The 72,089-nt window shown below is 46.3% G+C and overlaps 1 protein-coding gene across 2 annotated transcripts; it reads right to left on the bottom strand.

The window, feature by feature from the left end:
* Positions 1-3,065: 3,065 nt before the first annotated feature.
* On the bottom strand, positions 3,066-45,013 carry LOC141052929 (uncharacterized). 2 transcript variants are annotated; one of them, XM_073550249.1, is made up of 12 exons: positions 44,950-45,013; positions 37,103-37,297; positions 12,617-12,756; positions 12,308-12,487; positions 12,101-12,224; positions 11,923-12,020; positions 10,715-10,822; positions 10,406-10,585; positions 10,208-10,331; positions 10,027-10,124; positions 9,757-9,847; positions 3,066-4,879 (listed from the first exon to the last, which is right to left on the bottom strand). In XM_073550249.1, exons 3-12 carry the CDS (start codon positions 12,692-12,694, stop codon positions 3,216-3,218), a joined length of 2,745 nt encoding a protein of 914 aa, XP_073406350.1. In that variant the 5' UTR covers positions 12,695-12,756; positions 37,103-37,297; positions 44,950-45,013; the 3' UTR covers positions 3,066-3,215. The 2 variants fall into 2 exon arrangements, with proteins under 2 accessions (XP_073406350.1, XP_073406351.1); XM_073550250.1 differs by lacking the exons at positions 37,103-37,297; positions 44,950-45,013 and adding an exon at positions 15,492-21,094.
* Between the last annotated feature and the right edge of the window lie 27,076 nt (positions 45,014-72,089).

Below are 72,089 nucleotides of genomic sequence, written 5' to 3' on the forward strand. Positions count from 1 at the left end.
TAATTGGGAATAACAAAGTCGTAAATTATACCTTGTTCCAAATTATTATGCAAATTATATTTTTCTCTGATTTTCCTAAATGGTCGGTGCTAATGTCTAATAAAAGTCATCACCCGTTAGAGTATGCATCGAATTTTATTTAAGAAACCTCCCAATGATAACGGTGTTGGCTGTGAGCACAACCCTCTTCTGTGGACGGTGGGCACTCAGACCATCCTCATAGAGTCGGTTTCTAACCATTTGTGCAGACACATGCACATTTGTAGCCTGCAGGAGGTCATTTTGCAGGACTCTGGCAGTGCTCCTTCTGTTCCTCCCTGCACAAAGGCTGAGGTAGCGGTCCTGCTGCTGGGTTGTTGCCCTCCTACGGCCCCCTCCATGTCTCCTGGTGTACTGGCCTGTCTCCTGGTAACGCCTCCAGCCTCTGGACACTACGCTGACAGACACAGCAAACCTTCTTGCTACAGCTTGCATTGATGTGCCATCCTGGATGAGCTGCACTACCTGAGCCACTTGTGTGGGTTGTTGAGTTCGTCTCATGCTACCACGAGTCTGAAAGCACAACCAACATTCAAAAGTGACCAAAACATCAGCCAGAAAGCATTGGTACTGAGATGTGGTCTGTGGTCCCCACCTGCAGAACCACTCCTTTATTGAGGGTGTCTTGATAATTGCCAATAATTTCCATCTGTTGCCTATTCCATTTCCACAATAGCATGTGAAATTGATTGTCAAACAGTGTTGCTTCCTAAGTGGACAGTTTGATTTCACAGAAGTTTAATTTACTTGAAGTTATATTCTGTTGTTTAAGTGTTCCCTTTATTTTTCTGAGCAGTGTATATACAGGGGGTACGGAAAGTATTCAGACCCCTTTAAATTTTTCACTCTTTGTTTCATTGCAGCCATTTGGTAAATTCAAAAAGGTTCATTTTTTTTCTCATTAATATACATTCTGCACCCAATCTTGACTGGAAAAAAAAATAGAAATGTAGAAATTTTTGCCCACTTATTAAAAAAGAAAAACCAAAATATCACATGGTCTCAAGTATTCAGACCCTTTGCTCACACTCATATTTTAGTCACATGCTGTCCATTTCCTTGTGATCCTCCTTGTGATGGTTCTACTCCTTCATTGGAGTCCAGCTGTTTTATTAAACTGATAAGACTTGATTTGTAAAGGCACACACCTGTCTATATAAGACCTCACAGCTTACAGGGTAGGGCTGATCTCTTAGGCTGGGTTCATACTGCATTAATGCAGTCCGTTTAACAGATTGCGTCACACATTCTCTCCCATTACCGAGCACATCGCTAACGCATGCCATAATCGGCATGCGCTAGCGATGTGCCATCATTCTGTGACGGACCCTCGGACACGATCTGCAGCGTCCGAGGGTCCATCACTGCTAACGCAGATGAAGCATCTGCGCTACCGGTCTAGCATAACGTGATCGCGTTATGCTATAGCGTTAACGCAGTCCATCAACGCTATGCATTAACGCAGTATGAACCTGGCCTTAAGGTGAGATCTAAGTGATTGCCTGTTCCTGACCAGATAAATAGCCAAGTGTATTCTTAGAAGAGTTACATCAGACGAAGGAGTCAGATATATATAATCCTCTCTCAGCCAGAGCTTGCACACAACTGAACTTTATCAGTAGAACAAATAATCATGTAGCAGGCAGGACGTGGGTGTTACACAACTTCTGAACAGCCAGTGTCAGTCTGTGATAGGTCCATGCCAACTTCACTCCATATATGGTATTCAATCTTCAGTGTTCAATATCTGCTTCACATTCCAAGGATTCCTTCCAGGGTGTTGTTCCAAGGTATAGAAGCCATTTTGCCACATCATATCTGAACTGGTTTATAAAGTTAATAATTTATTTCATTAGCCATTCTCTCCTTCACAACAGTGAATGTCAGACCAAATGAGAATCATGAGGTCAAAGAAACTGGCCAAGGAGCTCAGAGATGGAATTGTGGCATGGCACACATCTGGCCAAGGCTACAAAAGAATTTTTGCAGTACGTAAAGGTCCTAAGAGCACAGTGGCCTCCATAATACTTAAATGGAAGAAGTTTGGGACCACAAGTCTTCCTAGACCTGGCCGTCCAGCCAAACTGAGCAATCATGGGAGAAAAGCCTTGGTGAGAGAGGTAAAGAGGAACCCCAAGATCACTGTGGCTGAGCTCCACAGATGCAGTAGGGAGATCGGAGAAAGTTCCACAAAGTCAACTATCACTGCAGACCTCTACCAGTCACGTCTTTATGGCAGAGTGGCCTGACGGAAGCCTCTCCTCTGTGCAATACATATGAAAGCCTGCATAGAGTTTGATAAAAAAACACATGAAGGACTCCCAGACTATGAGAAATAAGATTCTCTGGTCTGATGAGATGAAGAAAGATCTTTTTGGTGATAATTCTAAGCAGTATGTGCGTAGAAAACCAGGCACTGTTCATCACCTGCCCAATACAATCCATCAGTGAAGCATGGTGGTGGCAGCATCATGCTATGGGGGTGTTTTTCAGCTGCAGGGGGACAGGACGACTGGTTTCCACTGAAGGCAACAAGAATGCGGCCAAGTACAGAGATATCCTGGATGAAAACCTCTTCCAGAGTGCTCTGGACCTCAGACTTGGCCGAAGGTTCACCTTCCAACAAGACAATGACACAAAGCACACAGTGAAAATAACAAAGCAGTGGCTTCAGAACAGCTCTGTGACCATTCTTGACTGGCCCAGCCAGAGCCCTGACCTAAACTCAATTGAGCATCTCTGGAGACACCTGAAAATGGCTGTCCACCATCCAACCTGATGGAACTGGAGAGGATCTGCAAGGAAGAATGGCAGATTATCCCCAAATCCAAGTGTGAAAAACTTGTGGCATCATTCCCTAGAAGACTCATAGCTGTAACAGCTCAAAAGGGTGCTTCTACTCAATAGTGAGCAAAAGACTCTGAATACTTGTGACCATGTGATATTTAGTTTTTTCTTTTTTAATAAATTTGCAAAAAATTCTACATTTGTTTTTTTTCAGTCAAGATAGGGTGCTGAGTGTATATTAATGAGAAAAAAATTAACTTTTTTGAATTTACCAAATTCCTGCAATGAAACAAAGAAACAATAAGTGAAAAATTTAAAGGGGTCTGAATACTTTCCATACCCACTGTAACAAGATCTGATTTTATGTTAAAACAATTTCCATACTCTGATCATGAAAATGGCTTCTCCCTAGTATGGGATTTTTGATGTTTAACAAAGTATGATTTAGTGCTATAATGTTTCCCACATTCTGAACATGAAAATGGCTTATTTGTTTGAATTCCCTGTTGTGCGGTATTTGAATTAATGCTGTGCTTCTCATATTCTGAAACTAACTTGAACCCTGTGTGACTTTTCTGATGTGTAACAAGATTTCCTTTAACACTGAAACATTTTCCACATTGTGAACATGAAAATGGCTTCTCTCCTGTGTGACTTCTCTTATGTGTAACAAGGCTTGATTTGTGTCCAAAACATTTACCACATTGTGAACATAAAAATGGCTTCTCCCCTGTGTGACTTCTCTTATGGTCAAGAAGACTTGAGTTATGTGCAAAACATTTACCACATTCTGAACATGAATATGGCTTCTCCCCTGTGTGAATTCTCTGATGTCTAACAAGTGATGATTTCTTGTGAAACGAAATTCCGCATTCTAAACAGGTAAATTTCTTTTTTCCTGTGTGATATCTCTGATGAGAAATGAGAGAGGATTTAATGCTAAAACATTTCCCACATTCTGTACATAAAAACGGTTTTTCACCTGTGTGAATTGCTTGATGTGCAATGAGTTTATATTTGTTTATAAAACATTTCCCACATTGTGAACATAAAAATGGCTTCTCCCCTGTGTGAATTCTCTTATGCGTAGCAAGACTTGATTCATAAGCAAAATATTTGCCACATTCTGAACATGAATATGGCTTCTCCCCTGAATGACTTCTCTGATGTATGACAAGTTTGGATTTGTGGAGAAAAGAAGTTCCACATTCTAAACAAGTAAATTTCTTTTTTCCTGTGTGATTTGCTTGATGATAAAGAAGAGAAGATTGAGTGCTAAAACATTTTCCACATTCTGAACATAAAAAAGGCTTTTCACCTGTGTGAATTCTCTGATGTGTGATGAGGTTATTTTTATGTCTATAACATTTTCCACATTCTGAACATGAAAATGGCCTTTTCTCTGTGTGAATTCTCTGATGACTTATAAAAGTTGACTTGCTATGAAAGCACTTCTCACATTCTGGGCACGAATATGGCTTCTCCCCTGTGTGAGTTCTCTGATGTGTAACAAGATCTAATTTATCGTTAAAACATTTATCACATTCTGAACATGAAAATGGCTTGAGCCCTGAATGAATTCTTTCATGCTTAAAAAGATTTGCAATAGAGTTACAACATTTCCCACATTCTGAACATGAAAATGGTTTCTCCCCTGTGTGAATTAGCTGATGCCTTATAATAGATGATTTATAATGAAAATGTTTCTCACATTTTGGGCATGAATATGGCTTCTCCCCTATCTCCCTTGTGTGAATTCTTTGATGTCTAAGAAGATATGATTTCCGGTTAAAACTTTTCCCGCATTCTAAACATGAATATGGTTTTGTTCCAATGTGGGCACTTTGCGGATTATCAGCCCTTTTGTAAGTTTTTGCTTCCTTAACATATAGGACTTGTTTAAAATGTTCAGACAATATATCTTTGCTGTGAAGTGTTGAGAGTACATCTGGAATAACACCATGCTCTTCATATGTATGTTGTTTTAAATTGGCAATTTCTGGTTTGAAATCTGAAGGCATCTGATGTCCTTTTAACTTCCCGGAACAGTCATCTGCCAAAAACACAACCGTTATTAAAACAGGTGTCCAGTCAGGACAAGTTATCTATCCAAAGGATATGTGAAAACTTTTGATCAGTAGGAGTCCAACCGCTGTGACCTGGATTGATCAGCGAACCGAGGAATTTTTATCCTCGAAGGGGCACTTTTATCCAAACTGCAAAACATTGCAGTAGGTCAGATCCCCGACCGCTGCTCCATTCATTATCTATGGGGCTGCCAGGAAAAGCTGATCAAAGTCTCATAGGGAAAAAATGGAGGTGCGGGTTGTTTTTTTTATATTTCACATTTTATCATTTTTTAATTACATTATTAGTAGTTGTTTATCTCACTCTCATTGACAGCAGTATGCACTTTAATACTGATCTACTGATCAAGGCAGATTATTCATGTAATAAAAAAGCAATGCTTTTGGAGAAAGCTGAGGACTGGATTATTACAAAGTCCAGAAGGTTAGCTTGACCTGATTCCTCAAAACAATTTCCACGTTTAATTTTCAGGTAAGTAAAAGGAACCTTATTGAGCATAAATTATCAAATATCTAAAATATTAGATTGTGGAGCATGCACAAGCTGGTACGGTCTCAGTCATAGTGGTCAGATACATATATAGATTGATATAGTACAGTTACATCCAATCACTAATCGCCTGCTTTCCCTTTTCTTCTCTATCTGATCCTGACCACCATGAAGAATTCTCCCAGGTACAACTCATTCTGTTACTATACTCATTTTAGTACAGTAAGGCCTCTTTCACACATCAGGTTTTCGCCGTCAGGCGCGATCCGGCGCTTTTGACAGAAACCGGATCCGGCGAAATGCAATGCCGGATCCGGTTTCCCCCCCATTGACTTGCATTTGCGCCGGATCGCGCCGGATGGCCATGCGTTTCATCCGGTTTTCGCCGGATCCGGCAATGTGTCGCGATCCGGCGTCTGGAAAAAACGGCTACTGTAACGTTTTTGGTCTCCGGCGAAAAAGCCGGACACGCCGGATCCGGCGCGTCCGTCTTTTTCACACAATGAAAGCCTATGAGCGCCGCAATGCGCCTGATCCGGCGAAAGCCGGATCCGGTGGCCGGATCCGTTTTTTTTGGTCTGAGCATGCTCAGTAGCTCTGCCCACTACAACCTGTCAAAGAAGGGCTGTAGGAACATGCTATATATAGTTTTCCAGTAGCCAATCCCGTTCGGAAGGCCACAAGGGTCAATTTTAAAAACCAGATCCGGCGTAATCCGTCGAAAAACGGATAGAAAAACGGATGAACCGGATGAGACGGATCCGGTTTTGTCTGTCAAGAACAAGACGGATCCGGCAGAAAACCGGATCCGGCACATCAGGTTTTACAAAACATTTGCCGGATCCGGCATTCCGGCACGACGCCGGATCGCGCCTGACGCCGAAAACCTGATGTGTGAAAGTAGCCTAAAACAGTAATTGTGCCATTTTCGTGGAAAGAAAACAGGTCAATAAAACTGCATTGGGTACGAGGAAAAATTATAATGAGTGGTTATATAAAGAAAAGGGATAATTATGGAGGAAAAGAAAATTATGTGTGAATTGTTTGTATACTTTAAAATAGCTTTTCTTTTGCATTGAATGATACCTAAAATGCTGCTGGGGATATTTTTATGTGTTGAACTAAAGGCTAATGGGCTAGCTGTTCCCAATATTGATAGCCAGCTCTACCATTATTTCATGTATTGGACTTTGTGTATGTTAATATAACAAATTGATAAGGGTCAGGAATATTAAATGTCTCCATATTCGCTTTTCATTCACTGTAGCCTTGCAGCATTTGTATTGGCGTAGCATTTGTTTAGGCATTATCATGTGATAATAGAGCATTTATAATCCAGCCTTAAAGGGATTGTGATAGTACCACTTTCACCGCCTCTGGTCCCGGGTCCGCCGCTGCCAGCACCTTTTTAACCGCCACCGGTCCCGGGTCAGCCGCTGCTAGCACCATACTCACCGCTCCCGGGTCCACGTCCGGCGCTGCTCCCGCTCTGCCTTGTGCTCCTCTTCTTCCTGCTCCTCAGTGTGCAGCTGCGCAAGCGTCCCGGTACGTCCCTCCACTTCCGTCGGCTGCACGCAGTGTTTTCGCGCATGCACCATAGGATCAGGTCGCGCGCTCCCTCGCAGCCCTTATCCCCCTGCGTGACCTGACCCGGCAGCACCTCCTGTCCAATGGGGGACAGCCACAGGGTATTTCAGGCCACTCTCCCTTAGTGGAGGCGCCTGACTAATGTGTTCTATATCTTTACTTAGGCCCTGTCTTGCTACCGCTTGCTACCTATTACCTAACCCAATGTGTCTCCCGCTGTGTCTTCCAGAGCCCGTTCCAGTCCTTCGTCCTCCTGGTGTCCCGCTCCCGTCTCTGCCTCCACATTCCTTCTACCTCCATACCCTCTCCACCTCGTGGTCTCCATCTCTCTTGCCTCACCCATAGTTCTTCCCGGCTTCCCCGTCTCATCTCCGTCCCTGTGTGTCACCCTGAGCCGACCAATGGTCCTGACAGCCATGGTACTTGGTCCCTGAGCCTGCCCAACAATCCCTGTATAGGGGTTGGTCCCATCTGGTGTGCTCGCTCGGGGGAGTTTCGGTACTACGGTCCAGTGGGTCCACTCTTGGAACTTGCCGCCTTCGGCGTAACATATTGGCCACTATTTTATAAGTAACTTTCATGTGAACTAACTGCCATTGATAAAGATAAGCACTTTCCTGAATACTTTGCTTTTCCAAATCATTCTGCAAAATGAGCTGCTCTTGAGGTCACATCTGGCTGAGAATCTCCTGGCTTCCTGTGAAGTCGTGTCAAAATCTAGTTCAGTTCGGGGCTCTGGAAACTGACAGGTAGGCATGGTTTCATTCAGTGGAGCTCACACTGCTCCTGTGCATGCTGGTGCAAACACAGCACTCCCTTGTATCTGTATTTATACAGCAGGGTATATATACATGTACACACAGTGCGGTATAGCCTGTGTAATGTATATACACGCTGCTTTATACTCTCTATAGTAAGAATACATTCACATTTCTCTCTCCGTCAGTAAGAGGGAGTAGGGGATAACCTTTTTTTTGCAGGGCTGCCGTTCTGGTACTTTGTGCGCGACTTCCATTTTCTGTAAGTGTGTCCTGTACAAGACATAGAGCTGATACTGTGCGTGCTCACTGCTGGCTTGCAGCCCAGAATAAGAGTTGATGGGAAATGTAGTAAAAAGCGGAGCAGAGTATTATGAGGATTAGGTAATGGCTGTGAGAACAGGGCTGTTGTCATTACACAGGAAGGAAAGCAGAAAACATAAAATAATATAAAAATCAGCAGAAAAAAATTATATGGGGGTGTTTGGGGCATTATTCTTTGGCATTTATAGCAAAAACAGTAATTAAGTCAGGGTACTTGATAACCTTTTAAAGGCCCCCTTTTTAAGATATACATAAGGCTAGAGCCATCCAGACACTTGGATATCAATGGGATCTGCTGACATTCTAATGTGGTTCCCCCCTCTTTCTGACATCACGATGTTGGGGAAAAGAATTCCAGCCTGTTGGATTTCCAACAGCCAATCCTTTTATTGTCAAAGAGATGAAATTTACCAGCCTTACAGGGAAATTCATTTAAGGAGTATGGGTCCTTTTCTTCCACTGGTAAACTTGGGCTCATAACTATAGTCCAAGTGGAATAATGTTACTGTCTGATGGCTCTGAGAATGTGCTGCTCAATAACAAAAAGATGCCACCATGAAGATATTTCCCACCTATTACCTTATTGAAATCAATATTACTAGTAGATCTATAACTTTTCCTAAGGTTTATACATTGTTTTGTACCAGTAGATAGACAAAAAACTAAAACATACTTTACCCTTTGTACATTTTAAGGTAGCTCTTTTAGGCCGGGATCACATTGCGTTCTGGCAGTCTGTTAGACGGACTGCGTTACACCGTGGTATAATGCGGTGTAACGCAGTCCGTTAACGCTGCCATTGACCCCCATTATCGGGCGCATCGCGACGCATGCCGTAAAGCATGCATGAACGGGCTGGGTTAACAGTATATGAACCTAGCCTTACAGTCATCTGTTGAATTGGCTTTAGCAGAACTCTCTTAGGGCCCCGTCACACATAGCAATCTCGCTAGCGAGATCGCTGCTGAGTCACAACTTTTTTGTGTGTGTGACAGCGATTAGCGACCGGCCCCCTGCCGGTATCGCTGATCGCTGCAAGAAACCTCTGGACATTTTTTTCGTCGCTGATCTCCCGCTGGCCCTCACGCATCGCTGCGTGTGACAGGCGGGAGACCAGCGATCAGCTGTAAAATAATAAAAAAAATAAAAAATATTGTTATTCTCACCTTCCGACGTCCCGCGCAGCATTTCCGCCTCTCTCCACGCTCCCGGTCCCAGTAATCCTTTGCAAGAATGACCGCGAGACTTCGCGATCCCGCGAGAACGGACGTCATCGTGGTAATTCTCGCAAAGGATTACTGGGACCGGAGCGTGCAGAGAGGCGGGAAGACTGCGTGGGACGTCAGAAGGTGAGAATAACAATATTTTTTATTTTAATTCTATTTTTGACATGAATACGGCATCAGCGCTAACGAACACAGCGATGCCACGCGTGCGGCGTCGCTGTGCTGATCGCTGGTGAAGCTGTCTGACAGCTCACCAGCGATCACATAGCGACTTACCAGCGATCCTGACACATTGATATCGTTGTCGGGATCGCTGGTAAGTTGCTATGTGTGACTCCAGCTTTAGTTAAACTAGAACTCAAATTTCAAGATTAGATAGCGGAGATCCTGAAATGACAAATGGCTTCTATTTGGAAGTTGAATTTGTGACTTCTCTGCATTCAATGGTTACTACTCACCTGGGTAGTCGTATGTAGGAATCTCCTCTTTACACCACTCATCACCCCTCACATATATCTTTATAGCATTAATATGGGTCAGATCTTCATCCTGAAACAAATATTGTAAAAGGCACATCTGTGATCAGCTCTAATCCTCCCATCTCCACCGTTCTCGTTACACAAGTATAAAACATATCATACTGGGGAATAAAACAAGACTGAGCACAAGACCTTCACAGCCGTCTACACATCATAGAGGAGAGTTCATGACACCTTATCTTCATCTACCTGATGATCCTGAGGAACATTGGGATCTTCTTGTTTACAGTCCTGTAGATGAAGAGGATGGGGACATCTCTCTGGTGTTGTCCTCTTTCTGGACAGAACTGGAAGAAACACATACAGTGACTGAATTCATTCTTTACATACAGATAATTATAGGCCGTGGGTATTTAGTCCTGTCTATTACCTGGTGATGTGAGGGGCTGGGGAACCTCCATCATGACGTCCTCATAGAGATTTTTATGTCCTTCTAAATACTCCCACTCCTCCATGGAGAAATAGACGGTGACATCATGATACCTCATAGGAACCTGACACATACAATGATACAGTCATCACTTCAATCCCTTCATAGCATTACTGTATAATGTCCCAGCAGTGTCACCTCTCCAGTCAGCAGCTCCATCATCTCAGAGGTGAGTTCTAGGATCTTCTGGTCATTGATGTCCTCATGTATCCAGGTGTGAGGTGGAGGACCAGTGATTGAGCTCAAAGGTCTTCCCCATCCCTCAGACACAGGGGCCTGACAGCGCTCACTAGAGGTCTTCTTCACTACTGTGTAATCCTGGTTATGGAGAGACACATTAATAAATCTCACTACAGACATTTCCAGAGTCCTCACCTCTCCAGTTCTGTCCATCTGTTATTCCCATAGATAAGAATGATGTAATGTGACGTCATCAGAATCTCTCACCTCTCCAGTAAGCTGGGAGAAGATCTCTAGGGTGAGATGTAACACTCTCTCCGCTGTCAATTTAGTTTGTAGTGGCTCAACCAAACATAGAAAGCGGTTACTAAAAATCTGAAGAAAAGAGTTTTAGTGTGGGTCTTTATGCAAACTATCGATAACATATGGTGGCATTCTGGAGTAAAAATGGTTAGAGAGAGTAGATAAGTGATGGACTGGCGGGGAAAGTATTGTTATGAGCACCTCTGGGGCCCCGGCTTTGTTAAAAAAAAAAAAAAGTGAAGTGAGCTCTGCAAGACAAAAATAGGAGCCTAAAGAAAAAGCATTTTTATTCAAAGCTTTGTGGACTTCTCTTTTTTTGAAAATGCATTAAAATATAATCATTATAATTGTTTTCAGTTTTCTTTTACCCCTATAATACAGGTATATAGAAGTACATTGACATACAGTATAGAGATGAAGCTCTATTTCCAAGTATAATGTTCCTGTAATGAAGAATACCAGTCACATTCAAGTAGAAAGAATTCTCTTATACTAGGCAGGCAGCCTGTGTCTTGTTGCTATTGCTGCTGCCTCAAATGCTACAATTTGGGAGTTTGAACTACTTCAATAAAACAGAAGAATGGGTTAATAAACTGAATGTAATTATGTAAAGAGTAAAGAGATGCTGGCCCTTCCCACTGAGGAGGAAGAGGAACTCAGCAATGAACCCAGAGACATGCAGATACTCCATAGCAGGAGAAGAGACGTTGCACAAAGTGAGTGAAAGTTGGGACATAGCTCTTACGTCCCAGGATGGCAGGACAGCTCCCTTAATTTGGGACTGTCCTGCTGGATCTGAGACAGTTAGGTGTTATGGTACACCACTAATAAATGCATGGAATAGTGAAGTAGAATGTGCCACTATATAAAACAGATGACCTGTAAAAGATACGTGCACTGAACAACTACTTTTCTTTACATTTGGTGATGGAAATATCCAGGAGGCAATAATTTACCATATGCATCCTGATGTATATACACACACACACGTACACACTCAGACAGATGAGAAGTCCCATCTATGATCAGCTCTAATCCTGCCATCTCCACCGTTCTCATTACACAATGTATAAAACATATAATACTGGAGGATAAAACAAGACTGAGCACAAGACCTTCACAGCCGTCTACACATCATAGGGGAGATTTCATGACACCTTCTCTCCACCTACCTGATGATCCTGAGGAACATCGGGATTTTCTTGTTTACAGTCCTGTGGAAGAAGAGGATGAGGACATCTCTCTGGTGTTGTCCTCTTACTGGATAGAACTGGAGGAAACACATACAGGGACTAAATTCATTCTTTACATACATATTATAGGCCGTGTGTATTTAGTCCTGTCTATTACCTGGTGATGTGAGGGGCTGGGGAACCTCCATCATGACGTCCTTGTACACATCTTTGTGTCCTTCTAAATACTCCCACTCCTCCATGGAGAAATAGACGGTGACATCCTGACACCTTATAGGAACCTAAAACATACAATGATGCCGTCATCCCCCAGATCCCTTCATAGTGTTACTGTATAATGTCCCAGCTTTCCCAGCAGTGTCACCTCTCCAGTGAGCAGCCCAATCATCTTGTAGAGGAGTTCTAGGATCTTCTGGCCATTGATATTCTCATGTTTCAGGATTTGAGGTGAGGGCCCCTTGACTGGGTTCAGAGTTCTTTCCCTTCCCTCAGAAACAAGGATCTGACAGCGCTCACTAGAGGTCTTCTTCACTACTGTGTAATCCTGGTTATGGAGAGACACATTAATAAATCTCACTACAGACATGTACAGAGTCCTCACCTCTCCAGTTCTGTCCATCTGTTATTCCCATAGATAAGAATAATGTAATGTGACGTCATCAGAATCTCTCACCTCTCCAGTAAGCCGGAAGAGGATCTCTTGGGTGAGGTGTAATATCCTCTCTGCCAACTTGTCCCTGTCCAACTGCATCCTTGATGGGTCAATCCAGATAATTCTCAATCAGGAAAATTCTTTTATCTAGAATATCTCCACTGAAAGGATCCAAAATTGTATTAATCTGAATGAGAAGATGAGCCAATGTAACGCCGTAAACAATCCCATGCAATAATACAATTACTGGCGATAATAAGAATATAGAACATGTAGATATTGAATTCTCTTTTCTCTTATAGACTGGAAAATAAGTTGACTAGCTCTATGAAGATATCTCCTCCATTATCTCAATCACTGGTTATGTTGGTCACTGCTTCGACTGTTGATTACGTGTAGGGATCACGTGTTTATTCGGAATGAACAGGAAATACAGAGACTGACTCGGAACACAAGCAGTGTTGGAAAAGAAGTGAATGTATTATTAATTTTATTCATTTACAGCATTCTCGGCTTGTTTTATTCATATCTGCCAAAAAAAATTACTTATTTTAGACCACATACACAACAAGCAGTTTCTTTTCATGCACGTTATACAGACGTTGGACGAAACTGCTGATTTCGGGAGGGTGAGGGGAAAGGGATCAGTCGACCATTAGATGATCTCAGGGGAGAGAATGATCTCGCATGAAAATTTTAGAGACAGATCCCTTTTATCTGGAGATAATCCTCTGGCAATGGAGTCTGCCAGCGGCTCTCTCATAGAGATAACAAGAAAGCTCGGTGTGAATGTGTGTGATCAGACTGTGAATAGAGTTTCATCAGAGTGGGATCAGTTTTTCTCAGAGTGTGAGGTGTGAGAGAGAGAAAAAAAAAAGGCTCTCCATTATGTCAGTCTGTGAAAATCGGACTGCATTTGGATCAAAATCGGACATGTCACCGATTTTTCCCTCGGACACAAGGTTTTGGCTTACACATACTGAGGTAAAATACTGACCAAATACTGAGCGCATGAACATGGCCTTAGTATCACACTGACAGGCAGGGATAATACCCCGCACTACAGCAGTACAGGGCATCACCGGAGCAATCACAGGCTTGTATGTTGTATGATCGCAATAATGAGTGTTGTTGGAAATGGTTTATAGAAAGGTTTTAGATTAAGTAAAAAATACCAGAAAAATCTGTTTTAGCAATAGGATATATGCTTGAAAACAAATTCACTGTATAATGTTGGAAAAACCCTTTCATAACTCAGTGATTTTACACTTTTCCCCCTTTCTTTTCTTTTCTACCCTTCCTCCAAGAGCCAAAACTTTTCTACTTTTGTATCAATATAACTACATGAGGGCATGTTTATTGATGGACGAAGTGTAGCTCTAAGGCTGAGTTCACACGTTGCAGTTTTTTCGCGTTTCCGCGGCGGTTTTAACCGCGCAATTTTGCTGCGAAAAATAAGCATCCCTATGGGATTCCGCAATGCTGTGCTAATGCTGCGGTTTTTATCGCGGCAGAATCGCTTCGCGGTAAAAAACACAGCATGCTCATTAATTTCGCGGAATCGCGGCGATCCCGCACCCATAGGAATGCATTGTTCTGCTTACTTTCCGCATGTGGCTGTGCACACCATGCGGAAAGTAAGCAGAACATTTGCGGATGGTACCCACGGTCTGGAGGAGAGGAGACTGTCCTCCGGGCTTTGGGTACCATATCCGTGTAAAAAATAGAATTTAAAATAAAACATATTGTTATTCTCACATTCCGACGTCCAGCGCAACCTTCCCGCCTCTCTCCACGCTCCCGGTCCTAGTAAGCCTTTGCGAGCGATAACGTCCGTTCTCGCAGGATCGCGAAGTCTCGCGGTCATTCGCGCGACGTCAACGCGAATGACCACGAGACATCGCGATCCCGCGAGAACGGACGTCATCGCGGTAATTCGCGCAAAGGATTACTGGGACCGAGAGCGAGGAGAGAGGCGGGAAGGCTGCGCGGGACGTCGGAATGTGAGAATAACAATATATATATTTTTTTATTATTTTTTACATGCTATCTTTTACTATTGATGCCGCATAGGCGGCCTCAATAGTAAAAAGTTGGTCACACTCGTCAAACACTATGTTTGACGAGTGTGACCAACCTGTCAATCAGTTCTCCAAGCGATGCTCCAGATCGCTTGGAAAACGCTAGCAATTCTGCAAGCTAATTACGCTTGCAAAATGCTAGTTTTTCCGCAGGAAAATCGCGGGAATTTAAAATGCGATTTTCCCGCGGAATGGAATTCCGGAATTCTCGCGGTAATTTCTGCGAGAGTTCCGGTACGTGTGAACCCAGCCTAAATGAGACCATTCTGTTTATTGAAAAATTTAGAAAAAAATGCCAAGTGCTACAAAATGAGGGGGGAAAAAATCAATCCTGACATTGTTTTTTGTGTTTTGGTTTTTACGGCCCCCCTAGAAATTAGGTGGTAACCTCATTATCCAACGTCAGTATAATTACGGCAATAACAGACCTTTATAGGTTTTTTATTTTGTAGTGCTAAAAAAATATATATGATGTAATGGTAAAGATTTATACTTTACTGATTATGATTTAGACAGATAAATATACTTATATAGCTTTGATGATTTAGTCTTTTAGTATTAGCTTTATAACTGTTATTCATAAAAGCAATAACACAGGGTGTTGTATCTGATATAGAGGTCTTTGCGTTAAAGCTTTCCTTTGTTTTTAAAAGTACAGTTAAAAGGGAACCTGTCACATCCTTTATTGCTATTAAGCTGCCCCCAATGTCATGTTAATGATGCACATTGCATCACTAACATGTTTGTCTCAAGCAAAACAACCCAGTATTGAGCGCAAAAATGACTTTTTATACTTTGATAATTGCCTCACAAACCTTCTGTCATAGAGGTGGGCGGCTCTAGCTTTTCAGTCACGGTCTATTGAATGCGTTTTGAAATTCTATACGATCATGTAGCATTCCTTCCCGTCTGTCATGGGAGTTTCAGTCTTCCAATTAGAAATCGTCCAGACCTGAATAAGTAAGATGCTTCTTTATTGGACATGCCGGCATGGAGAGAGAATGATGGCCACACCAGGTGTGGGCCGTCCTCTGTCTAACTCAATACATATTCTTAACAGTTTAAATAGCAGAGTCGAAAGAGTGTTGTAACACATTGCGTTTGCAAAAAAGAGTATATGGAATATGCTTACCATGTTAGAACTTCTTATCTACAGTTAACAGAGAAGTCACGCAAGGCAAGGAAAGCAGCTAACGTTCACAAAAAGTAACACTCAAAGGTAACACCCATGTATTACATCAGCTGAAAAGAGTTTCAAAGTCTTAAGCAAAAATAAATGGCATATATGCAGTCATGTGCATAGATACATACATATATATACATACACACACACTCATACATACATACACGCATGGGTATATATATACACACACACATATATATATACACATACACCCATGCACACAAAAGAAAGAACTTTATTACAATTATTATAACATTCCCTCATCTTGTAATAAAATCATCTATCTGTACACATTGGGGACAGATTTCTTTTTGTCAGATTTCACAGAAGATCTTCATATAATATAGAGGGAGAGTAATATGTTCAGTATATTTATCATTAAGTCCAAAAATTTTCATTCTTTTGTTGGATTCCAAGGTCTCCATTCCTTGATGCATAGTTTTTGTTATGGCAGAGTCAATCAGTCTTTGAACAAGTCCTCTAATGCATAGAATAGCGCAGCATCCACAAACAGTCAGCACTCCAACCACGATGGTAAGAGATGTCAACACAGAAATGAATAATCCGGACCATTTCCCAAACCATCCTTCAGTCCAGGAATATGTCGTCATATCCAGAGTTCTCTGCTAATTCATTAGACGGGGCAGTCAGTCCATCAAGAGCTTTGGAGATACTTCCATCAGGATCTGTATCAGGGATAAAGGGTGCAACAAAAATCCTCCAAACATTTTATACACACCTCCCTTTTCTGCTAAGAACTTGTCTAATGCCATCCTATTCTACCAAGCCATGAGAGGAGATGGTCCTAATTGCTCAGCTATCCCTTTAACTGCATCTCAGGTATAATTAGCAAATCTCTGCTGGTTATAGTATAAGTAGTTTATCCAATCTACATTCATTTTTTATAGTCACCCACCAAATTATGGATTCCCACCTGGCTGCTACCTGGTTCCTAGCCTTGTACTCGTTGGTCACTCCCCTGGGAACTCCAATGTCATCTCTGTAGATACTAGAATGGAAGGATCCTTGTGGAGTTTCACGCTTCTGTCTCTTCCCACTATGTACCTTTGGCCATATTCCTGTTGACAACAGGTGGAACGGCATGATTGGCTGGACCACCGCACAATCCCCTCGGGAACCATGTGGTAGTATGGCTCTTATGCTTTTATCACCGCATAACCACCAAACATCCGCTCTCAGGGTAGTGTGGTCTGACCATATGGCTGAGTACTTGGCCCTGTGGGAGACAATGATCCATTCTCTACAAGAATCGCCTTGGAGCTCTCCGAAGTCGTGCCCATGCCCTGGAAGACTAAAACAAGTATAGTTACCAGGATTAGCAATCACCTGTGGTGGGACATCTGGTTTCTCAAGTGGAGGATATAAAAATGATAATATTTTACATTTTCCTTCCCTTTCTGAGCAGACATAAGTTTTACTATATAGCTTAATTTTTTTTAAGCTTTCTGCAATGTATTTAAGCCATTCTAGCCATTCATTCTTCTCCTCACAGCCTCTCTCTAAAGCTAGTTTATATTCATAAGTTAGGTTAGACAATCTAACTATGAACCCTATGGACTCTGTTATGGATTCTCTCTGGCATACCTTCCTTGGGTCTATGTATGCTATTATTCTGAACTTCTATGTAGAAATAATAATCCTGACATATCAGCTCTTCTAACCTTTGATCCCTCATCTTAGGGTTTTTTAAAAATTCTCAGTAGCTGATTACAATTGTTCTTATTTGTGTAAGGGGATCTCCTTTTTCCTACTGGGGAATCTGGCTTTTAAATCTATGTAGCCATAAGGCTTATACCCATAGTCTCGGGCTGCAGTTGTCCATGCTGCTTTACTCCAGTCACACACATCCATCCCTTCTGCTATTAGCGCTCATAACACAAACATGCTTATCAGACTGCTAGTTTCACAGCTTGTTCCCTGTCTCTGCATCATTTATACAACAGACAGAAATCCACTAACATGGCGGCCTCCTGCCCAATTTCAAAAGTAAGATTGAAAGTCTTAAATCTGAAACCATTCTACCACCCTGGACTTTCCTCTCCTGCTGGGTCTATTACCCTCCAATCTCCCATCACTATGGTCACGAAGAATATACCTGTGACTAACCCTGATGTACACATCCTAGATCTGACCGTCTTGTCCGGGTAGGGGGATGAATGGGAGACTTCACCAGTTTGAGACAAGCTTTCCCTTGTGGAAAACCTCCCTTTGTAGCTGGACTTTGACAAGCAAGTCAGATCCTACTCTGTCCCTACCTGTCTGACAAGTTTACAGTATGAGAGATGGATCCAAGAATCTTGACCGCAGTAGGAGAAGTCCACAGGACCTGGTAAGGACCTTCCCGCTTAGGATGGTGCTGGTGTCTCTTCTTTATCACCTTCACAAGGACCCAGTCTGCAGGTTTCACGATCTCAAGTTTTGTTAGTGGGTTTCCTGGAACAAAACTACGAGTAGAAACTTCTTTGTGAGTTAATATCTTAGCCATATATTCTGCTAATGTACAACCAACTTCCTCATCTATCCTTCTAAAGGATTTTAGCTGAGGTAACAGAAAAGATCTCCCATATATGACTTCAAAGGCTGTCAGCACTACCGATGTCGGTGACATACATATTTAGTACAACCCATAGGAGACAGTACAACCAATTTTTCCTGTTTCCTGCATGGTCTTTGTCAACCTATTTTTCAAGCTCCCACTGTGTCCTTCAACCAGTCCGGCTGACTGAGGATGACAGGCACAGTGGTTTCCTAACTCAATTGACAATGTTTTAGGTAATAATAACATTACTTAGTTTACTATATATTTTCTGGAACCCCAAATCTGGGTATGATTTCCTTTAGAAGGGCCTTCGGTACCATTAATGCATCAGGGTGGACAGCTTCAATCCACCTGCTGAAAGCATCCATAATAACAAGGCCGGGCTTTTTCCCTCACACTTGTTCCATAAAATCCATACAAATGTGTTGGAATAAGTATTCAGGGTGAGGACATTGTCCTCTCTCTGGTCTCAGATTCCTTTAGGAATTATTTTTTGCACAAGTAGTGCAGATTAAACAAAAAATTTTAATAGTTAGTAAAGCCATACATCATAAATACGTAAGATATGACCTCTACCATCCCCCCTGTTGAGACATAGCTTATGCCATGGCTCAATACTGTGACATATCTTAGGAGGTCACTGGGCAGTTTATACATATAGGTCATCTTTAAAGATAACCCCTTTTGTTATCAATTTTTTTTTTTTTTTCTTTCTTTTAATGCCAATAGCATGTCATCCACATATAAGAGTATCTGGCTCCCTTCTGGTGACTCACATTGAGCTAGGTTAGCCGATTTTACCTGGAAAACAATAGTAGGTGATTCACAGTACCCTTGTGGGATTCCGGTGAATGCATACCTGCTCCCCTTATATGTGAATACAAACCAAACCTGGCTATCTGGATGTACCAGGATGCTGAAGAAGACATTACTGAGATCACTGTAAAGACCTTATGTTCCGGCCTCCAGTCATTCAGCAGAGTATGGGGGTCCGGCACTGTGGGGGCTCTTGTTATCACCGCCTTGTTTACAGATGGGGGCGCCCTCCCTACTGGAAACAAGGCTGTGTTACAAGGTGAGCTGGACAGGGTATAATCACCCCTATTATCAATCCCACATCTGCAGGTCATGAGGACCACAAAGATTCTGGGTATGTGGTCAATTCTTCCTCTAATTCTAGGAAAGGATCAGCATTTCTCACTCGTTCCCCTGCCTCGCTGCAGGTGGACACTGGGTTTAGAAATGGTGTCCCACTTTAGTACTTGTGATTATGCCTGCAGTCTGGCATTGTAAAATGAGCCATCACCCAAATCCTCCCATCGTTACTTTCCTTACACTCTTCAACAAAATCACCAACGAATTTCCATGATCTACCTTTACATCTGGAAAGGGAAACATGTGGCTCAGTATCTCTAAAAAGCAAAAACAACAATTTAATTTGTTCTGACAGTTTACACCTGACGACACAGTTCCCTTTATAATTCCAGTATATGGTGTGCAAAGAACAATCTAGAGCATGGAAATTCTCATATTTTACATCAGGACCCCTGAAATACCTGTAGTACATGGTGCTGTGTAGTTCTTCAGGTGTGTGAAAATCTACATTTGTATACCTTTATCTATTGCTTCCTTGATGAAGGACTCAGTAATAAAGGATGGTCCTGCAGTTATTAGATCTAGACTGTAATAATATCTAGATTCCCCATACCCCTGGAGCACCATTGTCTCAGCCATGGATTTCACCTATAGTCCGGCAGCAGTAGGAATTATTCCCAGGCTCAGGGCTGCATCATATCCCTCCCACACAGCTGATATTATAAGTTGTGTAATTGCACTTTTACCTGTGCCGAGAGACCGGTGTCTCCACAGGCGTAGACAATGGCTCTCTGTGTCTTACCACTTGCTCCTTTTACCACTATGCAGGCAGCAGACAGCCCAATAGTCGGTATCTCTTCTGGATGTACTAAGGTTCTAGTGGCTCCTGAATCAACAAGAAAAGTGACCTCATGGCTTCCCACAAGGACGGTTACTTCTGGAAATACAGTGTTTTTTATAAATGTATTTCTACTTTAGCCAAATTAAATATTTCCTCTCATTACACATTTCTTGTACCAAATTTTCACATTATATGAAATACAACCCATCTGTCAAAAGACACATTCAGGGTCTCCTAGTGGCCCCTTCTTATCTCAAAACCACAACCACATTCCACAACAATCCTCATGTTAACAGCTTATCTCCCACCTCAGGACCGTGTGCTCTGGGTGGTGCCTACTCCTAGTTTGTCAAGACTAAAAAGACATTGTCAGGGATGTACAATGTTTACTCTCTATTTGTTACAATATATAAGAGTTAGGCCTATAAGTTACCAATAAGGACACATTACACATTTAATCTGAAGACTGTTCTCTCTGGGTACCTGATGAGAAAGGACCATATCCAGTCTCATTCCAGGGGTACCTTCTCGGTACAATATTAATAACTTTCCAGCCATCAGATGAAATGGTCAATAACAATTCTGCCTTACAATGAGGACAAGATCTTAAAATTTATATCTATGGGATAAAGTCCCATAATGATGTTACATAAAATTCTTAAACACAAAAAGACAAACAACAAGATGAGGACTATACACAATATAAACCCTGGAGCACAATGGATTTTTACCCACTTATAAGAAGTTTGACAAATATCAGTGAAATTAATATGTCAACAAGAAGATAAAAAACCAACAACAACAATTCAATTACTGCTCCTAATATCTAGGATCTAAATAATCCTCACTGATTACACTATGTCCCAGATATTTACCTGCTTGTATCTCTATATCTTGCCACCTCCGTCCAATGAAGGCCTGTAAGGGCCTAGTATGACAACACAGTGTGACAAACGTGAACAGTCCCCAAGGAATGGGGTCACTTTGATAAATGTGGTCACTGATCTGAACAAGATAAATATGCTCACAGGGACTTCTGACCAGTGTAACAGTACAAACACACAACATACAACACTCTTCACAGTTAGGGACTGGACAGACACATGTACACAGAGACATAAGACAAGAGATTAAAGTTCCCTCGTACTCCTATTCCTGAAGTGCTGAGATAAAGTCCAATGACACCGCCTCTTTATATACAAAGATGTTCCCGTTCTTAATATCAGGTATTCAGAGCACCACAGGCGCAGACTCTCCTCAGTGAAACAAGGAGGGTTCAGTCACTCTGTGTTATTAAAAGAAAAACACATAACAAAACAACATAGAATATTCTCTATGGGGATCAGGTGACATGTACCTAGGTGATTTATACCACTATAGTAACCTATGATTTGTCTCCAGTCCACACATGACTGTTGAACACGCCTACTGGACTCCCTAATACAGTCAGGATTTTATATTGCAATCCTCATACATTCACTCAAGATAACATTCAAGGAGTCTCATGTGTAACATAAAACATATATTTATGGCGTTTTAGTTCTATGTAGTTTTAAAAGACAGACAAAACAGCACACTTAACAGAAAACAACATTCAACAAAGTACAGAAGACAAAACAGAATACCGGCAAAAATTCATCTTATACTGGGTTCTATTTTAGGTTAATCCAGCGGATTCCTTAATCCTCCGAGAATCTCCCTCGATTCTCCCATCTAGATCAATTTAACGTGCACACGGAGTTTTTTATTCCACAGTAGCCTTCTCACACTGGCTTTGTACCCATTCTACAGAATATCGTACAAGAATTAACAAACCCCATACACTATGGAGCTTAGCAACATACAGGAGTTATTATATAACCCCAATTGCATGTAAACAACTTCCAACTTACAGGAGCCTCTCACAAACCCCAATTGGAAAAGTCTACAATCACAGTTCCCATTCAATTCCTAGAATAACATTCATACTGGATTAACAAGGTTACCGAATATAATGAAAATTATAAAATGTTCTTACCTGTATTCAGATACAGACGATTCCCAGAGATTCTTAGACTATACGAAATCCGTCACTTTCCCTCAGACCGGGATAACTGATTAATGCCCCTGGTGACGCCTAATGTCAAGGCGGAGGACTTACTTAAGGAGTCCCAGACTCCCCCGTGCACGGTTTACAGTACTCACCGGTGAGGGAAAGGTGTTGGATTCCCGGCCAACGCACCAAAAGGTCATGGGAGTTTCAGTCTTCCAATTAGAAATCGTCCAGACCTGAATAAGTAAGATGCTTCTTTATTGGACATGCCGGCATGGAGAGAGAATGACAGCCACACCAGGTGTGGGCCGTCCTCTGTCTAACTCAATACATATTCTTAAGAGTTTAAATAGCAGAGTCGAAAGGGTGTTGTAACCAGGGCTGTGGAGTCGGTAAGCCAAACCTGCGACTCCGACTCCTCAATTTCCCTTACACCGACTCCGACTCCAACTCCGACTCCGACTCCACGACTCCGACTCCCACACATACTGCTTATATTTAAGTGAAAAATTTATTGTAGTACAATGTGAACCTCAGACATTTAATCATTTTTATGATCCAATAATCAAGATATTTATATAGAAAAGAATATATATTGGTGTACTACCCGGTTTTCATTCTTTTTGGTACAGATACGATATGGATAGACAGATATGGATAAATGGATAGATAGAGCAGATTTCTAATCTGCTTTTGCTATTGAAAACATTATCTATGAGCTCAAAAACCTTTCAGGTGATGCAGTTTTTTAAAAAGATGATCAGCTTTTGCAGCTGAAAAACGTATCCTCAAAAAACACAGGAAAAACGCTGTGTGTGAATGTAGCCTTAGATCAGGAATATAACAGCCATTTATAGGACATTTCATAACTTTCCCAAACTCCTATGAAAAAATATTCAGCACATCCTGCATTGAATTACTGTACCCAATTTATTATATATTTTAGGAGTCGGAGTCGGTCCATTTTATACCGACTCCAACTCCGACTCCACCAAAATGAGCACCGACTCCGACTCCGACTCCACGACTCCGACTCCACAGCCCTGGTTGTAACACATTGCGTTTGCAGAAAAGAGTATATGGAATATGCTTACCATGTTAGAACTTCTTATCTACAGTTAACAGAGAAGTCACGCAAGGCAAGGAAAGCAGCTAACGTTCACAAAAAGTAACACTCAAAGGTAACACCCATGTATTACATCAGCTGAAAAGAGTTTCAAAGTCTTAAGCAAAAATAAATGGCATATATGCAGTCATGTGCATAGATACATATATACATACAGTGGGGAAAAAAAGTATTTAGTCAGTCAGCAATAGTGCAAGTTCCACCACTTAAAAAGATGAGAGGCGTCTGTAATTTACATCATAGGTAGACCTCAACTATGGGAGACAAACTGAGAAAAAAAAAATCCAGAAAATCACATTGTCTGTTTTTTTTTTCATTTTATTTGCATATTATGGTGGAAAATAAGTATTATGTATATATATATATATATATATACACATACACCCATGCACACAAAAGAAAGAAGTTTATTACAATTATTATAACACTGTCACTGCTCCCTACGTCACCACAATCTTCCAGCAGATCCCAAGCCTGCGCAATGACGCTCAGTTTTAAGATCATGGGCACTGAATCTGGGTGTACATCTCAGCTTCATATCCTATGCGCGCATGCTGCGAAACTGCTCATGAGCGGATTGATTCACGGGACTCAGGATCAGCAACCAGATCAGTGGAACCTGGCGGTGAGAGGTCTGCGAATCTCTTACCTTCTGGGGTCCCCAGCGTGACATTTGATTTGTCATGGGCTGGTGCGAAGTCATGTGTGGAACACACCGATAACGTTGCATCAACCCTGGCTAATGAAAAGCCGTGCCAGAGAGGCTGAAAGGTAAGAGGCCCGCAAATTGATCCTCTCATCTCGAATCTATAGCACACCTACCAACCAGTCTGGATCCACAATTCCAGACTTGGGAACCTTATTATGGAAGTGGAATGACCTGGGTCCATCTGTATCTACATGAAGTTTGGAGCTGAGTAATGATTTATTAGCCAGTGGGGTGGATGGCACCATATTGTAGGGAGCACCTTGTAACATTAATGTCACGATCCATTTTTGGATTTGTGGCGGCTCTGGTTCCACACATTGAGGCTGTGTGCCCACGTTGCGTTTTTTAAGCGTTTTTGATGCGTTTTTCGGGGTCAAACCGCATCAAAAATGCTTAAAAGAAGCATCCCATTCATTTTAATGCATTTTGGCCTTTTTGTGCCAATGGATGCGTTTTTTACCGCTAAGGAAACGCTTAGCGGTAAATAACGCAGTATGTTCATTATTTTCCGCTTAGGTCCGCATTTTTGGCTATTTCCTATAGCCCAGAAGACGCGCAGAAAAAAAACGCAGAAAAAAAACGCATAAAAAACGTGTGTTTTTCCCGCAAAAAACTCACAAAAATAGCGGCGTTTTCTGGGAAGGAGATCCGTTTCCTGAGCGTTTAAAAACGCTAACGTGGGCACATAGCCTAAAACTTTTTTCCTTTCAGGCCAGCGGGGATTAAATGCAGTTTTTCCCCGCTGGCGAGCTGGTGTTACTGCAGTGCTGCTGGGTCAACTGATGACCACTCCCACATCCTTTAAAAGGTCATCTGATGCATCAGCTGACTGTTGGTGATATACAGTAGTTCCTCTTTGGAGACCAACCTTTGCAGAAGCAGCTCTCTGGTGTCAGCCAAGTCTGGTGTTTGGAGTCCTGTTGCTGTGCTATCTGTGGTGTGGAGTTAAGCAGCAGGGCTGTGGAGTCGGTAAGCCAAATCTGCGACTCCGACTCCTCAATTTCTCTTACAACGACTCCAACTCCGACTCCAGGACTCCGACTCCCACATATATTGCGTATATTTAAGTGAAAAATGTATTCTAGTACAATGTGAACATCAGACATTTAATCATTCTTATGATACAATAATCAAGATATTTAGATAGAACATAATATATATTTATTGGAATACAACTTTAGAACACAAAAAACTGTAATAAATTGTAAATATGTAATACACTATATAATATTGATTACAGATATATATATATATATATATATTGTCGGGATTTTACTCGCTTAGGTGCGACGGGAGACAGTCAGGAGGCAGGTTCCCTTAAAGTTCATGCGGTTTATTACGTCATAAACCAAACAGCATGTCACCAAAGTAAACAGCCTTCAGTTCAGGAGACAAAGTAACGTCACATGTCCTTTCCTTCAGGCTCAGTCCGCGAGCCTCAGCGCACACAGGAGGTGTATACGCCTCACATACAGCTGCCTGGTTCAAGAGCAGGCCACATTATAAGGGATGTAGCAACACCCACGAACCCAGCAGCTGACTGGTCACATGACTGTGACCTCACCACAGGTCCTTCAAAACAATAATAATACAGCAATATTTGTTATGCCTTACATTATGGAGACAAGCCATTTATGAGACACATATCTCCCATCGATTACACGACCCTCAGCCCTGCCACAATATATATCACTATGAAATAAACTATGTAAGTGGCAGAAAACAGTTTTCATCAAAAACATACTAAATAACATTTGTACTGGAGGCTGCACCATAGAGCTGTGTGAAAAGAGGACTAAGGGGCTGCACCATGGAGCTGTGTGAGGAAAGGACTGAGGGGCTGCACCATGGAGCTGTGTGAGGAAAGGACTGAGGGGCTGCACCATGGAGCTGTGTGAGGAAAGGACTGAGGGGCTGCACCATGGAGCTGTGTGAGGAAAGGACTGAGGGGCTGCACCATGGAGCTGTGTGAGGAAAGGACTGAGGGGCTGCACCATGGAGCTGTGTGAGGAAAGGACTGAGGGGCTGCACCATGGAGCTGTGTGAGGAAAGGACTGAGGGGCTGCACCATGGAGCTGTGTGAGGAAAGGACTGAGGGGCTGCACCATGGAGCTGTGTGAGGAAAGGACTGAGGGGCTGCACCATGGAGCTGTGTGAGGAAAGGACTGAGGGGCTGCACCATGGAGCTGTGTGAGGAAAGGACTGAGGGGCTGCACCATGGAGCTGTGTGATGAAAGGACTGAGGGTCTGCACCAAGGAGCCATGTGAGGAGAGGACTGAGGGGCTGCACTATGGTGCCCTGTGAGGAGAGGACTGAGGAGCTGCACAATGAAGCCTTGTGAGGAGAGGACTGAGGGTCTGCACCAAGGAGCCATGTGAGGAGAGGACTGAGGGGCTGCACTATGGTGCCCTGTGAGGAGAGGACTGAGGAGCTGCACCATGAAGCCTTGTGAGGAGAGGACTGAGGGTCTGCACCAAGGAACCATGTGAGGAGAGGACTGAGAAGCTGCACCATGGAGCCATATGAGGAGAGGACTGAGGACCTGAACTATGGTGCCATGTGTGGAGAGGACCTGGGGCTGCACCAGGGAGCCATGTGAGGAGAGGACTGGGGGCTACATCAGGGAGACGTGTGAGAGGACTGGGGGCTGCACCATAGAGCCCTGTGAGGAAAGGGTTGAGGGGCTGCATCACGGAGCCGTGTGAGGAGAGGACAGAGGGGCTTCACCATGATGCCCTGTGAGGAGAGGACTGAGGAGCTGCACCATGGGGTCCTGTGAGGAGAGAAGAGAGAACTGAGGGGCTGCACCATGAAACCATGTGAGGAGAGAACTGAGGAGCTGCACAGTGGAGCTGTGTGGAGTGGAGAGAGGACTGAAGGGCTGAACCATGGAGCTGCGTGAGGAGAGGACTGAGGGGTTGTACCATGGAGCCATGTGAGGAGAGGACTAAGGGACTGCATCATGGAGCCATGTGAGGAGAGGACCGAGGGGCTGCACAATGGAACTGTGTGAGAATACTGAGGGACTGCATCACGGAGCCGTGTGAGGAGCGGACTGAGGAGCTGCACCATGGTGCCCTGTGAGGACTGAGGGGTTGCACCATGGTGCCCTGTGAGGAGAGGCCTTAGGGTCTGCATAGTGAAGCTATGTGGAGAGAGGACTGAGAAGCTTCAACATTGAGCGGTGTGAGGAGAGGACTGAGGGGCTGCACAATGGAGCCGTGTGCGGAGAGGACTTTTCCAAAGCGTTTGATACTGTGCCACTCAAGAGGTTGGTACACAAAATGAGAATTCTGGGACTTAAGGAAAATGTGTGTAAATGGGTAAGTAACTGGCTTAGTGATAGAAAGCAGAGGGTGGCTATAAATGGTATATTCTCTTCAATACATCTATTAACGATTTGGTAGAAGGTTTACACAGTAAAATATCGATATTTGCAGATGATACTAAACAATGTAAAGCAGTCATTACAAGAGAAGTATTTCCATGTTCCCAGTCTGGTCATTTCAGGGGTTAAATTTTCTCAGCCTCAGTCTGGTTCAGATTTGCTATTTAGCTCCGCTGCATCCTGCAGGCGGTGTCAGCTATAGTTCTGTCCTGACGTGTGTATCTGACTCTGGTATACCCTGATTGGTCCTACTGTGATCCTTAACTTGCCCTGTGTCTGTTTATCCCCTCTGTCTGTCCTGACAGTGTTTCCTTGTAAGTTTGTTGACTCCCTGGTTTTGACTTGACTTGCATTCGGACCTGCTTCTGTCTTTGTCTTATCCGCTTCTGACTGTTGCTGATCCCCTGGCTTGTTTCTGACCACGTGTACTGCTGTGACCTCTGATACTTCTGCTTCTGACTGTTTCTGACTCTACACCCCCCTTGGAAGAAGCGTTATAGCGAAACGCGCTTCGGGGACCCTTTCTCAGCAGCACCACCACCAGGTAATAACTATCAGCAGCCTTTTTTATATGCCCATTGCAGCTTCTGGGACTCGATTGTATATGCCCATTACAGCTTCTGGGATTCAATTGTATGTCCCCTGCGCTTTTGACATCTTTTGTCATATGAACTGCACACATATGTGCATACATGTATCTTTAGCATTTTGGCACACTGCGCTTTCTTGTACCATATGATCAATTGATCACATTGCTGCTATTATATTGTCTAGCCCAGCTTGACACTTTTATTAATTTTACAAACCACATGGTTATTATAATTTAATTATTTTGGTATTCGTCTCTGGGTTTCAAACTTTGTTTTATCTGGTCCACATGGTTTAATTTGTGCTGATGGGAAATCACTCTGCCTTGCTCTGTATAACCTTGTATCTATTTGTTGTAGCTTTAATGAATTATTAATAAATCACATATATTTTATTTTTGTCTGGCACGTCCCTTCTTTTGGGTCTATCATTATTTGGAAGTAGACATATTATTTATGGTTGTTTTTCTTGGCTTTCTGTTTCTGACTCGGCCCGTCTGACCATTCTTTTGCCACCTGGTGGCGCTTGTGCTACTACTCAGTGTTGCCACTCTGTGTGCAACCTCTCTTCAATCCATCAGCACCCCCTGGTGGAGGTTGTGCTATACTGTACTACAGTAACATGACAATAGTATTCTGCTACAGATGGATCTGGGTAAGTTGGGAACTTGGGCAAAAAGGTGGCAGATGCAGTTTAACAATGATAAATGTAAGGTTATACACATGGGAAGAAGGAATCAATGTCACATTACACACTGAATGGGAATCCACTGGGTAAATCTGATGTGGAGAAGGACTTGGGGATCCTAGTTAATGATAAACTTACCTGGAGCAGCCAGTGCCAGGCAGCAGCTGCCAAGGCAAACAGGATCATGAGGTGCATTAAAAGAGGTCTGGATTCACATGATGAGAGCATTATACTGCCTCTGTACAAATCCCTGGTTAGACCTCACATGGAGTACTGTGTACAGTTTTGGGCACCGGTATTCAGGAAGGATATAATGGAACTAGAGCAAGTAAAAGGAGGGCAACAAAATTAATAAAGGGGATGGGGGAACTGCAATACCCACAAAGATTAGAAAAATTAGGATCATTTAGTCTAGAAAAAAGAAGACTGAGGGGCAATATAATAACCATGTATAAGTATATAAGGGGACAATACAAATAGCTCTCAAAGGATCTGTTTATACCAAGGATGGTCACAAGGGGGCATTCCCTGCGTCTGGAGGAGAGAAGGTTTTTCCACCAACATGGAAGAGGATTCTTTACTGTTAGGGCAATGAGAATGTGGAATTCCTTGCCTGAGGAGGTGGTGATGGCGAACTCATTCGAGGGGTTCAAGAGAGGCCTGAATGTCTTCCTGGAGCGTAACAATACTGTATCTTACAGTTATTAGGTCTTTAGAAGGATGTAGATCTGGGGATTTATTCTAATGGAATATAGGCTGAACTGAATAGACAAATGTCTTTTTTCGGCCTCACTAACTACCGCATATACTCGTGTATAAGCCGAGTTTTTCAGCACATTTTTTTGTGCTGAAACACCCCATCTGCATATACATAAGTCAATTGTCGCAAAAAGCCAGTGGGAGAAGGGGAGCGGCAGGTGACAGAGGCAGGAGCAGGCAGCTGTGGCTAAAGCCTGTGCCGTGGCTAAAGCCTGTGCCGCTACTAAAGAGAAATGAATATTAATTTCTCTTACAGCGCACAGTGACATCCACAGCCGCCGGCTTCCAGAAGACATCCTACTCACTCGTGCGCACCCCTTGGAGCATCTCGTTGGTCCCAGCGCCTTTACAGCATCTCGATGGTTCCGACGCCAGCAGCTCTTCCAGGACCCGCTCATTAAGGTAATGAATATGCATGACTCTCCACTCCCATAGGTGTGGAGGGAATATTCATTACCTTAATGAGCGGGGCCACGTGATCGCTCGGCACAAAAAGAGCTGCTGGTGCCGGAACCAACAGGATGCTGCAAGGGCGTGTGGAAGGTGAGTAGGATGTTTTTTGTTTTTATAGGAACCATTCATACAAGGATAGGATATAAGGAGCCATGCATACCAGGACAGCGATGGGGAGCCATGCATACCAGGACAGCGATGGGGGAGCCATGCATAATGCACTGGCAGGATACAGCAAAGCCCCAGTGATAAAGGCTGGGGCAGCACAGGTGCATTCCACTGATAAAGACAGCCAGTTAACCCATCAGGGTCTGGCTGCCTAGTGGGAAATGCACACTAATAAGGCTTGCATAAGACATAAGTCACACTGATAAGTGTGATGCATAGTGTCTGAGCAGCCTATCAATGACGCCAAGATAGGCGGGCCGCTCAGCACTATATACATGCATCACACCAAATACCAAGCCAACATGAAGGGCTAAGCTGCATCCTGTAGAAATGATAAAAAGTGCAAAAAGATAAATGATAAAAAATATGGGGTATTGGTTACTATTTTGGCCAAAGCAGATAAGCTCACAACCCATCGTCAAGGGTCCCCAGATATTGTGAGTCCCTAACACTGAAGCTAAATGGCGAACACAAGAAAAAATAAATTTTCCAAAAATTTACAAAAAACGAACAAATTGTTAGGCAACTCACCAAACCCTGACTAATGCACTGGCAGGATACAGCAAAGCCCCAGTGATAAAGGCTGGGGCAGCACAGGTGCATTCCACTGATAAAGACAGCCAGTTAACCCATCAGGGTCTGGCTGCCTAGTGGGAAATGCACACTAATAAGGCTTGCATAAGACATAAGTCACACTGATAAGTGTGATGCATAGTGTCTGAGCAGCCTATCAATGACGCCAAGATAGGCGGGCCGCTCAGCACTATATACATGCATCACACCAAATACCAAGCCAACATGAAGGGCTAAGCTGCATCCTGTAGAAATGATAAAAAGTGCAAAAAGATAAATGATAAAAAATATGGGGTATTGGTTACTATTTTGGCCAAAGCAGATAAGCTCACAACCCATCGTCAGTGGAATGCACCTGTGCTGCCCCAGCCTTTATCACTGGGGCTTTGCTGTATCCTGCCAGTGCATTAGTCAGGGTTTGGTGAGTTGCCTAACAATTTGTTCGTTTTTTTGTAAATTTTTGGAAAATTTATTTTTTCTTGTGTTCGCCATTTAGCTTCAGTGTTAGGGACTCACAATATCTGGGGACCCTTGACGATGGGTTGTGAGCTTATCTGCTTTGGCCAAAATAGTAACCAATACCCCATATTTTTTATCATTTATCTTTTTGCACTTTTTATCATTTCTACAGGATGCAGCTTAGCCCTTCATGTTGGCTTGGTATTTGGTGTGATGCATGTATATAGTGCTGAGCGGCCCGCCTATCTTGGCGTCATTGATAGGCTGCTCAGACACTATGCATCACACTTATCAGTGTGACTTATGTCTTATGCAAGCCTTATTAGTGTGCATTTCCCACTAGGCAGCCAGACCCTGATGGGTTAACTGGCTGTCTTTATCAGTGGAATGCACCTGTGCTGCCCCAGCCTTTATCACTGGGGCTTTGCTGTATCCTGCCAGTGCATTAGTCAGGGTTTGGTGAGTTGCCTAACAATTTGTTCGTTTTTTGTAAATTTTTGGGAGCCATGCATACCAGGACAGCGATGGGGGAGCCATGCATACCAGGACAGGACAGGGGAGCCATGCATACCAGGACAGGATGGGGGAGCCATGCATACCAGGACAGGGATTAGGGGACAATGCATACCCGGGTTCTACTCAAGTCAATAAGTTTACCCAGCTTTCCGTGGCAAAATTAAGTGCCTCGGCTTATACTCGAGTATATACAGTATGTTACTGTTACTATGACTAAGGAGCTGCACATTGGAACTGCGTGAGAAGAAAACTGAGGGACTGCACCATGTAGTCGTGCAAGGATAGGACTGAGGAGCTGCACCATGGAGCCTTGTGAGGAGAGGACCGAGGGGCTGCACAGTGGAGCGAGGACCAAGGGGCTGCACAATGGAGCCGTGTGAGGAGAGGACTGAGGAGTTTCACCATGTAGCCATGTGAGTAGAGGACTTCGGTGGGTGATCTTACTCGTGGCCAGTCCGTGTAGTGCGATAATCACATCGGACTGCACGGACTGGCCGACACCTCTCCTGACCTGAGCATGACAGCGTGATGGATTACTATGCAGCTGTCAAGCTCAGGTCAGGAGAGCCAACAGCCAGTGGGAGTTTTATGATGCGATTCTCGCAGGAGAAATACCGAAGTGTGTCTCTGCCCTTAACAGCAATGGGAGAAACATATTTTTTATGTGTGAATGTGCTAGGACTCATTTTGTATTTAGAGGCTATAAAGGATGGGGAGGGCTATGTGAGGGGTCTCATACTGTATATGCGGGCTTAGGTGACTATCATACTGTATAGGAAATCATACTGTGTATAGGGGGCCTGGGAGAACCATCATTACTGTCTGTGGGTGGATATGGGGGCCATCTTTCTGTGTGGGAAGCTGTGATGACTTATCAAACCATGTGTGAGGGGACCATGAGGAACATCAATGTGTGTGGGGGGCTGTAAGATACATCAATTTGTGTGGGCAGATGTGGGACAATCATACTGCGTGTGTGGGGAGCTGTTGGGGGATTGTGCAGATATCCCCCGCTGTTGCCAATTTATCACGAACCAGCACTCCGCTGCTTTCCAATTGTTAGGACAATTACACGATTGATGAATTAGGCCATGGCTGCCTTTGCTACTCGGCCAGTTATTGGGGAACTCAAAGTGAACGTACAATATATATACACATCCAATTCCATCACATGGAATATATGTACATACTCCGGCACAGTCACTGTCAAGCTCCACATTAAGGCAAGAAAACTAGCTACCAGCACCAATCATTTATACAGGCCGATTGGACACCTGTTACGGGTAGCAAATGACTTTAGGGATGTGGTTTATAGAACAAGAGGAACAGAGCTATTACATTTCATATATTTAATCCGAACCTTAGGCAGTGTTTATAAAAAGAAAATATACAAAAATGGGAACAAACAATGCAGTATATACAATTAAAATAAGGGATAATACAAGAAAATTACTAAACCTGTGGTGGCAGGAATTGCTCTGATCTTTATGGAGGGAAGCTCTCCTTTTAGGACAATTGAACAATCCTACAGCAAGCTGTCTCTTACAGAACTGAACAATGATTATAATTTAGAATCTGTATTTATTAGATAATTACTCCCACATAAATCCTTTGGGTGACATCAGAAATGGGGCTACATCCCCAAAGATTATGGGATTTCCAACCTTCAGGATATCTGACTCCCCTGGAATCGCAGGTAGGAGATATTAATACCATATTTCCTACCATGATTTTAGCTTTTCCACAGATAGGAAACATGCCCTACAGTGGCTTGAGAAAGCATTCACACCTTGGATTTTTACCTATTTTGTTACATTACAATCTGTGTAGGGCTCGTTTTCAGTTTGCAAAAAGACGTGGGAGACTCCCCAAATATATGGAGGAAGGTGCTGTGGTCAGATGAGACCAAATTTGAACTTGTTGGCCATCAAGGTAAACGCTATGTCTAGCGCCAAACCAACACAGCTCATCACCCCAAGAACACCATCCCACAGTAAATCATGGTGGCATCATCATGCTGTGGGGATGTTTTTTTGGCAGCAAAATGATCCGAGTCAAGGGGAAGATTCATGGTGCGAAATACAGGGATATTCTTAAGCAAAACCTTTTTCACTTTGTCAGTGACTTGAGACCGAGGTTCACCTTCCAATAAGACAATTGTTAGGAGTGGCAGAAGACACTAAATAAAAAAGAAATAAAGTGCCTTCGCCACCCGGGGTCCACCGTGCGGTGGATGGAAAAACCGCTGCTAGAGAGGCAGAGCACAAAGTGGTAATGTGCACAAGGGTTAAATGGCACCCAGTGCACAAAAGCAAGCTCTGTTAAGCTCACCGAGCTGCAGACAAAATAAACTCAAATTAAACGCTGAGTCTGTTCAGAGTCACAGACACACAGCGATACAGTCGCGGTATTCGCGGTCACAGGAGTAGCCATAAACAGCAGGACTACTCCGTCTAGACCTACGGTCAAATAAGGTGAGAAGTGTCGCAACCGTGGACGCAGAGAAAGCTGCAACTGCAGCACGGCAAGAACTGAGCCGCTGGCAAGGCGCTGCAATAACGCAGGCGCAATGCAGACGCTAAGCTGCTGAGCAAGATGGAGCATATGCGCGCTGGCGCTAGCGCTGCTACTGGCTGAACCCAAACACTCACACAATCGTATTATCAGAGGAAAGGGGTTTCTTAATAAGTCAGTCATCAGTCCAAGCATCCGTCACCATACATACAGCAGCAAGTATGAAATACTAGCGCATGACGGAACAGCCATGCGCGCTTTTTATACTAAACGGGACCTTCCGGAAGCCTCCAAGGCTCCAGGAGGAGCCAATAGGATTAGACACAGGACCTGAGCATGTGACTCCCGAACTCCAATGGGAGCTCGTCCCATGAGCATGCTCACTGGAGGGAACAGAGGAGTTGCCGCAAGGCACTCTCCTCTGCAATCTCCTCTACCGCAGATGAAATGCAGGGGAATGCAGCATGTAAGGGTCTAGATTTCATCATAGGGAAGGAAGAAATCAGACTCCTAACAACAATGACCCAAAGCATACTGTTAAAGCAAACCTCAAGTGATTTAAGGGAAATGTGTAAATGCTTTGGATGGGCCTAGTCAAAGCTCAGACCTTAATCCAACTGAGAATCTGTGGTCAGACTTGAGCAATGCTGTTCACCAGAGGAAACCATCTAACCTGAAGGAGATGGAGCAGTTTTGCCTTGGTGAATAGGCAAAAATCCCAGTGGCAACATGTAGAAAGCTCATAGAGACTTCTCCAAAGTGACTTGCAGCTGTTATTGCAGCAAAAGGAGTTTCAGCAAAGTACTGACAGAGGGGTGAATAGTTATGTACATGAAGTTTCCAGTTATTTTGTCATATTAGTGGTTTGCTTCACAATAAAAAGAAAAACAAATATTCACAATTGTAGGCATATTCTTTACATGAACTGATGTAAACCCTAAAGAAACAGTAAAATTCGAGGTTCTGAGGTAGCAAAACACAAAAAATGCCAAGGGGAGTGAGGGTGAATACTTTGTAAGCCACTGTATATATCGTTAGCTATCTGTCACATATTAATTTTGGACTGATGCAGAGGCCAACAAGTGTTGTAAGTAAATGTGTTACATTCCAAAAATATTTCTTATATAACTGTGGGCCTAAGCTTTTCACAAAAAATGCAATATTCAGAACTGGACCTCGGTGCCAGAATGTCTGATTTTCTTGGTAAAATGTGGCTTTGAAGACAGGAAACTTATTTCCACAGGTGAGAAAAGTCACACCACTCAGACTCTTGTACAGACTTTATCAGGACTACGTGTCTGCTTTCCATCAGATGGTCTACTTTTACTACTACTGTTTACAGCAGGAGTCAAATGTTTAGTATGCTGGCACTTTTTTCCCTTACCACGGCACCATTCTTACCCGACTCACAGAGCGGTTATAGACCACTTATTCCAGGGATTCAGGAGCCTCTGATGACATCATGTCTTCAGAGTGGAGTCTTCTTTTCCGCTCAACTTTGTCAACGTGGCTGGACTTCCGACGTCATTCTGATTGACAGCCGTATCCCCGCTGCCTAATTATGGGGACAGGCTGTCAATCATAATGATGCCGAAAGTCCCTCCCCGTCGCGTCAGTAGAGGTAGCTGAATTTCCAGCAGGTACGCTAGTGACCGCTCTGTGCTAGGGAAGAATGGCGCAGTGCACAATAAACAGGTAAGTTGCAATTACCCGCCTGTTAGTGCTTAGGTAAATTTTTTGTTTCTTGTAAAGTTCCGGATAACACTTTCAATTATATGGTGCTGATTCACTGCTACAAGAAAGGATACAAGTTACAATAAGCCCTATTGAAGCATGCAACAGTAGTAACGAGTCAGTAAGATTAACTCTGCCAAATATTAAGTGATGCAATTAGTCCTCCTCACCTGTCACCCCTGTCCAGCAACATGCGCATCCCCTCAGAAACCTCGCACACCTAGACACCCACACATTCTCTGACTCTACTACTGGTATCCATATCCTCACTCCATGACACAGTCGAGTGCAACGTATCAACAGACAACCCTGGCACAATAAGACCATTAAAGGGAACCAGTCACCCCCCCAGGCGTTTTTATCTAAAAGAACCATCTTGTGCAGCACTAATGCTGCATTCTGTCAAGGTGGCTCTTTTATTTGGCGTCCCTTCCACCGCAGAAATAAGCGTTTTTAAAATTTGTCCGTCATACCTGTAGTTTGTCCGGGGGGGCAGGTCTTTCCCCGCTGGACACAGACACCTCACATCTATCAGTCATGTCCTCCTTTCAAATTTGGCGCCGCTTCCTCTGCGCTCTTTTCTTTTCCTGGCGCCTGCGCTGTAATATTTTTTCTTGGGCATGCTCACTTAGTTAGCGCTGCCAGTCCTATGACATCACATGATGTCTTTCTTATCGCGCCTGCGTGGACGTGGGTCCGAGATCCCGCCCCGCACTCTCTTCTGATTTATTCACACTGCGGGGTTGGGAATCTTGGGCATGCGCAGTAGTACTTTGCGGCCCTCCCTCAAATCCCTCCGCCTCTTTCCTACTGTGCAGCGTCATAGGAATCGTCAGCTCATCACTAATTCCTATGACTCTGCACAGTGGCAATAAGTTATTAGATCAAGGAAAACAAAACTAGTAAATATTGTATCTTTTACTCCAAAAAGAAATAGGCAGTGTTTACAAAAAGTATATAAAAGATGTTACAAACGAGACAATTACAGTATGTACAGGCAATTACAAAACAAAATGGATTAAAAATGAGGACTTACATACCTCAGTCAATGGCACACCATGTGGGAGGGGGGAGGTGGGTTCCCAAGGACCAGGATTCAGTCCACCGCAGGGATGGTATGTGCTGTCTCCCCAGGTCTGAACAAGCTGCAAAATGGCTGTTCCTGTTTTATAGTTGGCCCAGAAACTAAGGAACTTCCCTTGTGCTGACCTCACCGGGTGGCTGGATACGTCCCCCTTGGAAAGTTATGAAAAACCTTCTATTAGTCATAACTCATGGGAGGAAGCTTGTAGAGGGACGACGGAAGTATTATAGGTCTTCTCACAAAATTAGCTTACATTTAAGTCTAAACATGGGGTGGCTTAAATGACCCGGTTGGGTAGAAATCCCTTTCTAAGATTCCGCTGCTCGCCGGGGCTTACAAACTCATTGGTGCTTGTTTCTACCGATGTAGATGCCAGAAATGTAAGTTTTTCACCTATATCAATAATCGGTCCCATTATATTTTATCTTTAATAACCCAGTCTTAGACAAAGAACGAGCCATGTGCTTCAGACTGCTTTTAACCAGTTTGGGGGTCATAAAGCTACTCAGTGGGGCTGCTGGCACACTGGTTTGACATTACAGTTGTATAGCAGGGGAAAGGGAGGGGGGCTAGAATCACACATGCAGCTGCAAAGGAGGGGAGGAGCTGTAAAGGGGATCATGGCTGGGCAAGTCATTCACAAAACCAAGGAGATGTAGCAGAGCTCGGTATGTGTGACCAGCGCAGATAACAATAAGTCATATTTCCTGACACCTCCTCCGCCCACCACTGCCCCCTCCAACCTCCCTCATCTCTGCTGAGGACTTTGCCACACACTTCTAAAATAAGATCGACCAAACAAGGCAAGTCTTCATTGTTCAAATACCACAACCCCTTTGTATACCAGACCAATGTCCAAATCCCATAACCTCACTCTCCAACATCACTGAAGGGGAGCTTAATTGTCTCCTCTCCAAATCGCACCTCACCACCTGTGCACTCGACCCCATCCCACCTCCTCCCCATCCTCACCACCTCTCTTATCCCATCCCTAACCCACCTTTTCAACCTAGCGCTAACTTCTAGTACCTTCCCTTCTATTTTCAAAAATGCCACAATCACGTATATCCTTAAAAAGCCAACCCTCGACCCAACCGCTATGTCCAGCTATCGCCCAATATCGCTGCTCCCATTCGTTTCCAAACTCCTGGAGCAGCACGTGAACTTTCCTCCCACCTCTCATCTAACTTGCTCTTTGTCAATCTATAATCAGGTTTTCAACCCCATCACTCCACTGAAACAGCCCTGACCAAAATTACTAACGACCTACTTACAGCCAAAGCTAACGGACAATATTCTATACTCCTCCTTCTAGACCTGCCCTCTGCTTTCAACACAGTTGACCACTGCCTCCTACTACAGATCCTCTCCTCCTTTGGCATCAAAGAACCTCACCTTATCCTGGATATCTTCATACTTTTCCAACCGCACATTCAGCGCCTCCCACTCCCACACTACCTCCTCATCCCACCCTCTCTCTGTTGGAGTCCCCCAAGACTCTGTTCTTAGACCCCTACTCTTCTCAATCTATACACTTGGCCTGGGAGAACTCAAAGTTCCATGGATTCCAGTACCACCTGTATGCTGACAACACTCAGATCTACCTCTCTGGCCCAGACGTCACCTCTCTGCTGTCTAGAATCCCGGAGTGTCTATCAGCCATATTCCTCCTTCTCCTCTCCCTTCCTCAACCTCAATGTGGACAAATCTGAACTCATCATCTTTCCTCCATCTCACAGATCTTCCTTACCTGACCTATCTATCACAATTAACGATATCATACTTTCCTCCGTACCGGAAGTCCGCTGCCTCGGAGTAACCCTTGACTCTGCCCTGTCCTTCAAACCTCACATTCAAGCTCTGTCCACCTCCTGTCACCTCCAGCTCAAAAATTTTTCCAGAATCCGTCCTTTCCTCAACCCTCAATCTACTAAAATGCTTGTGCCCTTATCATCTCCCACCTCGACTACTGCAACATCCTTGTCTGTGACCTCCCTGCTAACACCCTCGCACATCTCCAGTCCATCCTTAACTCTGCTACCTGACTAATTAATCTCTCTCCTTGCTACTCTTCCACTTCTCCCCTTTGCAAATCTCTTCACTGGCTCCCATTCCCTCAGCTTATCCAGTTCAAATTACTAATACTGACCAACAAGGCCATCTACAACCTGTCTCCTTCATTCATCTCTGAACTAATCTCCCGATACCTTCCCTCACGTAATCTCCTGTCCTCCCAAGACCTCCTTCTCTCCTCCACACTTATTTGCTCCTCACCCTACCGCCTCCAAGACTTCTCCCGAATAGCCCCCATCCTCTGGAATTCCCTGCCCCAACACGTCCGGCTATCAACCACACTCGGATCCTTCAGACGGAACCTGAAAACCCACCTCTTCAGGAAAGCGTACAGCCTGCAATGATCCCCGCTGCCTCCTCACCACTACTGGCGCTACCGCCTCACCATCACTGGATCTGCTGCAACCCCCCAACCTACTGTCTCTTTCCCCACGATCCTGTAGCATGTAAGCCCGAAAGGGCAGGGTCCTCTCTCCTCTCTATATCAGTCTGTGATTGTTAGTTTGTTTACTGTAAGTGATATTCGTAATTTGTATGTAACCCCTTCTCATGTACTGCACCATGGAACCAATGGCGTTGCTGAATAGAGGACGTCCTTATAGACAGTGCTGTGTGCACAGAAATCATGAGCCTCAGTGCAGGAACTCCGATCTACTCATCCCTGTAGAGCTACAGCTAGAATGGTGTTGCTGTATAGAGGACGTCCTTATAGACAGTGCTGTGAGCACAGAAATCACGAGCCTCAGTGCAGGAACTCCGATCTACTCATCTCTGTAGTGAGACAGCTAGAATGGTGTTGCTGTATAGAGGCCGTCCTTATAGACAGTGCTGTGTGCACAGAAATCATGAGCCTCAGTGCAGGAACTCCGATCTACTCATCCCTGTAGTGAGACAGCTAGAATGGCGCTGCTCTATAGAGGACGTCCTTATAGACAGTGCTGTGTGCACAGAAATCATGAGCCTCAGTGCAGGAACTCCGATCTACTCATCTCTGTAGTGAGACAGCTAGAATGGCGTTGCTGTATAGAGGACGACCTTATAGACAGTGCTGTGTGCACAGAAATCATGAGCCTCAGTGCAGGAACTCCGATCTTCTCATCCCTGTAGTGAGACAGCTAGAATGGCGTTGCTGTATAGAGGACGTCCTTATAGACAGTGCTGTGTGCACAGAAATCATGAGCCTCAGTGCAGGAACTCCGATCTACTCACCTCTGCAGTGAGACAGCTAGAATGGTGTTGCTGTATAGAGGACGTCCTTATAGACAGTGCTGTGTGCACAGAAATCATGAGCCTCCGTGCAGGAACTCCGATCTACTCATCTCTGTAGTGAGACAGCTAGAATGGAGTTGCTGTATAGAGGACGTCCTTATAGACAGTGCTGTGTGCACAGAAATCATGAGCCTCCGTGCAGGAACTCCGATCTACTCATCTCTGTAGTGAGACAGCTAGAATGGCGTTGCTGTAGAGAGGACGTCCTTATAGACAGTGCTGTGTGCACAGAAATCATGAGCCTCAGTGCAGGAACTCAGATCTACTCATCTCTGTAGTGAGACAGCTAGAATGGAGTTGCTGTATAGAGGACGTCCTTATAGACAGTGCTGTGTGCACAGAAATCATGAGCCTCAGTGCAGGAACTCAGATCTACTCATCCCTGTAGTGAGACAGCTAGAATGGCGTTGCTGTATAGAGGACGTCCTTATAGACAGTGCTGTGTGCACAGAAATCATGAGCCTCAGTGCAGGAACTCCGATCTACTCATCTCTGTAGTGAGACAGCTAGAATGGAGTTGCTGTATAGAGGACGTCCTTATAGACAGTGCTGTGTGCACAGAAATCATGAGCCTCCGTGCAGGAACTCCGATCTACTCATCTCTGTAGTGAGACAGCTAGAATGGAGTTGCTGTATAGAGGACGTCCTTATAGACAGTGCTGTGTGCACAGAAATCATGGGCCTCAGTGCAGGAACTCCGATCTACTCATCTCTGTAGTGAGACAGCTAGAATGGCGTTGCTGTATAGAGGACGTCCTTATAGACAGTGCTGTGCAGAACCATCAAAATTTACATAAACTTGCTCCAGTGACCCCTGACATTCCTGTCATAATTTACGTCACTTTTGTGTTGTAAATTTTGATGATTCTGTCATCTGAGCTTCGTCATGACCACGCCCCTCCCCACAAAGCGCCGCCCATTCTTCAACATTGAGTTCTATCGAAACAGAACAATCAGCTCTGAGTGTCATTTATTACATGAGAAAAGGTGATAATAAAATGCTAATTTTATTAATGAGACCAAAAAATGGAATTTTGCCAAATTCGTTGGCTGTATAGAAATATATAAAAAATATAAAAGTGTGTAAAAATAAAATCCATGTACAATTGTTGATGTGTGCTCCATGAAAACTTGAGCAATAACCAAAAAAAAAGCATTAAAAGTTATGAACCCATTACAAATGTGACTCTGGTGTGTGTATATGTATATATATACCAGCCGAAGAGCCCGGAGCTTCCCGGGCATAGTAACTAACTACGGTTAGTTGTAACAAATTATAATGATTATATCTATCTATATATATATATATATATATATACTAGCTGAAGAGCCCGGCGCTGCCCGGGCATAGTAACTAACTGTGGTTAGTTATAGAAAATTATAATTATCCTCCATCCCATAGTCCCGTGCCCATATACCCATCATACATATCCACCATCCCATAGTCCCGTGCCCATATACCCATCATACATATCCACCATCCCATAGGCCCGTGCCCATATACCCATCATACATATCCTCCATCCCAAAGTCGAGTGCCCATATACCCATCACACATCCTCCATCCCATAGTCCCATGCCCATATACCCATCATACATAATCTCCATCCCATAGTCCCATGCACATATACCCATCATACATATTCTCCATCCCATAGTCCCATGCCCATATACCCATCATACATATTTGCCATCCCATAGTCGAGTGCCTATATATCCATTACACATCCTTCATCTCATAGTCCCGTGCCCATATACCCATCATACATATCCGCCATCCTATAGTCCAGTGCCCGTATACCCATCACACATCCTCCATCCCATAATCCCGTGCCCATATACATATCCACCATCCCATAGTCCCGTGCCCATATACCCGTCAAACATATCCTCTATTCCATAGTCCAGTGCTCATATAACCATCACACATCTTCCATCCCATAGTCCCGTACCCATATACATATCCGCCATCCCATAGTCCCGTGCCCATATACCCGTCATACATATCCTCCATCCCATAGTCCAGTGCCCATATACCCATCACACATACTCCATCCCATAGTCCCGTTCCCATATACCCATCATACATATCCTCCATCCCATAGTCCCGTGCCCATATACATATCCTCCATCCCATAGTGCCGTTCCCATATACCCATCATACATCCTCCATCCCATAGTCCGGTGCCCATATACTCATCACACATCCTCCATCTCATAGTCAACCATTATGACATCATAATGAGCGGCGGCGGGGCTTGCAACCTTTGATGACATCAGCGTCGCCATGGCAACCATTGTGACATCATAATGAGGACTACTACTTTATATATATATATATATAATATATAAAGATGAGTGTAGAGCCCCGCCCACTCCGCATAGCCACATTTACTATAATATCCCACATCATCCCGTCAGCCAGAGCTACCGGACTACTCCGCCTAATATCCCACATCATCCCGTCAGCCAGAGCAACCGGACTACTACCCCTAATATCCCACATCCTCTCATCAGACAGAGCCACCGGACTACTACACCTAATATCCCACATCATCCCGTCAGTCTGGGGTCAGAACCAGAGCGCTGAGTGGAATGGTCCCAACTTCCATACCGGGGATCCCTTTAAGAGAGGCCTGGGGTCAGAACCAGAGCGCTGAGTGAATTTGTCCTGACTTCCTGTTATGAATAGGTCACCGAGGAGGATGGCAGGAATAAGCTAGGCCACCAGGAGACCAGAAAGGTTGGTAACTTAGCGGATTGCAGACCCCTAATCCTAACAACACAACTAGCAGTAGCCGTGGAACGTACCTACGATGCCCTAGACGCCTTGGCACATCCAGAGAACTAACTAAGCTTAAAGCAAGAAAGGTGAAATCTAAACTGCCCCGGAGAAGAACCCCAAAGAAATAGATCGCCCCCAAACATATATTGTCGGTGAGACAAGATGAGGCACAAACACAGGCAGAAAATATAATGAGCAAATGATGGGGCCCAAACTCTATAGATAGGACAGGAAAGGAAAGACACTGTCTGCAATCACTCAAAAACCCTAAAAAATCCAACACGTCTGATGTACAAAAAACACTGAGGTCTCACGACCTCTCCCCCACTATATCAGCATTCTGGTGTGAAATGGCAGCAAAGCCAAAGAGACTAATATAACAGGGGACTGAACAAACTGACACAAGCTGTAACATATGGAGCGGGGTCCAGCAATGCCCCTGCAGGAGCACGCTGAACCCTCACAGCAAAGCAGAAAGAGGCAAAACCAGATCAGATGCAAAGGATTAACAAATGAACAACTTAACTGAAAAATACAGGATCAGGCAGGAGACAGCAGACCTCAAAATGGACAGGAAGAAACCAATCACCAGCAGCAACTGAGGGAAGCCTGCTCACTTATATCCTCCCAGTCAGTAACCCCTGATTTCCAATCATCGTCGTCAGGTGGCACACTTCTGTCAACCCGGCCAGCTCCACTACCAGCAGTAACCACCAGAGGGAGTCCCGACTCAGAAGTCAGATCAAGAGAATTCACAACACTTCCATACCAATGATCCCTTTAATAGAAGCCTGAGGTGAGAATCAGAGCGCTGAGGGATTTACCCTAACTTCCATACCGGAGATCCCTTTAAGAGAGGCCTGGGGTCAAAACCAAAGCCCTGGATGGATTTGCTCTGACTTCCATAGCAATGATCCCTTTAAGAGGGAAGATGTGCCTATGGGATGGAGGATGAGTGATGGGTATATGGGCAGGGAGGGGGGATTCATTTCTGTCATGTGCTCTCTGCTCCTTTCTGTGGGGCAGACAATGGCTGGGAGCTTATGTTCCCGAAGATGCTAGATTTCTCCCACCATGTCAGTGGCTGCTGAGGTGTTGTCAAGTGGGAACACTTGCTCATAGCAACCAATCACAGCTCAGCTACTTTTAACCAGCTCTGGTGAAATGAGAGATGCTTATTGATTGGTTGCAAGGAAAACTGTTCTCATAGCAACCAATCACAGCTCAGCTTCTTTTGAACAGCTCTGGTAAAATGAAAGACGCTTCATGATTGGTTGGTGATACACACACACATTCAGTTTTATATATAGAGATATATAACTTAATTCATATTCAGGAAAAGTCTCCTTAGAAATCATTTCTGCCTGCTCTCCCTGCATGGAATCTATGAGGCTCCTGGAATCACCTCCTTCCCAGTCCTGTCAGCGCTGTAGGTTAGAGATGTTCTAGGACACTCCATGCTAGTCACCTGACTAATGAGCTCTCAGAGAGGAGCTGCTGGAAGGAGGCCTCATAGGAGCCTCCAATCTAGAGGCCACCCCAGATATATGGCTTACTGTGTGACATGGGAGAGAAGAGAAAGGTCCCAGCACTAGAGATAAGGGAGGCAGAGGGCCAGTAGTGTCGGCACTGAAGGGGTTACTGCACCCCAGTAATGGGGAATCTACAGCACCTACCTCCACCTGCAGAGCCGCACTCCACATATATGGCTGCTCTGTGCGCACAGGACCTGGGATGAGGTCACAGGAGGGGAGGAGTCAGGGGTCACATGATCAGGGGCCTCAGTGTATGCAGGACTCTGCTGTGCTGGTTGTCATGGTGCTGGATGAGGGGAAGTTTCTGTGTGGGGTCAGGAGGGGTTTACAGGATGGATGTAGCAGAGCCGTGTGTGTACGGAGCGGAGCCGCGTGTGTACGAGGTGTACGGAGCGGAGCCGTGTGTGTACGAGGTGTACGGAGCGGAGCCGTGTGTGTACGCGGTGTACGGAGCGGAGCCGTGTGTGTACGCGGTGTACGGAGCGGAGCCGTGTGTGTACGAGGTGTACGGAGCTGAGCCGTGTGTGTACGAGGTGTACGGAGCGGAGCAGTGTGTGTACCAGGTGTACGGAGCGGAGCCGCGTGTGTACGAGGTGTACGGAGCGGAGCCGCATGTGTACGAGGTGTACGGAGCCGAGCCGCGTGTGTGCGAGATGTACGAAGCGGAGCCGCGTGTGTACGAAGCGGAGCCGTATGTGTACGAGGTGTACGGAGCGGAGCCCCGTGTGTACGAGGTGTACGGAGCGGAGCAGCGTGTGTACGAGGTGTATGAAGCGGAGCCGTGTGTGTAAGAGGTGTACGGAGCGGAGCCCCGTGTGTACGAGGTGTACGGAGCGGAGCAGCGTGTGTACGAGGTGTATGAAGCGGAGCCGTGTGTGTACGAGGTGTACGGAGCGGAGCAGTGTGTGTACGAGGTGTACGGAGCGGAGCCCCGTGTGTACGAGGTGTACGGAGCGGAGCAGCGTGTGTACGAGGTGTTAGAAGCGGAGCCGTGTGTGTACGAGGTGTACGGAGCGGAGCAGTGTGTGTACGAGGTGTACGGAGCGGAGCCGCGTGTGTACGAGGTGTACGGAGCCGAGCCGCGTGTGTGCGAGATGTACGAAGCGGAGCCGCGTGTGTACGAAGCGGAGCCGTGTGTGTACGAGGTGTATGGTGCGGAGCCGTGTGTGTTCGAGGTGTACGGAGCGGAGCCCCGTGTGTACGAGGTGTACGGAGCGGAGCAGCGTGTGTACGAGGTGTATGAAGCGGAGCCGTGTGTGTACGAGGTGTACGGAGCGGAGCCGTGTGTGTACGAGGTGTACGGAGCGGAGCAGTGTGTACGAGGTGTACGGAGCGGAGCCGCATGTGTACGAGGTGTACGGAGCCGAGCCGCGTGTGTGCGAGATGTACGAAGCGGAGCCGCGTGTGTACGAAGCGGAGCCGTATGTGTACGAGGTGTATGGTGCGGAGCCGTGTGTGTACGAGGTGTACGGAGCTGAGCCGTGTGTGTACGAGGTGTACGGAGCGGAGCCGTGTGTGTACGAGGTGTACGGAGCGGAGCAGTGTGTACGAGGTGTACGGAGCGGAGCCGCATGTGTACGAGGTGTACGGAGCCGAGCCACGTGTGTGCGAGATGTACGAAGCGGAGCCGCGTGTGTACGAAGCGGAGCCGTATGTGTACGAGGTGTATGGTGCGGAGCCGTGTGTGTACGAGGTGTACGGAGCGGAGCCCTGTGTGTACGAGGTGTACGGAGCGGAGCAGCGTGTGTACGAGGTGTATGAAGCGGAGCCGTGTGTGTAAGAGGTGTACGGAGCGGAGCCGTGTGTGTACGAGGTGTACAGAGCGGAGTCGTGTATGTACGAGGTGTACGGAGCGGAGCCCCGTGTGTACGAGGTGTACGGAGCGGAGCCCCGTGTGTACGAGGTGTATGGAGCGGAGCCGTATGTGTACGAGGTGTACGGAGCGGAGCCGTGTGTACGAGGTGTACGGAGCGGAGCAGTGTGTGTACGAGGTGTACGGAGCGGAGCCGCGTGTGTACGAGGTGTACGGAGCCGAGCCGCGTGTGTACGAGATGTACGAAGCGGAGCCGCGTGTGTACGAGGTGTATGGTGCGGAGCCGTGTGTGTACGAGGTGTACGGAGCGGAGCCCCGTGTGTACGAGGTGTACGGAGCGGAGCAGCCTGTGTACGAGGTGTATGAAGCGGAGCCGTGTGTGTACGAGGTGTACGGAGCGGAGCCGTGTGTGTACGAGGTGTACGGAGCGGAGCAGTGTGTACGAGGTGTACGGAGCGGAGCCGCATGTGTACGAGGTGTACGGAGCCGAGCCGCGTGTGTGCGAGATGTACGAAGCGGAGCCGCGTGTGTACGAAGCGGAGCCGTATGTGTACGAGGTGTATGGTGCGGAGCCGTGTGTGTACGAGGTGTACGGAGCGGAGCCCCGTGTGTATGAGGTGTACGGAGCGGAGCAGCGTGTGTACGAGGTGTATGAAGAGGAGCCGTGTGTGTAAGAGGTGTACGGAGCGGAGCCGTGTGTGTACGAGGTGTACAGAGCGGAGTCGTGTATGTACGAGGTGTACGGAGCGGAGCCCCGTGTGTACGAGGTGTACGGAGCGGAGCCCCGTGTGTACGAGGTGTATGGAGCGGAGCCATATGTGTACGAGGTGTACGGAGCGGAGCCGTGTGTACGAGGTGTACGGAGCGGAGCAGTGTGTGTACGAGGTGTACGGAGCGGAGCCGCGTGTGTACGAGGTGTACGGAGCCGAGCCGCGTGTGTACGAGATGTACGAAGCGGAGCCGCGTGTGTACGAAGCGGAGCCGTGTGTGTACGAGGTGTATGGTGCGGAGCCGTGTGTGTACGAGGTGTACGGAGCGGAGCCCCGTGTGTACGAGGTGTACGGAGCGGAGCAGCGTGTGTACGAGGTGTATGAAGCGGAGCCGTGTGTGTACGAGGTGTACGGAGCGGAGCCGTGTGTGTACGAGGTGTACGGAGCGGAGCAGTGTGTACGAGGTGTACGGAGCGGAGTCGTGTGTGTACGAGGTGTACGGAGCGGAGCAGTGTGTGTACGAGGTGTACAGAGCGGAGCCCCGTGTGTACGAGGTGTATGGAGCGGAGCCGTATGTGTACGAGGTGTACGGAGTGGAAGGTAAGAATAACACCATTTTTTATTTTTTTATTATTTTTTACATTTTATCTTTTACTATTGATGCCGCATAGGCGGCCTCAGTAGTAAAAAGTTGGTCACACTTGTCAAACACTATGTTTGACGAGTGTGACCAACCTGTCAATCAGTTCTCCAAGCGATGCTACAGATACGCTTGGAAAACGCTAGCATTTTGCAAGCTAATTACGCTTGCAAAATGCTAGTTTTTCCTCGGGAAAATCGCGGGAATTTAAAATGCGATTTTCCCACGGAATGGCATTCCGGAACTCTCGCGGTAATTTCCGCTAGAGTACCGCTACGTGTGAACTTAGCCTAAGAGGTGTACGGAGCGGAGCCGCGTGTATAAGAGGTGGACGGAGCTGAGGTGCGTGTGTACAAGGTGTACGGAGAAGAGCCGTGTGTGTACGAGGTGTACGGAGCAGAGCCGTGTGTGTACGAGGTGTACGGAGCGGAGCCGTGTGTGTACAAGGTGTACGGAGCGGAGCCGTGTGTGTACGAGGTGTGCGGAGCGGAGCCGTGTGTGTACGAGGTGTACGGAGCGGAGCCGTGTGTGTACGCGGTGTACGGAGCGGAGCCGTGTGTGTACGCGGTGTACGGAGCGGAGCCGTGTGTGTACGAGGTGTACGGAGCTGAGCCGTGTGTGTACGAGGTGTACGGAGCAGAGCAGTGTGTGTACCAGGTGTACGGAGCGGAGTCGCGTGTGTACGAGGTGTACGGAGCGGAGCCGCATGTGTACGAGGTGTACGGAGCCGAGCCGCGTGTGTGCGAGATGTACGAAGCGGAGCCGCGTGTGTACGAAGCGGAGCCGTATGTGTACGAGGTCTATGGTGCGGAGCCGTGTGTGTACGAGGTGTACGGAGCGGAGCCCCGTGTGTACGAGGTGTACGGAGCGGAGCAGCGTGTGTACGAGGTGTACGCAGCGGAGCCGTGTGTGTAAGAGGTGTACGGAGCGGAGCCGTGTGTGTACGAGGTGTACAGAGCGGAGTCGTGTATGTACGAGGTGTACGGAGCGGAGCCCCGTGTGTACGAGGTGTACGGAGCGGAGCAGCGTGTGTACGAGGTGTTAGAAGCGGAGCCGTGTGTGTACGAGGTGTACGGAGCGGAGCCGTGTGTGTACGAGGTGTACGGAGCGGAGCAGTGTGTACGAGGTGTACGGAGCGGAGTCGTGTGTGTACGAGGTGTACGGAGCGGAGCCGTGTGTGTACGAGATGTACGGAGCGGAGCCCCGTGTGTACGAGGTGTATGGAGCGGAGCCGTATGTGTACGAGGTGTACGGAGCGGAGCCGTGTGTACGAGGTGTACGGAGCGGAGCAGTGTGTGTACGAGGTGTACGGAGCGGAGCCGCGTGTGTACGAGGTGTACGGAGCCGAGCCGCGTGTGTGCGAGATGTACGAAGCGGAGCCGCGTGTGTACGAAGCGGAGCCGTGTGTGTACGAGGTGTATGGTGCGGAGCCGTGTGTGTACAAGGTGTACGGAGCGGAGCCCCGTGTGTACGAGGTGTACGGAGCGGAGCAGCGTGTGTACGAGGTGTATGAAGCGGAGCCGTGTGTGTAAGAGGTGTACGGAGCGGAGCCGTGTGTGTACGAGGTGTACGGAGCGGAGTCGTGTGTGTACGAGGTGTACGGAGCGGAGCCCCGTGTGTACGAGGTGTACGGAGCGGAGCAGCGTGTGTACGAGGTGTATGAAGCGGAGCCGTGTGTGTACGAGGTGTACGGAGCGGAGCCGTGTGTGTACGAGGTGTACGGAGCGGAGCAGTGTGTACGAGGTGTACGGAGCGGAGTCGTGTGTGTACGAGGTGTACGGAGCGGAGCCGTGTGTGTACGAGGTGTACAGAGCGGAGCCCCGTGTGTACGAGGTGTATGGAGCGGAGCCGTATGTGTACGAGGTGTACGGAGTGGAAGGTAAGAATAACACCATTTTTTATTTTTTTAATATTTTTTACATTTTATCTTTTACTATTGATGCCGCACAGGCGGCCTCAGTAGTAAAAAGTTGGTCACACTTGTCAAACACTATGTTTGACGAGTGTGACCAACCTGTCAATCAGTTCTCCAAGCGATGCTACAGATACGCTTGGAAAACGCTAGCATTTTGCAAGCTAATTACGCTTGCAAAATGCTAGTTTTTCCTTGGGAAAATCGCGGGAATTTAAAATGCGATTTTCCCACGGAATGGCATTCCGGAACTCTCGCGGTAATTTCCGCTAGAGTTCCGCTACGTGTGAACTTAGCCTAAGAGGTGTACGGAGCGGAGCCGCGTGTATAAGAGGTGGACGGAGCTGAGGTGCGTGTGTACAAGGTGTACGGAGAAGAGCCGTGTGTGTACGAGGTGTACGGAGCGGAGCCGTGTGTCTACGAGGTGTACGGAGCGGAGCCGTGTGTGTACGTGGTGTACGGAGCGGAGCCGTGTGTGTACGAGGTGTGCGGAGCGGAGCCGTGTGTGTACGAGGTGTACGGAGCGGAGCCGTGTGTGTACGAGGTGTACGGGGCGGAGCCGTGTGTGTACACGGTGTACGGAGCGGAGCCGTGTGTGTACGAGGTGTATGGAGCGGAGCCGTGTGTGTACGAGGTGTACGGAGCGGAGCAGTGTGTGTACGAGGTGTACGGAGCGGAGCAGTGTGTGTACTAGGTGTACGGAGCGGAGCCGCGTGTGTACGAGGTGTACGGAGCGGAGCCGTGTGTGTACGAGGTGTACGGAGCGGAGCCGTGTGTGTACGAGGTGTACGGAGCGGAGCCGTGTGTGTACGAGGTGTACGGAGCGGAGCCGTGTGTGTACGAGGTGTACGGAGCGGAGCCGTGTGTGTACGAGGTGTACGGAGCGGAGCCGTGTGTGTACGCGGTGTACGGAGCGGAGCCGTGTGTGTACGAGGTGTACGGAGTGAGGCCGTGTGTGTACGAGGTGTAAAGAGTGGAGCCGCATGTGTACGAGGTGTACGGATTGAGGCCGTGTGTGTACGAGGTGTACGGAGCGGAGCCGCGTGTGTACGAGGTGTACGGAGCGGAGCCGCGTGTGTACGAGGTGTACGGAGCGGAGCCGTGTGTGTACGAGGTGTACGGAGCGGAGCCGTGTGTGTACGAGGTGTACGGAGCGGAGCCGTGTGTACGAGGTGTACGGAGCGGAGCCGTGTGTGCACGAGGTGTACGGAGCGGAGCCGTATGTGTACGAGGTGTACGGAGAGAAAGGTAAGAATAACACCATTTTTTATTTTTTTATTATTTTTTACATTTTATCTTTTACTATTGAGGCCGCATAGGCGGCCTCAGTAGTAAAGAGTTGGTCACACTTGTCAAACACTATGTTTGACGAGTGTGACCAACCTGTCTATCAGTTCTCCAAGCGATGCTACAGATACGCTTGGAAAACGCTAGCATTTTGCAAGCTAATTACGCTTGCAAAATGCTAGTTTTTCCGCGGGAAAATCGCGGGAATATAAAAATTGATTTTCCCCCGGAATGGCATTCCGGAACTCTCGCGGTAATTTCTGCTACGTGTGAACTTAGCCTAAGAGGTATACGGAGCGGAGCCGCGTGTGTAAGAGGTGGACGGAGCTGAGCTGCGTGTGTACAAGGTGTACGGAGAAGAGCCGTGTGTGTACGAGGTGTATGGAGCGGAGCCGTGTGTGTACGAGGTGTACGGAGCGGAGCCGCGTGTGTACGAGGTGTATGGAGCCGAGCCGCATGTGTGGAGGTGTACGAAGCGGAGCCGCGTGTGTACGAAGCGGAGCCGTATGTGTACGAGGTGTATGGTGCGGAGCCGTGTGTGTACGAGGTGTACGGAGCGGAGCCCCGTGTGTACGAGGTGTACGGAGCGGAGCCGTGTGTGTACGAGGTGTACAGAGCGGAGCCCCGTGTGTACGAGGTGTATGGAGCGGAGCCGTATGTGTACGAGGTGTACGGAGTGGAAGGTAAGAATAACACCATTTTTTATTTTTTTATTATTTTTTACATTTTATCTTTTACTATTGATGCCGCATAGGCGGCCTCAGTAGTAAAAAGTTGGTCACACTTGTCAAACACTATGTTTGACGAGTGTGACCAACCTGTCAATCAGTTCTCCAAGCGATGCTACAGATACGCTTGGAAAACGCTAGCATTTTGCAAGCTAATTACGCTTGCAAAATGCTAGTTTTTCCTCGGGAAAATCGCGGGAATTTAAAATGCGATTTTCCCACGGAATGGCATTCCGGAACTCTCGCGGTAATTTCCGCTAGAGTTCCGCTACGTGTGAACTTAGCCTAAGAGGTGTACGGAGCGGAGCCGCGTGTATAAGAGGTGGACGGAGCTGAGGTGCGTCTGTACAAGGTGTACGGAGAAGAGCCGTGTGTGTACGAGGTGTACGGAGCAGAGCCGTGTGTGTACGAGGTGTACGGAGCGGAGCCGTGTGTGTACGAGGTGTACGGAGCGGAGCCGTGTGTGTACACGGTGTACGGAGCGGAGCCGTGTGTGTACGAGGTGTATGGAGCGGAGCCGTGTGTGTACGAGGTGTACGGAGCGGAGCAGGGTGTGTACGAGGTGTACGGAGCGTAGCAGTGTGTGTACGAGGTGTACGGAGCGGAGCCGCGTGTGTACGAGGTGTACGGAGCGGAGCCGCGTGTGTACGAGGTGTACGGAGCGGAGCCGCGTGTGTACGAGGTGTACGGAGCGGAGCCGTGTGTGTACGAGGTGTACGGAGCGGAGCCGTGTGTGTACGAGGTGTACGGAGCGGAGCCGTGTGTGTACGAGGTGTACGGAGCGGAGCCGTGTGTGTACGCGGTGTACGGAGCGGAGCCGCGTGTGTACGAGGTGTACGGAGTGAGGCCGTGTGTGTACGAGGTGTAAAGAGTGGAGCCGCGTGTGTACGAGGTGTACGGATTGAGGCCGTGTGTGTACGAGGTGTACGGAGCGGAGCCGCGTGTGTACGAGGTGTACGGAGCGGAGCCGTGTGTGTGCGAGGTGTACGGAGCGGAGCCGTGTGTGCACGAGGTGTACGGAGCGGAGCCGTATGTGTACGAGGTGTACGGAGAGGAAGGTAAGAATAACACCATTTTTTATTTTTTTATTATTTTTTACATTTTGTCTTTTACTATTGAGGCCGCATAGGCGGCCTCAGTAGTAAAGAGTTGGTCACACTTGTCAAACACTATGTTTGACGAGTGTGACCAACCTGTCTATCAGTTCTCCAAGCGATGCTACAGATACGCTTGGAAAACGCTAGCATTTTGCAAGCTAATTACGCTTGCAAAATGCTAGTTTTTCCGCGGGAAAATCGCGGGAATATAAAAAGTGATTTTCCCGCGGAATGGCATTCCGGAACTCTCGCGGTAATTTCTGCTACGTGTGAACATAGCCTAAGAGGTATACGGAGCGGAGCCGCGTGTGTAAGAGGTGGACGGAGCTGAGCTGCGTGTGTACAAGGTGTACGGAGAAGAGCCGTGTGTGTACGAGGTGTACGGAGCGGAGCCATGTATGTACGAGGTGTACGAAGCGGAGCCGTGTGTGTACGAGGTGTGCGGAGCGGAGCCGCGTGTGTACGAGGTGTACGGAGCCGAGCCGCGTGTGTGGAGGTGTACGAAGCGGAGCCGCGTGTGTACGAAGCGGAGCCGTATGTGTAAGAGGTGTATGGTGCGGAGCCGTGTGTGTACGAGGTGTACGGAGCGGAGCCCCGTGTGTACGAGGTGTACGGAGCGGAGCAGCGTGTGTACGAGGTGTACGAAGCGGAGCCGTGTGTGTAAGAGGTGTACGGAGCGGAGCCGTGTGTGTACGAGGTGTACGGAGCAGAGCCGTGTGTGTACGAGGTGTACGGAGCAGAGCCGTGTGTGTGCGAGGTGTACGGAGCGGAGCCGTGTGTGTACGAGGTGTACGGAGCGGAGCCGTGTGTGTACACGGTGTACGGAGCGGAGCCGTGTGTGTACGAGGTGTATGGAGCGGAGCCGTGTGTGTACGAGGTGTACGGAGCGGAGCAGTGTGTGTACGAAGTGTACGGAGCGGAGCAGTGTGTGTACGAGGTGTACGGAGCGGAGCCGCGTGTGTACGAGGTGTACGGAGCGGAGCCGCGTGTGTACGAGGTGTACGGAGCGGAGCCGTGTGTGTACGAGGTGTACGGAGCGGAGCCGTGTGTGTACGAGGTGTACGGAGCGGAGCCGTGTGTGTACGAGGTGTACGGAGCGGAGCCGTGTGTGTACGCGGTGTACGGAGCGGAGCCGTGTGTGTACGAGGTGTACGGAGCGGAGCCGTGTGTGTACGAGGTGTAAAGAGTGGAGCCGCGTGTGTACGAGGTGTACGGATTGAGGCCGTGTGTGTACGAGGTGTGCGGAGCGGAGCCGCGTGTGTACGAGGTGTACGGAGCGGAGCCCTGTGTGTACGAGGTGTACGGAGCGGAGCCGTGTGTGTACGAGGTGTACGGAGCGGAGTCGTGTGTGTGCGAGGTGTACGGAGCGGAGCCGTGTGTGTACGCGGTGTACGGAGCGGAGCCGCGTGTGTACGAGGTGTACGGAGTGAGGCCGTGTGTGTACGAGGTGTAAAGAGTGGAGCCGCGTGTGTACGAGGTGTACGGATTGAGGCCGTGTGTGTACGAGGTGTACGGAGCGGAGCCGCGTGTGTACGAGGTGTACGGAGCGGAACCGTGTGTGTACGAGGTGTACGGAGCGGAGCCCTGTGTGTACGAGGTGTACGGAGCGTAGCCGTGTGTGTACGAGGTGTACGGAGCGGAGTCGTGTGTGTGCGAGGTGTACGGAGCGGAGCCGTGTGTGTACGAGGTGTACGGAGCGGAGCCGTGTGTGTACACGGTGTACGGAGCGGAGCCGTGTGTGTACGAGGTGTATGGAGCGGAGCCGTGTGTGTACGAGGTGTACGGAGCGGAGCAGTGTGTGTACGAAGTGTACGGAGCGGAGCAGTGTGTGTACGAGGTGTACGGAGCGGAGCCGCGTGTGTACGAGGTGTACGGAGCGGAGCCGCGTGTGTACGAGGTGTACGGAGCGGAGCCGCGTGTGTACGAGGTGTACGGAGCGGAGCCGTGTGTGTACGAGGTGTACGGAGCGGAGCCGTGTGTGTACGAGGTGTACGGAGCGGAGCCGTGTGTGTACGCGGTGTACGGAGCGGAGCCGCGTGTGTACGAGGTGTACGGAGTGAGGCCGTGTGTGTACGAGGTGTAAAGAGTGGAGCCGCGTGTGTACGAGGTGTACGGATTGAGGCCATGTGTGTACGAGGTGTACGGAGCGGAGCCGCGTGTGTACGAGGTGTACGGAGCGGAGCCGTGTGTGTACGAGGTGTACGGAGCGGAGCCGTGTGTGTACGAGGTGTACGGAGCGGAGCCGTGTGTGTACGAGGTGTACGGAGCGGAGCCGTGTGTGCACGAGGTGTACGGAGAGGAAGGTAAGAATAACACCATTTTTTATTTTTTTATTATTTTTTACATTTTATCTTTTACTATTGAGGCCGCATAGGCGGCCTCAGTAGTAAAGAGTTGGTCACACTTGTCAAACACTATGTTTGACGAGTGTGACCAACCTGTCTATCAGTTCTCCAAGCGATGCTACAGATACGCTTGGAAAACGCTAGCATTTTGCAAGCTAATTACGCTTGCAAAATGCTAGTTTTTCCGCGGGAAAATCGCGGGAATATAAAAAGTGATTTTCCCGCGGAATGGCATTCCGGAACTCTCGCGGTAATTTCTGCTACGTGTGAACTTAGCCTAAGAGGTATACGGAGCGGAGCCGCGTGTGTAAGAGGTGGACGGAGCTGTGCTGCGTGTGTACAAGGTGTACGGAGAAGAGCCGTGTGTGTACGAGGTGTACGGAGCGGAGCCATGTATGTACGAGGTGTACGAAGCGGAGCCGTGTGTGTACGAGGTGTACGGAGCGGAGCCGCGTGTGTACGAGGTGTACGGAGCCGAGCCGCGTGTGTGGAGGTGTACGAAGCGGAGCCGCGTGTGTACGAAGCGGAGCCGTATGTGTACGAGGTGTATGGTGCGGAGCCGTGTGTGTACGAGGTGTACGGAGCGGAGCCCCGTGTGTACGAGGTGTACGGAGCGGAGCAGCGTGTGTACGAGGTGTATGAAGCGGAGCCGTGTGTGTAAGAGGTGTACGGAGCGGAGCCGTGTGTGTACGAGGTGTACGGAGCGGAGCCATGTGTGTACGAGGTGTACGGAGCGGAGTCGTGTGTGTGCGAGGTGTACTGAGCGGAGCCGTGTGTGTACGAGGTGTACAGAGCGGAGCCCCGTGTGTACGAGGTGTATGGAGCGGAGCCGTATGTGTACGAGGTGTACGGAGAGGAAGGTAAGAATAACACCATTTTTTATTTTTTTACTATTTTTTACATTTTATCTTTTACTATTGATGCCGCATAGGCGGCCTCAGTAGTAAAAATTTGGTCACACTCGCGGTAATTTCCGCTAGAGTTCCGCTACGTGTGAACTTAGCCTAAGAGGTGTACGGAGCGGAGCCGCGTGTGTAAGAGGTGGACGGAGCTGAGCGCTGAGCAGCGTGTGTACAAGGTGTACGGAGAAGAGCCGTGTGTGTACGAGGTGTACGGAGCGGAGCCGTGTATGTACGAGGTGTACGAAGCGGAGCCGTGTGTGTACGAGGTGTACGTAGCGGAGCCGCGTGTGTACGAGGTGTATGGAGCGGAGCCACGTGTGTGCGAGGTGTACGAAGCGGAGCCGCGTGTGTACGAAGCGGAGCCGTATGTGTACGAGGTGTATGGTGCGGAGCCGTGTGTGTACGAGGTGTACGGAGCGGAGCCCCGTGTGTACGAGGTGTACGGAGCGGAGCCCCGTGTGTACGAGGTGTATGAAGCGGAGCCGTGTGTGTAAGAGGTGCACCGAGCGGAGCCGTTTGTGTATGAGGTGTATGGAGCCGAGCCGTGTGTGTACGAGGTGTACGGAGCAGAGCCGCGTGTGTACAAGGTGTACGGAGTGGAGCCGCGTGTGTATGAGGTGTATGGAGCGGAGCCGCATGTGTGCGAGGTGTACGAAGCGGAGCCGCGTGTGTACGAGGTGTACGGAGCGGAGCAGCGTGTGTACGAGGTGTATGAAGCGGAGCCGTGTGTGTAAGAGGTGTACCGAGCGGAGCTGTGTGTGTATGAGGTGTAAGGAGCGGAGCTGTGTGTGTACGAGGTGTACGGAGCGGAGTCGTGTGTGTGCGAGGTGTACGGAGCGGAGCCGCGTGTGTACGAGGTGTACGGAGTGGAGCCGCGTGTGTATGAGGTGTATGGAGCGGAGCCGCGTGTGTGCGAGGTGTACGAAGCGGAGCCGCGTGTGTACGAAGCGGAGCCGTATGTGTACGAGGTGTATGGTGCGGAGCCGTGTGTGTACGAGGTGTACGGAGCGGAGCCCCGTGTGTACGAGGTGTACGGAGCGGAGCCCCGTGTGTACGAGGTGTATGAAGCGGAGCCGTGTGTGTAAGAGGTGCACCGAGCGGAGCCGTGTGTGTATGAGGTGTATGGAGCGGAGCCGTGTGTGTACGAGGTGTACGGAGCAGAGCCGCGTGTGTACAAGGTGTACGGAGTGGAGCCGCGTGTGTATGAGGTGTACGGAGCGGAGCCCCGTGTGTACGAGGTGTACGGCGTGGAGCAGCGTGAGTACAAGGTGTACGAAGCGGAGCCGTGTGTGTACGAGGTGTACGGAGCGGAGCCGTGTGTGTACGAGTTGTACGGAGCGGAGCCGTGTGTGTACGAGGTGTACAGAGCGGAGCAGTGTGTGTACGAGGTGTACGGAGCGGAGCAGTGTGTGTACGAGATGTACGGAGCGGAGCCGCGTGTGTACGAGGTGTAAGGAGCAGAGCCGCGTGTGTATGAGGTGTAGAGAGCGGAGCCATGTGTATACAGGAGCAGACGTGTCTCTCACTGTAATAGACGCTGTCACCAGTCAGTCAGTGCAGCCTCTTGTGATTTCCTGTGTCTACAAGATAGAAAAAAAAAGACTTCCGGTTCCGGCGCCCGCATGTGAGGAGCAAGGCTTCCAGCGCTCCCCAACCCCCTGCTAAAAGGCAGCATCTATACCGCAAACTTGATCCCCGGATTACCGGGAACGGGAGGAGAGGAAGCCCCGGCCCTGCTGCACCGCTGCATGGACAGATACGTCCTCAGGAACAGCGGTAAAGAGGCAGCTCAAAACCGAGGGGGAGAGACACGCGCGCCTTCCAAGATGGCGCCGGCGCCGACCTCAGCGGCGGCAGCAGCTGCTTCAAGGCAGACGGTGAGGAGAGGGGAGCAGGGAGGAAGGAGAGACGGCAGGGCTGAGACACACAAGTCTGGGAAATCCGCGATTGAGAAGCTCAGGGAGACCCAGGGCACCCCTAAGCCATGTACTCTTCCTGACGCGATTTATGCCCCTGCATCCCCCACTGCTATGGAGGACTGCGGTGATTGTGAGGAGCGTGACCTCCCTGGATCGCACATACCTGAGATGGATTATAAAAAGCTGGCAGGGGAGGTGGCAGGTCATTTACTGCCTGAGATCACGTCAAAGCTGAGGGAGTACATAGGAACGGCCTTGCATGATATGCAGAAGCATCTAGATGAAACCGCTGAGAAGGTGTCCGCAATGGAGACACGTGTATCTACACTGGAAGACAATGTATATGATGATCAGTCAACAATATCTAGATTATCTAAGGAAAACCTGATTTTGAGAGATAAAATTGATGATTTGGAAAACAGATCCAGGCGGAGTAATATTCGGATTATAGGAATCTCTGAAAAATTCCCCATAAAGGACTTAAGAAATCTGTGCGAAAAGATGATCCCCGAGGCTTTGGGGTTAGAGGCGGGGAAGATAATTGAGCGGGTACATCGCATTGGCCCCCAAAAGAACCCGTCCGAAATGGGCAACCAGATAAGACCTAGACAAATCATTACCAAGTACCTGAACTTTTCGGACAAAAATGATGTCATTCAGTCCTATAAAAGACTTAGACGACCCCTTGAAATTAGGGGGGAAAAAGTGCTCTTATTTGAAGACTTTTCTGCTGAAGTGACCAGGCAACGCAGAGCTTTCAGTGTGATATGCACAGAACTACACAAAAACAATGTGCGGTTCCAATTGAGATACCCGGCAACCCTCTACATTAGGCATCAAGATGGCTCTTCACATTCATTTTACAATCCCAAAGAAGCAGAGAAGTTTCTCAAGACCTTGAGAGTCGTTCACACAGAGGATGCAAGATCGCAGGGAAGCGCAAACAGTCCCAAAGAGCATCTAAAGGACTGGCCGACATACACGGAGGACAGAAGCCCGAATCTAGTATCGGATTCACCGAAGGCCCAGAGAACGTCCAAACAATCCGGGAAGGTTTGAAGAAGGGTGTATGGATCGCTACTGAGGACAGATTGGGGTTTGACGTATAGTTGTTTTCTTCTCTTTCTGGGGTCTGATCACCTCTCGGACCGCCCGAGGGATTTGTATTCTATATGTCTGTTTATAACTGATCACGCAATAATGGGAGAGGGGAAAGGGGGGAGGGGAGCAAGGGAAGGAAAAGGTGCGGGGAAGAAGTGAAGTCAAAAATGGTATGCCAATCTGGACAAGGATCCTGGAGATATTCTCCAGGCTCCTTAGGGGATAAAGGGGCAGGGAAAAGGTTAATCTTGGTTCAACTTGTTTGTGGGGGATATAACTGTATTTTTGATTTTGAAATTGGCTCACATGGACAGAGAAGCTTTGCTCGTATCCCAGTGTTGGGTGTCACTAAGTTAACTACAGTTGGCCCACCTAAAAAAAAAAAAAAAAAAAAAAAAAAAAAAATATATATAATAAATAAGAATTTATGAGGATAGTTACCTGGAATGTAAGGGGCCTGAAGTCCCCACAGAAGCGGTTAATGATTCTCAGACATCTTAAGCGTATTAAGCCAGATATAGCCCTATTACAAGAGACACATTTGGAATTGTCAGACTTTAAGAGGATGGAAAAATTGTGGGTGGGCAAAACATACGGGTCACCAGCTGTTAATAATAAGGCAGGAGTACTAATGTTGATAGATAAAAATTTCCAACACCAGGTGGTGAACACTAAAACGGATCATGAGGGGAGGCTACACTCGATTACCATAACGGCATCAGGCAGCACATACAAAATAATGAACGTATATGCCCCCAATGAAAATAATAAAGCATACTACCATTTTCTAGAACAGGAGATACTGAAAGATCCCATACATGACCTGATAATCGGGGGGGATTTCAACTCGGTGGTAAATGTCTCAGAAGATAGAAAAAACGAATCACAGGGGACACCGGGGCTGAGAGGCCAAGATAAAGTAATTTCCCCAATGCTAAAAAACACGGGCCTGACTGACACTTGGAGATATCTGCACCCGCAGGATAGGGAATTCACTTTCTATTCACCTGCCAGAGACGCGTGGTCGAGGATAGATCATTTCTTGGTCTCCCCGACTGTCCTTGGCAGGGTGTTGTCGTCTACAATACATGATCTGGTGATATCGGATCATGCGCCTGTGACAATAGAACTGGCAGATGCGTTCCCTAGAGGAACAGACTATTTATGGAGATTTCCTAGATATTTACATGACAACGAAGATTTCGCATTAAAACTGAAGGAGTGGTGGGGAGAGATAAGAGAGGATAATAGGTCTCACGAGACTAACTCACCCCTATTATGGGAAACAATTAAAGTAGTCATGAGGGGAAAAATAATTTCATACACGTCAGCTTTAAAAAGGAAAACACAGGAAAAGTACACAGAACTCACGAACAGGCTCAGACAGACTTATACCCTGTTTCAAAGTCACCCCAACAAAATAAATAAAGATAACTGGTTAATGGAGCAAAGAGAATTTAATACTTGGATGACTAAGAGGGAACAATTATTTAAATCATCTCATGAGGCCAAATTCCATAGATTTGGAAATAAAGCAGGAAAACTGATGGCCTCTATGGTCAGGAATAGATTCTTTGCACAAGGCCCTTTTCATCTAAAAGACCAAAATGGTAACATACAAATTAAACCAAAAGAAATAGCCAATATTCTGGGAAAATACTATAAGAACCTTTATATGGATAAGGTGGATCGGAGATTTCCGAAGACCACATTACTCGATCGACCAGATATCCCGAAGTTGTCAGATGAACAAAAACAACTCTTAAATACACTCATTACACAAGAAGAAATTAAACAGACAATTAGGAACTTGGGGAATGGGAAAGCCCCGGGCCCTGATGGCTATTCGGGAGAATTTTTTAAGATTTTACAGGATGAAGTATCCCCTGTTTTAGCAAAAATATTTAACGGGATACTAGAAGGGAAGCCCATGACGAGGCCCAGCAAATTAGCATATATCAAAGTTTTACCAAAACCAGGAAAGGATCCCCTGTCGCCGGGATCTTATCGTCCCATTTCCTTAATAAACGTAGATAATAAAATTATGTCTAAAATCCTGGCTGATAGATTGGCAGAAATATTACCAAACCTAATATCGGAATCACAGGCGGGTTTTGTTAAGGGTAGGTCAGCAACGAGTAACTTGAGAAAAGTCATGTTGGTCTTGGACAGGGTAAACCTTAATCCCACTCCAAGTGAAAAACCAGCATTACTAACAATCGATGCTGAGAAAGCATTTGATAATGTCAGGTGGGAATGGCTTTTCAGGGTGTTGGTAAGAATGGGTTTTGATGGCTCCTTCCTGACCTACATCACAGAGTTATATTCAAGGCCGGAGGCCCAGATCTACATTCCGGGTTTCCTCTCGGACAGGTTCCCACTGTCCAGGGGGACAAGGCAGGGGTGTCCTTTGTCGCCTCTGCTATTCAATATAGCTCTGGAACCTTTGGTGAGAGAGTTGTCTGACCCGCAGCGGTTTCCTGGCATTCAGATCGGTGGGGAGACAGTGCGTGCTACTTTCTTTGCCGATGATATTTTGCTTTTCCTTAGGGATCCCTTTGCGCAGGTGGAACCGGCTATAGAAACGATAAATACATATGGGGATTATGCGGGTTTTAAAATTAACAAGATTAAATCCGAACTGCTTCCCCTGGGAAGGTGGGACGAGACGAATAGACAGAAATTAAATAGAGCTCAATTGGGGGTGGGTATGGCGAAATCTTATATTAAATATTTAGGCATTAAAATAGGGGGAGAGCCATCTTCTATATACAAATTAAACTACCCTCCTTTAATAACAAATATAGTAAATGATCTAGTAAAGTGGAGAGATCTGCCATTAAATTTGACAGGGAGAATACAACTTATTAAAATGATGAGTACTTCGAAATTAATGTACCACCTTCAAACAATCCCACTCCTGCTGAAACACACGGATGTAAAAGCATTGACTTCTGCGTTCTCCAAATTTATTTGGAGGAACAAAAAACCACGCATAAGTCTTAAAAAGATGATGAATCCAAAGACGGAAGGGGGCTTAAACTTATCAAGTATTAGAAATTATAATATAGCGTGTCTGACAAGGTACTTTTTAAATTGGTTGCATGGTGAGAGTAAATATTCGGCCTATGTCATAGAGAAGGAATATGCCCAACCTTGGGATCTTAGGTCCTTGTTGCATGCAAGATTAAAGATGCTCCCAGCCAAAATCAAAAATTCTTTGATATTCCGGGATACTATTGCCACCTGGAAGACGGTGAGAAAAAAATATAAACTTTCGTTCCGAATATCTAAATACCTCCCAATGTGGAACAACATAGAGTTTTTACCGGGAGTAGAGAATAAACTGTTTAAGGAATGGAGAGATAGGGGTATACAGGAGATAGCTCATCTGGTTCATCCTACAGAGAACAGATGGCTAAGACAAAACGAAATAATAGAAAAATTTGATCTCCAAAAATTTCAAACGTTACAATTTGAACAGATTAGGTATCATATCATGTCCCACTTAGTAGACACGCAGGCGGAGTTCACATGCAACGAGTTTGATAAAATGGTTGATGCAGCAAAAAATTTTTCGTCTATTACATTGCTGTATAACACGATGAGAGGGGTGCTCTTAGATAGTCATCCAGATATCTTCTATAAAAAATGGGAATCGCAGCTGGAGGACAGGGCTATTGGAGACAAAATAAGGAAGGGGTGGACTAAAGCTCGACAGTCCCTTATTAATGAGAGTTGGAGAGAAACTCAATTCAAAATAATACATAGGGCAATATACGCCTTCCAGTTTCCAAGGAGTTCTGATAAGCCAGATAGAATCACGCAGTGTCCCAAGTGTAATGTCCCATTTACTGACTTACTCCATGGCCTACTGACTTGCAAGCACGTGGCGGATATGTGGGGTGCGGTTAGAAAATATATAAAGAACATATGGGATTGGGGTGATGAAATCCCGAGAGATTTGATCTTATTTCATTATTGGGAGAAGTCCCCCGTTGCTCATGAAGGGGGGGGAGGACCCCCGGATGTCGTCCATATAATCATAATGCTCATGAAAAAAATATTACTAACAAATTGGCTGCAAAAGGACATGCCCACCATAAAAGAACTCTCGGGTCGCCTGAAACATGTAATGCTAATGGAAAGGTTGGAAGCAGAAAAGAGGAAGTCTTGCGAAACATCTAGACTTTTTACAAAGTGGAGGCATTATATTGTGGAACATTGTAACAAGGAGGAAATTCAACGCATAGTTATTCCTTTCAGGGACACAACATGGTACCACAAGGAATCTTTGGGGGGAACACTGGGAAGATTAAAACTGAACTGAGGCAAATGATTTCTGTGAGCCAATGAAAGTCAATTATGGAGAGTCATAGAGCCTGTGAGTGGGTAGGCTCTCCACAAAGCAAGGGAGGAAAAGGTTATAGGGTGTTGGGGGGGGGGGGGGAGAGATTGTTGGGGAGGGAAGAGGGTAGCAGAGTTAAAGCTGTTCTTTAAATATGTAATCTTAAGGAAGAAGTGGACGCCATCGACTTCTGGACAGATTGTTACCAGAGATACATGCTCTTGTTTAGAGCCGTGATATTGCGTCTCTCTGAAGAATGCAAATTTGTAACATGATATGTATTTGTATGGCTTTTTCTTTTTGTACTTTCTTTTGTTGTTAACAAAAAAAAATTTCTAATAAAAATAGAGTTTAAAAAAAAAGATAGAAAAAAAATAGATGAATTGGGAGAAGTGTAGGGAATGCATAACATTGCACATAATCCCCCTCCCCTTTCCTTTTATCTGTGTCTGTGTTTGTAAGATGTTTTTCTTTATCTACTTGAAAATTTTTAACTATTACTATAGTATAAGATTGGTTGCTAACCTATAAATGATAGTGACAATTCTAAAATGCCTACTTTCAATAAAAAATTACAATTTAAAAAATATATATATATATATATATATATATATATATACACTCACTGGCCACTTTATTAGGTACACCATGCTAGTAACGGGTTGGACCCCCTTTTGCCTTCAGAACTGCCTCAATTCTTCGTGGCAGAGATTCAACAAGGTGCTGGAAGCATTCCTCAGAGATTTTGGACCATATTGACATGATGGCATCACACAGTTGGCGCAGATTTGTCGGCTGCACATCCCTGATGCGAATCTCCCGTTCCACCACATCCCAAAGATGCTCTATTGGATTGAGATCTGGTGACTGAGGAGGCCATTTGAGTACAGTAAACTCATTGTCATGTTCAAGAAACCAATCTGAGATGATTCGAGCTTTATGACATGGCGCATTATCCTGCTGAAAGTAGCCATCAGATGTTGGGTACATTGTGGTCATAAAGGGATGGACATGGTCAGCAACAATACTCAGGTAGGCTGTGGCGTTGCAACGATGCTCAATTGGTACCAAGGGGCCCAAAGAGTGCCCAGAAAAAATTCCCCACACCATGACACCACCACCACCAGCCTGAACCGTTGATACAAGGCAGGATGGATCCATGCTTTCATGTTGTTTATGCCAAATTCTGACCCTACCATCCGAATGTCGCAGCAGAAATCGAGACTCATCAGACCAGGCAACGTTTTTCAAATCTTCTACTGTCCAATTTCGATGAGCTTGTGCAAATTGTAGCCTCAGTTTCCTGTTCTTAGCTAAGAGGAGTGGTACCCAGTGTGGTCTTCTGCTGCTGTAGCCCATCTGCCTCAAATTTCGACGCACTGTGCGTTCAGAGATGCTCTTCTGCCTACCTTGGTTGTAACGGGTGGCAATTTGAGTCACTGTTGCCTTTCTATCAGCTCGGACCAGTCTGCCCATTCTCCTCTGACCTCTGGCATCAACATGGCATTTCCGGCCACAGAACTGCCGCTCACTGGATTTTTTTTCTTTTTCGGACCATTCTCTGTAAACCCTAGAGATGGTTGTGCGTGAAAATCCCAGTAGATCAGCAGTTTCTGAAATACTCAGACCAGCCCTTCTGGCACCAACAATCATGCCACGTTCAAAGGCACTCAAATCACCTTTCTTCCCCATACTGATGCTCGGTTTGAACTGCAGGAGATTGTCTTGACCATGTCTACATGCCTAAATGCACTGAGTTGCCGCCATGTGATTGGCTGATTAGAAATTAAGTCTTAACACACAGTTGGACAGGTGTACCTAATAAAGTGGCCAGTGAGTGTATATATATATATAAAGATAGATATAGATATTTAGAAAGGACATTTTAGGTACCGGTCCAACTTTTTAAGCTTCTGCGTAGAATATGAAATATTTCACAAAAGCAGGTATTAACCCTTCATGACCTTAGATGTATCCGTGGACCTTGGATACATCATGGTGATGGTGTTTGCACAGTCTCTGTGCGCACGGGATTACCGCCGGATGTTAAGCTTATGTGACAGCTGACACCTGGCTCTGACAGACAATAGTGGTGCCCGCTAAATACTGCAGCACTTAGAAGAGAGTGAGTGTGCTCCGTCTTTCCTCCGATTGGCCCCCCGCGACCCAGTTGTGAGGTCCAGTTTCTTGCCGTGTTGACCCCAGGTTGTCATGACAACATTCAGATCAGCAGGCTATGGCAAGCCTATCAGACCATGATGACAGCATGGTCAGATCTTAGAGGCTTGTGTACATGCACAACTGACAGTTATAAAGTAAAGTATCGCTCTGCTTTATAACAGCAATCAGAGCCATAAAAGTGAAAGTCAACAAACGTTAGTTTAATATGGTGTAGGTCCACCTTTTGCGGCGATTACAGCCTCAATTCTGCGAGGTATGGATTCATACAAGGTGTGAATTGTTTCCAAAGGAATTGTAGCCCATTCTTCAGTTAAAACAGCCTCCAGTTCTTTGAGCGACGATGGCGGCGGAAATCGACGTCTAACTTGAATCTCTAAAATCGACCATAAATGCTCAATAATGTTGAGGTCTGGGGATTGTGGGGGCCAGATGAGATGCTCAACTTCATTACAATGTTCCTCATGCCAGGCTTTAACGATTCTAGCTGTATGAATAGGTGCATTATCATCCTGAAAGATGGCGTTCCCCTCCGGGAACAGTGCTTGAACCATAGGATGCACTTGGTCGCCCAAAATGCCTAAATAATCGCAGCTGTTAATTCTTCCATGAAGGGATATCATTGGCCCGGCGGATCTCCACGAAATAGCACCCCAGATCATCACAGAACCTCCCCATGTTTTACGGTCGGGAGAAGGCAGTCTGGATGGAATGCTTTTTCAGCTGTCTCCAAACGAACACTCGGCCGGAGGTCGGAAATAGGGTAAGCGATGATTCGTGTGAGAATATCACATGTTTCCACTGCTCAAGGGACCAATTCTGGAGTTTTCTACACCACTCTAAATGCTTGGAAACATTTGTCATTGAGAGCAGCGGTTTTCGAATTGCAGCTCTTCCGTGGAATCCAGATTTGTGCTGCTCCCGACGAACAGTTTTCGTGGAAACTGGGTTCTGTAGGTGTTCATTGAGCTCAGCAGTGATTTTTGGAGCCGTGGTCTTGCGGTCCTCTCTCACAATTCGCTTTAGAGTCCGATGGTCTCTCTCAGTCAAGTTCGACTTTCGGCCGGACCTGTGCTTTGCTGCGGACATTTTTCCTTCTCTTTCAAACGCAGTCATTACTTTGGAGACAGTACCTCTTGACACACCAAGCATTCCGGCACTTTCTGTTACACTAGCATCTGCCATAAGAGCACCAACAATTTGGCCTCTTTGAAAATCCGAGAGGTCTGCCATTGGTGTCAGGTTCTCATCAATGTTCTTACAATTCTGCAAAACAAACAGTTAAGTTACATACACATATCACATAGCACAAATAATCAACTACAAAACATTACCATATGTCACGGTTTGCATGTTTATAACATGTTCGAAGATTATGATGCCAAAACGTTAGGTGTTTCCAATATTTTGTCCAACCCCTATATATATATATATATATATATATATATACACAGGGTGGGCTATTTATATGGATACACCTAAATAAAATGGGAATGGTTGGTGATATCAACTTCCTGTTTGTGGCATATTAGTATACGGGAGGGGTGAAACTTTTCAAGATGGGTGGTGACCATGGTGGCCATTTTTAGGTCGGCCATTTTGGATCCAATTTTATAAATGGCCCACCCAGGTGTATCCATATAAATGGCCCATTCTGTATATATATACATATATATATAAATAATATATATATATATACACTCACTGGCCACTTTATTAGGTACACCATGCTAGTAAGGGGTTGGACCCCCTTTTGCCTTCAGAACTGCCTCAATTCTTCGTGGCAGAGATTCAACAAGGTGATGGAAGCATTCCTCAGAGATTTTGGACCATATTGACATGATGGCATCACACAGTTGGCGCAGATTTGTCGGCTGCACATCCCTGATGCGAATCTCCCGTTCCACCACATCCCAAAGATGCTCTATTGGATTGAGATCTGGTGACTGAGGAGGCCATTTGAGTACAGTAAACTCATTGTCATGTTCAAGAAACCAATCTGAGATGATTCGAGCTTTATGACATGGTGCATTATCCTGCTGAAAGTAGCCATCAGATGTTGGGTACATTGTGGTCATAAAGGGATGGACATGGTCAGCAACAATACTCAGGTAGGCTGTGGCGTTGCAACGATGCTCAATTGGTACCAAGGGGCCCAAAGAGTGCCCAGAAAAAATTCCCCACACCATGACACCACCACCACCAGCCTGAACCGTTGATACAAGGCAGGATGGATCCATGCTTTCATGTTGTTTACGCCAAATTCTGACCCTACCATCCGAATGTCGCAGCAGAAATCGAGACTCATCAGACCAGGCAACGTTTTTCCAATCTTCTACTGTCCAATTTCGATGAGCTTGTGCAAATTGTAGCCTCAGTTTCCTGTTCTTAGCTGAGAGGAGTGGTACCCAGTGTGGTCTTCTGCTGCTGTAGCCCATCTGCCTCAAAGTTCGATGCACTGTGCGTTCAGAGATGCTCTTCTGCCTACCTTGGTTGTAACGGGTGGCAATTTGAGTCACTGTTGCCTTTCTATCAGCTCGAACCAGTCTGCCCATTCTCCTCTGACCTCTGGCATCAACATGGCATTTCCGGCCACAGAACTGCCGCTCACTGGATTTTTTTTCTTTTTCGGACCATTCTCTGTAAACCCTAGAGATGGTTGTGCGTGAAAATCCCAGTAGATCAGCAGTTTCTGAAATTCTCAGACCAGCCCTTCTGGCACCAACAATCATGCCACGTTCAAAGGCACTCAAATCACCTTTCTTCCCCATACTGATGCTCGGTTTGAACTGCAGGATATTGTCTTGACCATGTCTACATGCCTAAATGCACTGAGTTGCCGCCATGTGATTGGCTGATTAGAAATTAAGTCTTAACACACAGTTGGACAGGTGTACCTAATAAAGTGGCCAGTGAGTGTATATATATATATATATACATAGTGGTACAGCTAAAGGTGCTTTGCTGGATAGGAGATACATTTCTCCCAGCAGGTTAAAGTCTGGACGGGATTTTCCCTAAAGACAAGGACCTGCGATGATGTCTACCTCACCGGTGGGAGGGGTTATGGGCTATATAATGGAGGTTGGTATTTGCCACATGGTGAGTGTGTGTGGAAGATACAGGAACTTGGCTGGAATTAGCCTGAATCTGTTTGCTGGACTACACGTGCTGCAGAGTTATAGTAGCAAGACTCCAAACAACCCTGGGAATGGCACCTGGCGGATGCCGCTGACCTGGCAGCTGCTTAGTTAACCTCGTCCCGTGCATGGATGAGTCTGGGACCAGTGGTTCTCCAAGCTGGAGCATGTTTATGTTTTCCATTACTTTCTGTTAACCTGCTGTTTTTCAAAGTGACATTAAACCACTGAAGTTGGACTTTAAGCCTGTGTGTTGCCTCGCTACTGCAGCCCTGCCATTGCCTACCAGAGCAAATCCCTACAATATATTGTATTCCTAAAAAAAATTTTACGTAAAGAAAATAAAACAAGTACACGTATTTGATATCACCACGTCCTGAACAACCAGACCTATAAAACTGTCACTCTTAAGCTATTCAGTGACTACATTGAAAAAATAAATAAATGAAAAACAAGGCAAACGACTATGCTTTTTCATCATACCACCAAACAGTGGAATAAAACACGATCAAAAAAACGAATGTAAATAAAAATGGTACCTCTGAAAACGTCAAGCCGCCATGCAGCTCCATCAGCCGAAAAATAGAAAAGTTATAGCTCTCAGAGTAAAGTGATGCAAAAATAATTATTTCTTCTATAAAAGTTTTTATTGTGTAAAAGCGACAAAACATAAAAAAAGATACACGTGTTCTCGCTGTAATTGTACTGAAGAATAACGCTGCCTTATCAATTTTACCACACACGGAACGCATTAAAAAAAAAAACAATTTCCGAATTGCTGGGTTTTGCTCCTTTTGCCTTCCAAAAATCAGAATAGAAAGCGATCAAAAAATGTCATGTGCCCAAAAATGGTATCAATAAAAACGCCAACTCGTCTAGCAAAAAATAAGACCTCACATGACTCTGTCGTACGAAATATGGAAAAATTATAGCTTCAAAATATAAAGATGCAAAAGCTAGTGTCTTTTAACTTTTGGCAGCAGTCAAACATAAAAACCCTGATATAAATCTGGTATCGCTATAATCGCACCGACCCAAGAGGACGCCATAGGACCTGTGTACGTCTTTTTAGATGTGCATAAAAATGCGGTCTGCCACAGTTTTCTACATTTTTGAAAAGAAAGAGAACACTGAACAGAGGCCAGACTGAGTCCAGAGTAACTCTGCTGCCTTATTATAGTGAATGGATCCCTTGAGGGTTTCATCTGTCACATCACTCAGATATTTAGATGGAAACCCCAAAGTAAGTGCTCAGTGCAGAGTGCTGATAATTGTGATCCCAAACGTTATGTAAAATGTTCCCAATAAAAGCATCAACTCAATCCACAATAAAAGCAAGTCCCCACTCAGGGCCATAATCTGTTGACGGAAATATTGGGGTCTTCCATGTTACTGGTTGTCCAAAGGCTCAGGAAAACCGAAATAGCTCCTCGTACCCCTAAAGAAATTGAACAAAATCTGCACTTCCAAATCCACATGCCCCACTCTCCTTCTGAGCACCAGTGTACATAAAACACGTTTCGAGTCCTCATGTTTGGCAGAGGTATCCTTTCCAAAATGTGGTCACTTGAAGGGGGATTCTGCTCTTTTAGCAATTAGGGGCTCTGTATATGGAGTCCGCAAACTAGTCTAGGAAAATCTGCCCTCCAGGAGGTAAATAGTGCTCCGTCCCTCCATCCCGGGTGAAATTGTGGATGAGGATGAGGAAAATGCCAATTTGCTAAATGACTTTTTTTCAACAGTATTTACACAAGAAAATCCCATGACGGATAACATGATCAGGGATAAAAATTCTCCATTAAATGTCACCTGCTTAACTCAACAGGAAGTACGGCGGCATCTAAAAATCACTAAAATTGACAAATCCCCCAGCCCGGATGGGATACACCCCCGAGTACTGCAGGAATTGAGCACAGTCATAGATAGACCATTATTTTTAATCTTTAAAGATTCCATAATAACAGGGTCTGTACCACAGGACTGGCATATAGCAAATGTGGTGCCAATATTCAAAAAGGGGACAAAAACTGAACTTGTAAATTAAAGGCCAGTAAGTTTAACCTCAACTGTGGGTAAAATCCTGGAGGGTTTTCTAATAGATACTATACTGGAGTATCTGGAGAAGAATAACCTCAAGACCCAATATCAACATGGGTTTACAAGGAACCGTTCCTGTCAGACTAATCTGATAAGCTTTTATGAAGAGGTAAGTTGCGGACTGGACCAAGGGAATGCAGTGGACGTGGTGTACATGGACTTTTCAAAAGCTTTTGATACGGTGCCACACAAAAGGTTGATACATAAAATGAGAACAATGGGGATAGGGGAAAATATGTGTAGGTGGGTTAACAGCTGGCTCAGGGATAGGAAACAAAGGGTGGTTATTAATGGAGCACACTCGGACTGGGTCACGGTTAGCAGTGGGGTACCACAGGGGTCAGTTTTGGGCCCGCTTCTTTTTAACATATTTATTAATGACCTTGTAGGGGCATAGAGAGTAGAATTTCAATATTTGCAGATGACACTAAACTCTGCAGGGTAATCAATAAAGAGGAGGACAATTTTATATCACAGGAGGATTTATGCAAACTAGAAGCTTGGGCTGATAAATGGCAAATGAGCTTTAATGGGGATAAATGTAAGGTCATGCACTTGGGTAGAACGAACAAGATGTATAATTATGAGCTTAATTGTAAAACACTGGGCAAAACTGTCACTGAAAAAGACCTGGGTGTATGGGTGGATGACAAACTCACATTTAGTGGCCAGTGTCAGGCAGCTGCTGCAAAGGCAAATAAAATAATGGGATGCATTAAAAGAGGCATAGATGCTCATGAGGAGAACATAATTTTACCTCTATATAAGTCACTAGTGCGACCACACTTAGAATACTGTGCACAGTTCTGGTCTCCGGTGTATAAGAAAGACATAGCTGAACTGGAGCGGGTGCAGAGAAGAGCGACCAAGGTTATTAGGGAACTAGGGGGTCTGCAATACCAAGACAGGTTATTACACTTGGGGTTATTTAGTATGGAAAATCGAAGGCTTAGGGGTGATCTTATTACAATGTATAAATATATGCGGGGACAGTACAAAGACCTTTCTAATGATCTTTTTACTCTTAGACCTGTGACGGGGACATGGGGGCATCCTCTACGTCT

Source organism: Dendrobates tinctorius, unplaced genomic scaffold (assembly GCF_039654945.1).
Source record: "Dendrobates tinctorius isolate UK_male_01 unplaced genomic scaffold, ASM3965494v1 ptg000164l, whole genome shotgun sequence".
Classification (NCBI taxonomy): Eukaryota; Metazoa; Chordata; class Amphibia; order Anura; family Dendrobatidae; genus Dendrobates; species Dendrobates tinctorius.

What these genes read in the sequence shown, in the direction of transcription:
- LOC141052929 (XM_073550249.1), bottom strand. Translation starts at nt 12,694, where the DNA reads ATGCAGTTGGACAGGGACAAGTTGGCAGAGAGGATATTACACCTCACC. An exon ending in TCTCCCAGCTTACTGGAGAG is followed by an intron (nt 10,586 to 10,714) that starts GTGAGAGATTCT and finishes CTCCATAACCAG; the next exon opens with GATTACACAGTAGTGAAGAA. An exon ending in CCAGCCCCTCACATCACCAG is followed by an intron (nt 10,125 to 10,207) that starts GTAATAGACAGG and finishes TGTTTCTTCCAG; the next exon opens with TTCTGTCCAGAAAGAGGACA.